General features: G+C 41.2%; 1 protein-coding gene across 4 annotated transcripts; it reads left to right on the top strand.

Moving 5' to 3' along the window:
- The first annotated feature begins 9,361 nt into the window (after positions 1–9,361).
- On the top strand, positions 9,362–54,530 carry CPSF6 (cleavage and polyadenylation specific factor 6). 4 transcript variants are annotated; one of them, XM_073620071.1, is made up of 10 exons: positions 9,362–9,539; positions 21,941–22,150; positions 26,149–26,252; positions 27,939–28,084; positions 30,976–31,149; positions 32,174–32,660; positions 32,745–32,860; positions 38,572–38,725; positions 39,157–39,350; positions 54,375–54,530. In XM_073620071.1, the coding sequence occupies exons 1-9, from the start codon at positions 9,477–9,479 to the stop codon at positions 39,344–39,346; spliced, it is 1,644 nt and encodes a 547-aa protein (XP_073476172.1). In that variant the 5' UTR covers positions 9,362–9,476; the 3' UTR covers positions 39,347–39,350; positions 54,375–54,530. The 4 variants fall into 4 exon arrangements, with proteins under 4 accessions (XP_073476172.1, XP_073476174.1, XP_073476173.1 ...); XM_073620073.1 differs by having other exon boundaries at positions 39,160–39,350; XM_073620072.1 differs by having other exon boundaries at positions 30,979–31,149.
- Positions 54,531–72,089: the final 17,559 nt, after the last annotated feature.

A 72,089-nucleotide genomic window follows, 5' to 3' on the forward strand; every position in this document is an offset into this window, starting at 1 on the left:
TTAAAGAAAGTAATTTCATGCTACTCTAAATAATCAGCAGCTAACACACCAAATTAGATAAATGGCAAAAAAAACATACAATAAAAGTGTAGCGCTATAGATAGGCGAGTTCAAAACCATCAAAAAAATCAAGTTGTTACAAACTAACACATTGAATAAATGTAAAAAATAGTGTCCATGTATAAAAGATATAAGTGGAGTGATTAAAAATATCATATGTGATATTATCTTTAATCACTCCACTTATATCTTTTATACATGGACACTATTTTTTACATTATTTCACTGTGTTAGTTTGTAACAACTTGATTTTTTTGATGGTTTTGAACTGTGTGAACAGGCACTCAGAGAAGGCAGGGGAGCATTTGTGTACAGGACTAAGTTTCTGTAGAGACTGCTAGAGGAGAGAGCCCTATGTTTGTGCACATGGACTGGAAGAGGGGACAAGAACTGGTAGAGGAGATGGGAGTACCATGTGTGTGGGTGAACTGATAGGATGAGGAAACAGGGACTATCTTAACCTATAGGAACTAAAGGGGAAGATGGGGGACTTGAATATGGACTGACAAATAATGGAGTGCGTGTATAGGGACTGACCATCCTAGGAGTTAGGGGACTGTGTTAAGGGGCTAATAAGCAAAAGAGACAGGGACTGTATGAGGACAGATAGCTGAAGAATGATGGCCAGATAAGCTGGGCACTTTATGCACCTGCAGGGACTGATAGCAGGAAATGATGGGGGGCTAGCGAGGAGAGATATGGGACTGTGTGTGTCTGTGGGGACTGATGGTCATAAGAGGTCATGGACTGTGATTGGTTGATGGTCATAAGAGGTCATGGACTGATTGGTTGATGGTTAGAAGAGGTCATGGACTGTGATTGGTTGATGGTCAGAAGAAGTCATGGACTGTGTGGGTAAAAGAACTAGAGCTTGAAATGAGGAAAACCTTTAATAGAATCTTGAAAGAAAGATACCAATGGGGGAATAGAAACAGTAAATGTCTAGCATGGATGTTAAGGAAAAAAAAAAGAAATCAATAAACTTCATTGAGAAAATACAAAATAAAAAAGGGGAGATGATATATAACACAAAGAACATTGCAAAGGTCTTCCGAGATTTTTATAAGCGGCTGTATTCGGTCAATCAAAACCAGAAAGGACAACAGGAGGCATGTAAAAAAGAAAGAATTAAAAAATACATACAAAAAGCTAATATCCCCCGGTTATCAGAGGAATCAGCATTGGCGCTTGAAAGGCCCATAACAGTAGAGCAGATAAACCAGGTATTAACCACTTGAGCCCCGGACCATTATGCTGCCTAAGGACCAGAGGTCTTTTTCCAATTTGGCACTGCGTCGCTTTAACTGCTAATTGCGCGGTCATGCAATGCTGTACCTAAACAAAATTTGCGTCCTTTTCTTCCCACAAATAGAGCTTTCTTTTGATGGTATTTGATCACCTCTGCAGTTTTTATTTTTTGCGCTATAAACGGAAAAAGACCGAAAATTTTGAAAAAAAATGATATTTTCTACTTTTTGTTATAAAAAAAATCCAATAAACTAAATTTTAGTCATACATTTAGGCCAAAATGTATTCGGCCACATGTCTTTGGTAAAAAAAATGTCAATAAGCATATATTTATTGGTTTGCGCAAAAGTTATAGCGTCTACAAACTAGGGTACATTTTCTGTAATTTACACAGCTTTTAGTTTATGACTGCCTATGTCATTTCTTGAGGTGCTAAAATGGCAGGGCAGTACAAACCCCCCCCAAATGACCCCATTTTGGAAAGTAGACACCCCAAGGAAATTGCTGAGAGGCATGTTGAACCCATTGAATATTTATTTTTTTTGTCCCAAGTGATTGAATAATGACAAAAAAAAAAAAATATTTACAAAAAGTTGTCACTAAATGATATATTGCTCACACAGGCCATGGGCCTATGTGGAATTGCACCCCAAAATACATTCAGCTGCTTCTCCTGAGTATGGGGATACCACATGTGTGGGACTTTTTGGGAGCTTAGCCGCGTACGGGGCCCCGAAAACCAAGCACCGCCTTCAGGATTTCTAAGGGTGTAAATTTTTGATTTCACTCTTCACTGCCTATCACAGTTTCAGAGGCCATGGAATGCCCAGGTGGCACAAACCCCCCCCCCCCCAAATGACCCCATTTTGGAAAGTAGACACCCCAAGCTATTTGCTGAGAGGCATATTGAGTCCATGGAATATTTTATGTTTTGACACAAGTTGCGGGAAAGTGACATTTTTTTTTTTTTGCACAAAGTTGATATATTGCTCACACAGGGCATGGGCATATGTGGAATTGCACCCCAAAATACATTTAGCTGCTTCTCCTGAGTATGGGGATACCACATGTGTGGGACTTTTTGGGAGCCTAGCCGCGTATGGGGCCCCGAAAACCAAGCACCGCCTTCAGGATTTCCAAGGGTGAAAATTTTTGATTTCACTCTTCACTGCCTATCACAGTTTCGGAGGCCATGGAATGCCCAGGTGGCACAAACCCCCCCCCCAAATGACCCCATTTTGGAAAGTAGACACCCCAAGCTATTTGCTGAGAGGCATGGTGAGTATTTTGCAGCTCTCATTTGTTTTTGAAAATGAAGAAAGACAAGAAAAAACTTTTTTTTTTTTCTTTTTTCAATTTTCAAAACTTTGTGACAAAAAGTGAGGTCTGCAAAATACTCACTATACCTCTCAGCAAATAGCTTTGGGTGTCTACTTTCCAAAATGGGGTCATTTGGGGGGGTTTTGTGCCACCTGGGCTTTCCATGGCCTCCGAAACTGTGATAGGCAGTGAAGAGTGAAATCAAAAATTCACGCCCTTAGAAAGCCTGAAGGCGGTGCTTGGTTTTCGGGGTCCCGTACGCGGCTAGGCTCCCAAAAAGTCTCACACATGTGGTATCCCCGTACTCAGGAGAAGCAGCAGAATGTATTTTGGGGTGTAATTTCACATATTCCCATGGCATGTTTGAGCAATATATCATTTAGTGACAACTTTGTGCAAAAAAAAAAAAAAAAAAAAAAAAAAAAAGTGTCTCTTTCCCGCAACTTGTGTCGCAATATAAAATATTCCATGGACTCGACATGCCTCTCAGCAAATAGCTTGGGGTGTCTACTTTCCAAAATGGGGTCATTTGGGGGGGTTTTGAACTGTCCTGGCATTTTATGCACAACATTTAGAAGCTTATGTCAGACATCACCAACTCTTCTAACCACTTGAAGACAAAGCCCTTTCTGACACTCATTGTTTACATGAAAAAGTTATTTTTTTTTGCAAAAAAATTACTTTGAACCCCCAAACATTATATATTTTTTAAAGCAAATGCCCTACAGATTAAAATGGTGGATGTTTAATTTTTTTTTTTTCACACAGTATTTGCGCAGCGATTTTTCAGACGCATTTTTTGGGGAAAAAACACACTTTTTTAAATTTTAATGCACTAAAACACACTATATTGCCCAAATGTTTGATGAAATAAAAAAGATGATCTTAGGCCGAGTACATGGATACCAAACATGACATGCTTTAAAATTGCGCACAAACGTGCAGTGGCAACAAAATAAATGCATTTTTAAAAGCCTTTAAAAGCCTTTACAGGTTACCACTTTAGATTTACAGAGGAGGTCTACTGCAAAAATTACTGCCCTCGATCTGACCTTCACGGCGATACCTCACATGCATGGTGCAATTGCTGTTTACGTTTGACGACAGACCGCCGTTTGCGTTCGCCTTAGCGCGAGAGCAGGGGGCGACAGGGGTGCTTTTTTTTTTTTTTTTTTTCTTTATTATTTTTTTGCTTTTTTATCTTATTTTTAAACTGTTCCTTTCATTTTTTTTTTTTTTTAATCATTTTTATTGTTATCTCGGGGAATGCAAATATCCCCTATGATAGCAATAGGTAGTGACAGGTACTCTTTTTTGAAAAAATTGGGGTCTATTAGACCCTAGATCTCTCCTCTGCCCTCAAAGCATCTGATGACACCAAGATCGGTGTGATAAAATGCTTCCCCAATTTCCCAATGGCGCTATTTACATCCGGCGAAATCTAAGTCATAAAATGATCGTAGCTTCCGGTTTCTTAGGCCATAGAGATGTTTGGAGCCACTCTGGTCTCTGATCAGCTCTATGGTCAGCTGGCTGAATCACCGGCTGCATTCTCAGGTTCCCTGTTGAGACAGGAGAGCCAGAGAAAAACACGGAAGACGGTGTGGGGGGGGGGCAGGGTTGCCAACCGCCAGTAAATTTACTGACAGTTTGTAAAAATCAATGATTTTTTTAAAAAGCCAGTAAATATTAGGGGCTGATAATTTCATGCTGTGTTGACTTTTTAAGTGTAAATCAAGCAAATGACTTTGTTATAGGTATTGTCAGTGTTTCCATATCATGTTTATACTGTTCAAATATTCACTGTGTTAGTTTTCAATAGGAGTTCTGTAATTTCTCAAGTTGCCAGTAAAAAATGTGCTCCGCCAGTAAATATTCCAAGTTTTGTCAGTAAAAAATGCTGCGGGAGGTTGGCAGCCCTGGGGGGGGGCATTCCCTCCCACGGCTTGTAAAAGCAGTCTAGAGGCTAATTAGCCACTAGGATTGCTTTTACATGAAAGCCGACCGCTGGCTGAAAAGAATGATACCAAGATGATACCTAAACCTGCAGGCATCATTCTGGTATAACCATTCAAAGTCGTGAATGGCGTACCTGAAGACAAAAAATGGTTAACAATGGTTAACAATAAAGCACAGTAAACAGTAAAGTATAAATAATTACATACCTGAAAAACAAACATGATAAAACATAATAACAATAACAATAAAACATTGCAGAATAGAATACAGTAAAAAAAGAGCAGAACAATAGAGAGAGAGAATAGAGAGAGAGAACAATAAAACGACAACTATTTTTTTTAATTTTATATATATATATATATTTTTTTACACTTTTTTTTGTAACTAACTTTTATAACTGTAACCGGTTCCAGGTTCGGGTCTCTCAAAATGCGATGGCATCTTGGGAGACCCTGTGAAAGTGTGCCTAGTCTGTGCAATGCTGTACCCTACGCTAATAACTAGTGCATGGTAGCGTTCAAAACATTCACCAATGCAAAGACCAGGATTGTCAGGACAGGAGGGACAATAATAGCGGGTGTCACGCCTATATCCGCGCTTGCTGCAGACACGACATCTTTTTGGGGGGGTTCGTTGGGTAGGGGTACTCGGGAGGACATAAAAATGCCTCTCATGCAGCCGACTGCATTTGGTTGGGGATGTGAATGGGGGAAGTACGGGCGCTGCAGAAGCGGTGTGTTCCCAATTAGGATTGGCGAATGCAGCAGGAAGGGCACTATGGGCATGACGGGCCTGTGTTTGTCTTTTTGGTGGCAGCGGGACACTACTTGTGCTTGCCACCTCACCAGCTTGAACTGCACTTATGGGACTCGCCACGTCACCAAGTGTTACTGCAGCGCTGGTTTGACTACGACCGGGGTGTACTAGGCCGCTGGTGCTTGCCAGTTCAATAAAAAGCTTCCAAAAAAACTGGTAGCGATCGCAGGGATCAGGCCTGACTCTGCAAACGCTGCAGTTATGCGTTTAGTGTTTTGTAAGTGACAGTGATCGATCGATACTGCACTTGGGTGGGCTGGGCTGGGCCGGGCGGAGGGGCAAAACGCAGGTGCTAGCAGATATCTGGGCTGATCCCGCTAACACTGCGTTTTTGGGAACCCTAAACTGCTGGGGACGCTAGTATAGATCTGATCGGATCAGATATTGATCCGTTCAGATACTATACCACTAAAGGAGGCGTATGCTGCGTGCGTGGGTGTTAGCGGTACTGGCGCTAACCTGACGCTGCCTGGGGCCGGTGCTTGCTAGTTCACCAAAATGCTACCAAAAAAAACTGTTAGCGATCAGGCCTGACTCTGTGAACGCTGCAGTTATGCGTTTAGTGCCTTGTAAGTGACAGTGATCGATCGATACTGCACTTGGGTGGACTGGGCTGGGCTGGGCTGGGCCGGGCGGAGGGGCACAACGCAGGTGCTAGCAGGTATCTGGGCTGATCCCGCTAACACTGCGTTTTTGGGAACCCTAAACTGCTGGGGACGCTAGTATAGATCTGATCGGACCAGATATTGATCCGTTCAGATACTATACCACTAAGGGAGGTGTATGGTACGTGCGTGGGTGTCAGTGGTACTGGCGCTAATCTGACGCAGCCTGGAGCTGGTGCTTGCCAGCTCACCAAAATGCTACCAAAAAAACTGTTAGCGATCGCAGGGATCAGGCCTGACTCTGCGAACGCTGCAGTTATGCGTTTAGTGTTTTGTAAGTGACAGTGATCGATCGATACTGCACTTGGGTGGGCCGGGCGGAGGGACAAAACGCAGGTGCTAGCAGGTATCTGGGCTGATCCCACTAACACTGCGTTTTTGGGAACCCTAAACTGCTGGGGACGCTAGTATAGATCTGATCAGATCAGATATTGATCCGTTCAGATACTATACCACTAAGGGAGGCGTATGCTGCGTGCGTGGGTGTTAGCGGTACTGGCGCTAATCTGACGCTGCCTGGGGCGACGCATATCACCGCCGGGCGACCGGGGGGCTAAACCTTTATTCGGTAATAAACGGCGGGTGCCCTGACACTATAAAAAATAAACAAACTAACCAGCGTCACCCGTAACAGTTATACGGTGATCAGTGGTGAAAGGGTTAACTAGGGGGCAATCAAGGGGTTAAAACATTTATTAGATAGTATATGGGGGTCCCTGTCGCTATAAAACGCTGACGGCGAACCTAAATATTTACCTCACTAACTAGCGTCACCAGCGACACTAATACAGCGATCAGAAAAATGATCGCTTAGTGACACTGGTGACAGGGGGTGATCAAGGGGTTAAAACTTTATTAGGGGGGGTTAGGGGGGTATCCTAGACCTAAAGGGGGGTAATACTAACTGTCCCAACACTGTAACTGTCACAAACTGACACCAATACAGTAATCAGAAAAAAAAAAAAAAAAAACTGCTGGTGTCAGTTTGTGACGGGGGGGGGGGGGGGGGGGATCGGGGGGGGGATCGGGGTGTTTTGTGTGCCTGGCATGTTCTACTGTGTGTGTGTGTGTTGTGCACTCACTCACTTGTCTTCTCTCCTCGGGCCGGAACGGAAATTACCGAGCCGAGGAGAGATGACATCATTTCCTTTGCTGCTGTTTAGCATACAGCAGCAAAGGAATGTTCTCATTGGCCGGCGGCGATCGCGAGGGGGGGGGCCACGAACGGATGGCCTCCCCCTCATCTCCGATCGCCGTGGGAGAAAAGACGACCGCCTCGGGCACCGGGGGGGGTCCGATCGGACCCCCCACCCGCGGAAGGCAAATCACGTACATGTACGTGATTTTGCCTGTCCGTGCCACCTTGCCGACGTAAATCGGCGTGAGGCGGTCGTCAAGTGGTTAAAAGAGTCAAACATATAATAAAAAAGCTGCGCTAAACGAGATGAAAGTAAGTCCAAAAGGTTATGACCATCCAATGGAAGCACTTAAATTCTTGCAAACACCATGGTGTGCATACATAAACAAGGTGAAGTGCCCAACAACCGTAGCTGTAAATTAGGCTTACCAGACAGCAAGCATTAGAGGCGGATGGCTTTCAACCCAGCCAGGGCCTTTAAATTTTGCAGATGATCACATTAGGGATGATAATTTGGATGGTTGAAATCCCTCACTTATTCCGGCTAGGTATCCATTTCCTCAGTCAATTCCTAGATGTGATGGCTGCACTGGTTTCCTTTTTTAGGCTTCCTTTCCTTTATTTTCATCTGTTGATCCAGCCAATGATGACCTACACTTACCCGGCAAATCAGCAGCACCTCCTCTTTGCTAAAATTTTTAAATTAAAAAACGCGGCGTGACGTAAAAAATTGCAACACACCATTTTATTCTCTGGGGACCCTGCTTTCAAAAATGTTTGTAACCGGTTATATTTTGTGCATTTAAAATGCATCCAGCCCTTTTTAAAAACAATTTGCTGAGCTGGCCAGAACTAGTTTCTAAGATAGTCTATTCCACAATTTTACAGCTCTTACTGTGAAGAAGCCTTTGTGTATGTGAAGGTCAAATCTCTTGTATTCTGTTATGAATACAAGACCCGGGCTTTCAACCTGGAGAGACAGGAGCGGCTCTTTACGGGCGCTGTTTTTAGCGCTGCAGCGCCTGTAAAGCTCTTCAGTGTGAAAGGGGTCTAATGGATAGAGTGAGCCCTCTGTTCACAGTGACTGCAGCTTTAAAATCGTTCAACTTCATCTGGAGTCACATGATTTCAAAGCTGCAAGTCAGTGTGACTTCCGGTACAAATTGGAAGACATCTGTGCATGAAGATGCACAGATGTCTTCCAAGTCGCACCCAAAAATCGCCAAAAGTAGTGCAGGAACTACTTTTTTGAATCGGCGCGGGCACAGCAAAGTTGGCATTGCACTGATTTGAGCAGAGTGATCGCATAACAAGTGGCTCCAATGTGAACGGGGGTTTAGGGAGGGTTAGAAAGCACCAGATTTTTTGCCACCTGCTTCCCATTGGGGGGGGGATCCCTGATAGTGACTGTGTCCCCATTGGAAGATTCCCCTTCTATTCCTGTTCCGATAATCATTAAAAATGCTCCCTTTGGGTGATAATGGTCACCGAGACTAATGAGAGGGGGTAACCCTTCATGATAAGGGATCCAATCCCTATCCACGTTACCTAACGCTAAAAAGGTTTTGCCTTCAGTTATACGTTAACATACCTCCCAACTTTTTGAGATGGGAATGAGGGACACCTATCAGCAAAAGTTTGTAGGCATAGAACACATCCCCTACCACACACCCTTAAAGGAGAATTGTACACAAAAAACAAGATTGGTTAAACCCACAAGTGCTTTTTTTTACCACTACTATTCCTTTATATTGGATTTTGGAATTTACAAATGCAGCAATTTAGAAACTGGATGAAAGGTTTACACTGGGAAACACTTTTTGATATAAAATGCACTTTTTATCTATACAACTATATAGATCAAACCAAAATGAGGGACAAATAAGGAGGAATGAGGAACACTGCTCCAAATAAGGGACAGTCGCTTGAAATCAGGGACAGTTGGGAGCTATGCGTTAATTCCTAACTTGGTCCTGAATCTATTGTTTATTTTTTATTAGGCTGTGATTATATCAGTACTAGAAAACAAGAACACAGCATATAAAAATATTGCCAAAACCTAACTGCTGCAATATTATCAGGCTAACTGTACTTCTATGAATAAAGTTTTTCCCATTCAAACAAACCGCCCTCTGTGTGGCCTCTCCTTCCCCCTCCTATTGTGCACCGGAGGGCGGAAGTGACGTAAGCCTTCCCGCTTGGCTCTGCTTCCATCTCGGTCGCGAGCTCGCGACGTTCCCGAGTCTGGCTCGCACGGATACCAGAGGCGGATGATGGCGGACGGAGTGGATCATATAGACATTTACGCGGACGTGGGTGAAGAGTTCAACCAGGTATTGGTGTGCCTCGAGCAGGGTCTGGCGCAGGTTCCCGCCTCCATGGGCATAGTGGGCAGGACAGTAGGGGGGGAAATGTGCCGGGTTAGGGGTGCTTGTTGTAGCGAGGAGCGGCGGCCTCTGTATGGGGCTCATTGCCCTCTTTATTTGGGAGCGCATTGGCGGCTTAGCGTTGTGACTGGGAGAGCGGAGTGAGCCGGAGCTCGGCGCTTCCTTTGTGTAGGCCGCGCGTGGAACAGGCCGCAATCCTCGGGCCCCGCCCCCACCGCTCTACACATAAACAATAACAGCGGCCTCTACTATACGGGGGAGCCTCCCGGAACTGCCGATCTTCAATGACCATTGGGAACCTGTATGGAGACCTCTTTACTTCCTATGTACATTTTGTTATCAGTGCCTGTTACATTCAATCATTTATAAACACATTCTAAGTAAGGGCTGCTTCACACCACATGTAGTCCAGTGCACTTTTAGGCTGGATTCACATTATGCATTTTTAGTGCTTTCTGCATTTTGCAGATTTGTTCCAAAGGAAACCATGTTAAATGGACTAGTGCAAATATGCAAAAAAACACTAAAACTGCATAGGTGTGAATCCAGCCTTAGAGCTGATTCACACCACCAAAAAAAAAACACCCCAGATCCGTTCCTGCATGCACGTTTTTAATGCCTTTTTGATGCTTTTTTCCCCCACTGTACTGGGGTCTGGTGCTTTTTGATGCGTTTCAGTGCTTTCTGGTAAGTTTTTGATGCTTGAGCCCAGGTTCACGCTTGTGCGAACACCAGGGATGAGCTCCGGCATGTTCGCATGCTGCACGTGCACGCCAAGAACTCGGCACTGCACAGCGATAATCACAAGCAGTGAGACATTTCCTGATGTGCGGCTGCAGAGATCGGGAAATGTCTCACTGCTTGTGATTAGCGCAGCGCATTGTGGATTTCCTGGCGGGCTCGCACGCCGGAGCTCATCCTTAGCAAACACTGACGTCGTATATGATTCGCACTCACACTTCGGTGCCGATCGCATGCGATGTCTGTGCAATGCGAGTTAAGCCATACAGTTGTATGGCTGCAACACACATTGGATTCGCAGGAAAATAGTGCAGGGACTTTTTTTTTTTTTCACCCCTCGCACTAGAATCGGATCGCATGAGTGTTTGAGTTCGCACTGCGATCTGTGAACCGATCTGCGGGTGTCATTAACATTGTATTGACACCCGCAGAGGGCAGCGTGAACTGCCTGCCAGAGAGATGCGATGCGGGAACCGGCGCTGGAATTGCGCTGGTTCCTGCATCACATATATGTGAACCTAGGCTTCAATATCAGTTTGCCCCACATGCAGTCCAGTGCATTTTTTTTCTGCTTAAAAAAACGCATGAAAAGTAGGTTATATGGTTTTCAATGGCATAGTTCACACCAATGCTTGCATTTCCAGTGCGTTCCAGTTCCAGAAAAAAAATAAAACATGCTGCATTTGTCCTGCACTGGACTGTACTGAAATGCAGTAAAACGCTTAAAAAAATGCACTGGAACGCACCTGAACACACTGGAACACAGACGTCCTTATTTAAAGCGGAGTTCCACACAAAAATGGAACTTCTGCTTTTCAGAACCCCCCCCCCCCTCCGGTGTCACATTTTGACACCTTTCGGGGGGAGGGGGGGTGCAGATACCTGCATAATACAAGTATTTGCACCCACTTCCAGGCATAGTCTTTTTTTTTTTTTTTTTTTATGTATCTTAAATAGAAAACTATCTTGAGATAGAGTTTTACTCCAAAATAATTTTATTAAAAGAAATTTGATAAAAATTTAAAAAAAATCTAATTTTTATTTTTTTTTAAATCATTGACTTATATCCACCCTGGAAAAAATGCACTGGACTGCATCAAAAACATACTGGAACGCACCAATACATGTAAAAAATGCAGGATGCTCTACTTTTTTTTTTCTTTCTGGAACAGACTGCACTGGTGTGAACTATGCCATTGGAAACAATATATCCTACTTTCCATGCGTTTTTGATGCAGAAAAAAAAGCACTGGACTGCATGTGGTGTGAACTGGCCCTTATTCTGCATCAAAAACGCATGGACAGTGTTCAGCCCAGGCCAATTCTGGCACTCCTCTTCTATATGTAAAAATCAACTTTTTCTTTTTGCTGGAAAATTACTCAGAACATATACGTATATAATTTAGTTAGTAGAGACCCTAGAGAATAAAATGGTGGTCGTTGCAATTTCACACAGTATCTGCGCAGCTATTTTTCAAACGCAATTTTTGGGAAAAAAATACTTTAATGAATTTTTAATGCAAAAAAAAACACAGTATATAACCTAATTTTTCAGTAAGATATAAAAGATGTTACGGTGAGTAAACAGTTGCCCAACATGTCACGCTTTCAAATTGCGCACACTTGTGGAATGGCACCAAATTTTGGTAACTAGAATCTCTGTAGGCTGCGCATTTTTACAGGTTACATGTTTAGAGTTAGGGCTTGTTCACACTTGACTAAATTTCCTATTGCTTAACAAACGCTCCTATAGCAATAGTATGGGCATTAGACTCATGTTAATGATCTTTAGTATGGGCGTTAGACTGGCATTTTACAAGCGTTAATGACGAGTTAAAAGCACTCCTTAAATGCCCTATGGGCAGTTTTGAAGCGTTTGAGTGTTAAGGCGTGGTAAAACCACTCCCCAAATGCCTATTCCATTACAGTAAATTAACTCGTTTTAACACACCACAACTGCCTGCTACAGCATTCGCAAAGCATTACCATAGACTTGAATGGGAGGCGTTGAAAGGCTTCAAACGCTTCCTGACTCGACATGAGGGTTCAATTCTGAAACAATGCGGCACTAACTCTTCATGTTTTGATAGTGTGAACAGCACTGTGTGCTGTCTGTTGTATGTTGTGCATAGGCGTTTTGAGGTGTGTTTTTAACGCCTCTCAAATGCCTGCTTTTAATGCCAGTGTGAACTTAGCATTACAGAGGAGATCTAGTGCTAGAATTATTACTCGTGCTCAAACGTTTGTGGCGATACCTTGTGTGTGGTGCGAACGCTGTTTACATATGCGATTGCAACCTACATATGCGTTCGCTTCTGCAAGCGAGCATAAGGGGACAGGGGCGTTCTAAAAATTATTTAATTTTTTTTATTTTTACACTGTCCCTTTTTTTGGATCACTTTTAGGGTCAATGCACAGTTTTTTTGGTAGGAAAAAAATGCTAATAGAAAGCGTTTTTGGACAGGCATTTAAGAGCGTTTAGCGTTTTTTTTCTGCCAGAAGGCAAAAACAGAAACCAGAAGGGTTTTTTTTTTTTCCTACCTGTAAACGCAGAGCTTAAAATATGCCTCTAAATGCCCTAATGTGCATGAACACATAGGATAACATTGAGCTGCTTCTACAGGCAAAACACTAAACTCCTCTAGAAGCAGGGTTTTTTTTTTTAAGCCAGTGTGCATGGACCCTTATTCTTATTACAAGAAATGTAAACATCCCTTGTAGTAGGAATAAGGCATGACAGGTCCTCTTAATGGAGACATCTGGGGTCAATAAGACCCCAAATATCTCCTTTGCCCTGGAAAGCATGGGATAAAAAAAAAAAACACTGCTTCCTGCTTTCCAGGGGAAAAAAAAAAACTGTCAGTGTTTACATCTGCCAGAGATGAAAGTGAAGTTGTGACGTTGCTTCCGGCCTCCTAGGGTCATAGAGATGGCTGGGGACCATCCAGTCAATGGCCAGTTCTATGGTATCCAATCTCTGGCCTCCAGACTGCACAGAAGAGCCCGCCGGGGGGGGCAGCCCTCAAAAGCCATTCAGCCGCTATATAGCCATCTGAGCTGGTGCGGGAAGACGAACTTGCCGAAATGCACCTTGAACTCAGAGATTGTGGTGTGAACCAGCCCTAAGGCTTAGTTCATATCTACACAGTTTCCCAATGGCCATGTTTGCTCGGCATAGCAGCCCATTCCATTGAATGGGCTGCTGTAGCGCCAGAAAAGGTCCCAGCACCTTTTCAGAAGAGATGGTGTGATATCCAGTGCATTGGGGTCCCTTTAGGATTAATGGTACCCCCACATATCCCCTAAGAAGCAGCGTGTTTTCCTCTGCGATTGCACATCTTCCCGTACCAGCTCAGTTGTGAACCTAGCCTGATAAAAGTGGGATCTCCTAGGAAAACACAACTAGCCCTGTATGAGGGTTGAGATGATTTGTGAGCCCTTAGGAATTATCTAAACCGATGCATAAATGGCTTCTATAACATGAACACAATTTTAAAGTATATCTAAAGCAAAAACTTTTTTCTCGAATCGTCTTCCAGGGCAGCATCTGAGAGATAGGCTCCTCCTCCCTGAAACAGGAAACACATTAGTCCACCATTATAAATTTCAGTCTTACCTGCGTGCCTCAGTTGTTTGTGTTTCCTCTGGACCCACAGGAGCTGCAAAAGAAACGTTTGTTATTTTACTTCAGTCTCTGTGCTAGTTGCAGGAGACTCCCTGCCAGCATCCCATCCAGTCCAGCGGGCCTTGAGAGGGCGAGCAGGGGCAGCATATTTGAGCAGTATTGCTCTGCCTGCAATCATCCCCCCAAGCTGCAATAATGCACTGATATTTCCCCCATGCCGCTGCTCAAGGGACCTGCTGCAGTTTTTTCACCAGGGAACTCCATGTGCAAACTCTGGCAACATACTCCCAGACATGAAGAGCATACAGTGGTGTGGGTGCATGGATGCCTTACCCCCTGATTACAGCCGCTGCCGCGCTGGACCGGTAGGTGCCTCACGGCTTATTTTTTGTTCCTCTCCTACCCCCGTGATGTCCGCACCCGCCGCCCACTTGATTGCCTGTTTTTTTGCCGCGATCGGCGTCCTCTACACACCGCAAAACAAGCCTCTCCTCATGGAGGCTTGGTGGGGTGTACCAAGATGGCGCCGGAGACACTTCCGGGTTAGCGGCCATTTTCCTGGAGCCTGCTTCTAGGGATACAGAATGGGCTACGGTTACATCACTTCCGGGGGCGGGAATTTAAAAAAAAAAAAAGAAAAAAAAAAGATTTTTAATAATAGCAAATATATCAATATACATGCATACTGCAGCAGAGTCCCCCTCCCTATTGGGCCCAGAAGGGAGGATACCAATTGCAGCGGCATGTGCAGGTATATCCACCAACCTGCACGGGGTCAGCTGGGGGCGGGGCCGGAGCTTAAGCAGGAAGCGGTTAAAAAGGCCCCTCTAAGCAGAGGATCCTGGTGGCTGACCATGTCTGACGCTTCTCCACCCTGCCCTGCAGATCCTGCAAGCCAGGACAGCTCCAAGGTAAGCCAGAATACTCAAGAGTCACCTCTGTCTTAACCTTACTGTAAAACTGCCTACTTACAGGCAGCCTTTACCCGCCTACCTCATGGGGACCTTTTTTGTGCTTGATTTCAGGCAAAGACCCCTGAGGAAAGGGAAGTGGAAAGCAACAAAACATGTGCTTCGTGCAGCCACCGGTTTTCCCCAGAAGGAAAAAAAAAACCCTATATCAAAAATGTATAGACAAAATGGTGGCCAAAGAATGGCAAGGGTATCTGAAAGATCTGCTCAGCTCTTTCAAGAAAGAAATACAGAGCACCATGGCGCCTCTACGCTCAGCTATTAAAAAGTTAGAAGCGCCATCAAGCGTCAGTCAGACCAATACCCCGTCTACAACCGGATATGCGTTCCTTCAGGAGATGCGGTTTCAGAGGGCAACTTTTATTTCTATCAGGGGATACGAATAGCCTTCTAAAAGCCATAGTGGACACGCTAGGTATTAAAGAACATAAATCCACAGAACTCACAATACATGACGAGATGTATAAAGAGCTACAACCCAGAAAGCCTAGTACATTCTCTGTACACCAAACTCATAAAGATATCTTTAAAAAAAAGAGTGGGAAGACCCAGAGAAGAAACTCTTCATGCCAGCCACAGTCAAACGCAGACGCGTTTGCAGAGACGGACACCAAAACCTGGGCTAAATGCCCCAAAGTGGATGCTCTCTGGCAAAAGTCACAAATAAATCTGACTTGGCCTTTGACGACGTGGGTACCTTAAGTGACCCCATGGAAATCCGGCAATAGCTTCCACCTGCACAGCCCGAACTTTATCAATCTGGCTAACCCAGCTTCAAGAACTTCTGGAGAGTGACACACCTAGGGAGGGCAGCACAGTGGTGTAGTGGGTAGCACTCACCTAGCAGTAAAAAGGGTCGCTGGTTCATATCCCAACCACGACACTACCTGCCTGGAGTTGGCATGTTTTCCCTGTGCTGCGTGGGTTTCCTCCAGGTACTCCGGTTTCCTCCCACACTCCAAAGACATGACATCCTTCCGCGGGAGACATTTATGGCGACAATAGACCTATAGGATGCCTACCTACATGTCCCCATAAAGGAGGGTCATCCAAAAATTCCTAAGGTTCACAGTACAAGGGCCAGAAACTACGCCGCACCCTCAATACACAGCTCTCCTTTTCGGCATCTCCTCTGCACCAAAAATCTTCTCAAAGATAATGGCAGAAGCGTTAAAAGGTCTAAGACAACTAGGTATTGGCATAATACCATATTTAGACGATTTACTGTTCTTTGCGGACTCAGCAGAGGCCCTAGAAAGCAACCTGTGCACAAGTATGTCCTATCTGCAAAACCGGGGATGGATAATAAATGCAGAAAAGTCACAGATGACCCCAAGCCAGTGAGTGGTATATTTGGGCTATATACACTGGACTCCAGACTAACGAAAACCTTCCTAATGGAAGAAAAGAACGAAAAAAATCACACAGATGGTCCTTATTAGGAAGGTTACTAACGCCATAACATTCAGACAAGGTATGACCGTACTAGGACTGATGACGTCTTCTATTCCAGCTATCACCTGGGCACAGATTCACATGAGACCTACAGAACTACATTCTGTCCCAGTGGGATGGCAGCCACTCATCCCTAGACAGGTCCTTTCCTGTTCCAACCACAGTCAAACTAACACTACAATGGTGGCTCAATCTACTTCGATACATCGAAAGATGCAAATGGGCCCAATCCAAGCCAATCGGGATCACCACCGATGCCAGTGCCCTAAGCTGGGTGGGCACACTTGGAGGGCCTCTGCTCACAGGGAAAATTGACCTCCAAATGGTCCCAAGCCTCCTCAAGCATGAGAGAGCTAAAAGCGGTGGGGGAAGCATTAAAAGTGTTCAAACCAGCAATACAGGGGAGAAACGTAATGTTACAATCGGACAACGTCACGACTGTGGTATACCTAAACAGGCAAGGTGGGACAAAGTCCCGAAGCTTGATGAAGCTTATGGAGAAAATCCTACTATGGGCAGAATCAAACAAAGTCAGTATCAGGTATCTATCTGAAAGGAACAGACAATACGCTGGCAAACTTCCTGAGCTGGAAGACCATAAAACAGACGGAGTGGTCTCTGAACCAAGCGACCTTCGCACAAGTCACTCAAAAGTGGGGAGTACCCGAGGTAGATCTATACGCCTCCAAAGCGATTGCAAAATCACCAACATTCTTCTCTCTGGACCCCATAGATGGCAACAGCGGCGTAGACGCCTTCAACCAGAGCTGGGTATGGCAACTATGCTATGCATTCCCTCCAACTGCCATAATACCAAGGGTGATTCAAAAAATAAAGGCAGAGAGAGAGCAATGGTGATACTAATAGCACCGCACTGGCCACAAAGGGCATGGTTCAGCCACTTGAAAAACCTCAGCATCCAGCCTCAGCTGACACTGACGGACCAGCCAGATCTCCTATCGCAGGGCCCAGTCAACCACCCGAACCACAGAATCCTGAAGCTTTCGGCCTGGGTACTGAAGGGGTGAGACTTCAGAACAAAGGATTGTCAGACCATGGGATCGATACCATCCTAAACAGCAGGAAGCCCGGAACTAGGGCGATCTTCGAGGAAGTGAGGGAAAAAAGTTTGTCTCCTGGAACAGAAACAAACCATATTCCAAAAGAGGAATAATCCCAACAATCCTGGATTTTCTACAAGATGGAGCAGACAAAAATATTTCCCCAAGTACGCTGAAGGTACATGTTGCAGCACTCTCTACTCGTTCATAGACACAAGACTAGCAGAGGACCCGCTGATAAAGCGATTCCTGATGTCACTCAAAGGAGCTAGACCAGCCAAAATGAATAGAACGCCAACTTGGGACATGCCCACAGTACTTAGAGGATTTCTTTCCCCTCCATTTGCACCGATGGAAGATAGCTCCGACAAAAACCTCACCTTAAAGACTGTACTTTTTGTGGCCCTAGTATCAGCCAGAAGAGTGAGCGAAATCCAAGCACTGTCTATAATGGAACCATACTGCCTAATACATTTAGACAAAATAATTCTCTCTCCAGACCCGACCTTTCTGCCCAAGGTCCCCTCAACATTCCATAGAACCCAAAATATCATCATACTTTTGCTTCCAAAAACTATGGCTAGCGAAAAGAGACACACTCACAACAAACGCGATGTAGGAAACATACTTCGAAAAGAACGAAGGATTGGCGAAGAACGACCTCCCTTTTTTGTCCTTTTATGCAGGAGTCAACAAAGGGAAACAGGCTTCCAAGAATACCATCAGCAGATGGATAAGAATGGCCATACAGACGACCTATGAGGCACAAAGCCTCACTCCGCCAAGCGGGATCAGAGCGCACACAACCAGAGCCTGGGCTACCTCGGTCGCAGAGAAAGCATGGGCAACTCCGGAGCAGATCTGCAGGGCAGCGACATGGTCGAGCCTCAGTACCTTCAAGGCACTACCGCATAGACCAGCTGTCTGAACAAGACCAGGCACTTGGTCGCAAGGTGCTCCAGTTTCTATCCCCACCCTAGTAAGTATTGCTTGATGCATCCTCTCAGATGCTGCCCTGGAAGACGATTCGAGAAAATAGTTAGGTACCTGGTAACTCTTTTTCTAAGAAGTCTTCCAGGGCAGCACTAGTTCCCACCCTTGAAAAGACAAATACCAGGTACATCGGGGGAGCTTTTAAGATTTACTGAGATTTCCTTCGGTTCTTTAATACAACTGAGGCACGCAGGTAAGACTGTGAAATTTATAATGGTGGACTAATGTGTTTCCTGTTTCAGGGAGGAGGAGCCTATCTCTCAGATGCTGCCCTGGAAGACTTCTTAGAAAAAGAGTTACCAGGTACCTAACTCTATTTTTTTTCTATGTTAGTAGTTTAGTAGGCAAAACTCTTCTTTTTTCATTTTGGATAGAATGAGGAAGGCTTGTAACTCTTGTCAATTTTTCTATTTTTTTGCCATCTGTGACCCATTGGGGAGATTTTCCTTTACTTCCTGTTCCATAGCCAAAACGGGAAGTGAGTGAATGCCTGGCTTTCACTAGAGTCGCCAGAACTGGTGAAAGAAAGTGTCCCCATTGGAAGATTTCTCCTCTGTTCCCATTTTGGTGGCAATCCAAAATGTAGAGATTTATTTTACTTTCGATGATATCAGCAAACATGACAAAGTGTGTATTTTCCTAAAGGGATAACAGATGGCAAAGAAAACCTGACGGGTGTTCTAATCCCTCTCCACTCTATTCAAAACAAAGGAAAAAAAGTTTTGCTTTTACTTATCCACTTGAGGACCAGGCATTCTTCTGACACTTTTTGTTTACAAGTAAAAATTTGTAATTTTTTTCTAGAAAATTACTTAGTACCGACAAACATATTATTTAGCAGAGGTCCTAGTGAATAAAATAGTGTGTTTTGCAATTTTTTTTTATGTTGCACGGTATTTGTGCAGTGGTTTTTCAAATGTTTTGGAAAAAATACACTTTAATGAATTTTATTGCACACAAACACAATATAATACCCAATTTTTTTGTAAAATTTAAAAGATGTTATGCCGAGTAAATAAAAGTAAAATACCCAACATGCTATGCTTAAAATTGTGCACGCTCGTGGAATGGGGGCAAACTAGGTCACCATGTGTAACGCTTGAAAAGCCTTTACAGGTTACCAGTTTAGAGTTATAGGAAAGGTCTGGTGCTAGAATTATTGCCCTCGCTCTGACGTTCGCAACAATACACCACAGTAGGTGCAATCGCTGTTTATGTATGCGTGCATTTGCCTTTGTGCATGAACACAAAGGAACGGGGGCGCTTAAATTTTTTTTTTTTTTTTCTATCATTGATTTGATTTATTTTTTTACCACTTTTATTGCTGCTACAAGGCACGAAAACATCCCTTGTAACAGCAATAGGGGGTGAAGGGGACTATTTATGGATAGATCTGGGGTCTATTAGACCCCAGACCTCTTTTTGTCCTAAAAGCATCTGATCACACCAAGATCAGTGTGTTCAGATGCTTTGCCAATTAAAAAATGGAGCTGTTTACATTTGGGAAACCGGAAGTGACGTCACTTTCTGTACCACAGAGATCATCTAGGACCTTCCTGGGAGCTCCCCGAGGGGCAGCGGCAGGAGTGGGGGAGCGACCCCCTCCCGCCGCCTCTAAAAGTCATTTAGAGGCTAATTAGCTGCTTGGATTGCCTTTACCTAAAAGCTGGCCACCGGGATGATGCCTGGAGCAGCAGGTATCAGCCTGGTCCAATATGTAAAGCCAAATCGCATACAGGTACGTGATAAGGCATTAAATGGCTTTTCTTTAATGTTTAAAACCCTTTTGCCATCCGTGTCCCATTAAAAAAAACCTCACCCACCCAATAAGAATCTTTTTATCTTTTTTCCTCACTAAAGCCTAGTACACACGAGCCGAATGTTGGGCATGCTAGAATGGCAAACCAGCACCCGATCAACGTTCTCAGCCAATAGCTGAGAGTGCTGACCGGAGTGTTCTGGGGGGGTCTCCCCGTTAGAACACAATAGAACAGCGGGGGAAGATTGCTGTATTAACATTGGGTTGTTAGTACAGCAGCTCCGACCAGAGCTGTCAGTTATTTTCGTTCAATCCGCTGTCCCCTGCTGCCTCTAAGACTCAGAACTGAGGGGTTAAAGACCATTGATTGCTCAGTTCCTGGTCTTCAGTGACTGTCAGTCACCAGCTTTTTTGCCTGCTCATCCAGGGCTCACTGGAGGGCCGGGCTGTGCAGGGGGTTAGAGTGGCTAGCTCTCTCTCACACTTAAGAGCCTGAGCCAGCTAATGGTCCAGGCGGATGGATGGAAAGTCAGAATCGATCCAGAGCCTGAACCAGCTGAGTGTCAGTCAAAAGTAGACTTTAGCCTGCTGTCGGCTGAAACCAGGTCACAGGGGTGCAAAACAAACTGAATTGTGACTCACAGGAGAAGTAAGGCCAAAAGAACTTTTGGTCCTACTTCTCCTTTAAATATTAAAATACAGAATATGACTGAAGATCTTGAAGTCTGACTCCATTCTGCAGTTACTAGAATGTTTAACCACTTCCCGCCCGGCCTATAGCAGATTGACGGCCGGGTGGTGGTTCAGTTATCCTGACTGGGCGTCCTATGACGTCCAGCAGGATAACATGCTGCCGCGCGCCCGCATCACGGCGAGCGGTGTGTCAGTCTAACACACCGCTCCACCGATCTTGGTAAAGAGCCTCCGGCGGAGGCTCTTTACCACGTGATCAGCTGTGTCCAATCACGGCTGATCACGATGTCAATAGGAAGAGCCGTTGATTGGCGCTTCCTCACTCGTGTCTGACAGACGCGAGTAGAGGAGAGCCGATCGGCGGCTCTCCTGTAGTGTGGGCCCCCCCTCGGATGCCCACACTACACCACCAGGGAGCTGGGCAACATGTGGATGGCCATCCACATGTGCCCAATCGGTGCCCTCAAATGGGCACTGACTGGCACCATTTTAAATCAGTGATGCCCAGCAATGCCACCCATCAGTGTGATCAGTGCTGCCTATGAGTGCCCATCAGTGCAGCCATATCAGTGCCCATCATTGAAGAATAAAACGTGCTTATTTACAAAAAATTTTAACAGAAACAAATAAAAACTTGTTTTTTTTCAAAATTTTTTTTTTTTTTATTTGTTGCGCAAAAAATAAAAACCGCAGAAGTGATCAAATACCACTGAAAGCAAGCTCTTTTTGTGGGAACAAAATGATAAAAAATTTGTTTGGGTACAGTGTAGCATGACCGCGCAATTGTCATTCAAATTGCGACAGCGCTGAAAGCTGAAAATTGGCTTGGGCAGGAAGGTGCCTAAGTGCCTGGTATTGAAGTGGTTAAGCTTCATTCTGGGGGTGTGTATTTTCAGAAAAAAATCCTGGGGGTACAGTGTTCCAGATTCTGTACAGGGTTTTAATGCTAGGTGACTAGAGCATTCATGGTAAAGTTGGTTCAGTGTTTGCTAGCTTTTTTGATATTTTGTAAATCTCTTAAAATCTTGTGTGGAATGCTTGTTTTACAGGAAGCAGAATATGGTGCACATGAGCAGATTGAACTTTATGAGGATGTCATTTCTCCATCTGCAAATAATGGAGATGCACCTGAAGACAGGGACTACATGGATAATCTAGCAACGTCGGTTTCAGATGATGTGGTAAAAGGATCATCTTCAAATGCAGCATTTTCTTATCCTGGAAAAAGAATAGCACTGTACATAGGAAATTTGACATGGGTATGTAGAAATGTATGAAGCTAAACTGTATACTTGAATATGTTATATGCCACTCGTTACATAAATGTGTACCCGTTTGATTTTTTTTATCTGGAAAGCATTGTCTTTCATATTGGTGTACAGATTTATTTGTATTAAAATTTAACTTCAAGGGCCAATTACATCCTGATTATGTTTTTTTCATTTAAGTTGCTTTGTTTGAATATTGCTCATGCAATCTGAAGACACAAACTATTTTCTGCCATGAATATAAGGGTTACATTGGAATAGAACTGCTTGCAGTAGGCTGGCTGCAGTGTCTATGAGCATAGAAAGAGGTGGTTCCCCCAGACTGGTATTTCATGAGTAGCTGTGATCAGCAGCAAATAAGCTACTGACCACAGCTGTTGATTAAAAATAAGGGCATATTTCCCCATCTCCCTCCGCCACCCCAGACCTGCTTCACTGTGGGAAATCTGCTATCTCTTTCCCCACCATCCAATTTTCTTTGGTACCCTCTGCTCTTCCCCGCCCAGCTTTTTCCAGTGATGAGACCAGTGTCCTGACTTAATCGCAGTCTCTTCTTTGGCTTTTCTGGCTTTTCTGTTCTATATGGCAAGTGGGGAGGAGGTCAAATCTGCTTCATGTTTACTGGTGTCCTTCAGTTTCTGAATAAACACAGAAGAGGATAGTACTGTGGTGGGGGATGGATTTAATTTGTCATCCCCTGGTGACAGTACTTTAAACAGAGTTCCACCCAAAAGTGCTTTAAGGCGGCCTCCACGTCTCCTATTTTGTGAAACAGAGCTTTTGGGGAGGAGCAGGTACCCGATTTTGACAAGTACCTGCTCCCACTTCCATCCTGGTCGCCTTAGGCGATCAGAAGGGGAAGTTCTGTTTCCCCCTCCCTTCCCTCTCGAAGTCTTCTGGGACACATGACTAGTCCTAGAACACTTCTGGACCAGTCACAGAGCACAGCGCCGCATGTGCATTGGACACCCAGCTGTGAACTCGCAAGCTGTCGCAGTCAGGTGCCCGTGAGGGAGGAGAGAGGTTGAAAACTGCTGGGGTGAATGCACAGCTGGCTCGTGGGATAGGTGAGTGTGTGTGTGTTTTTATTAAAAGGCTGAAGCTACAGTTTTTGTAGCTGCTGACTTTTAATAAACACAAAAATGACTGACTGAAACTCCACTTTAATTTAAAAAAAAATCTACCATTTGGAAAAAATGCATACATATGTGTTACCTGCTTACCAATAGTTTTTTTGAGCATGATTCTGGGTGAGTGGCATACTCTTTATATGTGTGGTCAGCTTTAACCACTTCATGCAAAATCACATACCTGTACGTCATTTTGTTGAAGTTGCTGTACCAGCATGATGCCCGCAGCCAGGGGCATCACCCTGGTACTGTTTTTTTTTTTTTAGAGCTGGCAATCGGCTTTCAAGTGATAACAACCGATGCGGCTAATGAGCAGCTCGGCTGTTATCACAAGAAGTGGGAGGGAACGTCCCTTCCCATCGCTCCACCGGGAGACTCGAACGACCAACCAGCACATCCCCCGGCTGGCTGGAGTCCCGAACAAAGCCAGAATCTGCTTTGATCGAGTCTCTGATGTAGTAACCCAGAAGCGATGTCACTTCCGGTTTACTCCGCTGCAAACGGCGCGAATTGAAAAAAAAATCCTTAGTATTCAAGAATGCAGATTTTGGCATTTTGAATACTTTGAAGTGCAGAGGAGGGGTTTGTGATAGCAATAAAAGTGTTCAGGTTTTTTTTTTTCTAAAGGAACTGTGTAAAAATAATAAAAATTTAAATAAGAAAAAACATTTTTTGAAAACGCATCCTACGTTGCGCCCGCAAATGTAAACAGTGTTCAAATCACACATGTGAGGTATCGCCACGATTGTTAAAGCGAGAGCAATAATTCTAGCAAAAGACCTCTGTAACGCTAAACTGGTAACCGGTAACAAAAAAATGTAAACGTTGCCTATGGAGATTTTTAAGTCCTGTAGTTTGGCGCCATTCCACGAGTGCGTGCAATTTTAAAGCGTAACATGTTAGGTATCTCTTTACTCAGCATAACATCTTTCACAATATGCAAAAAAAACTGGGGCTAACTTTAGTGTTTTATTTTTTTAATTAAAAAAAAAAAATTTTGAAAGACCGTTGCGCAAATACTGTGTATATTGCAACTGCCATGCTGTTCTCTAGGGTCTTTGCTAAAAAAATTATATATATATATTGTTTGGGGTCTCTAAGTAATTTTCTAGCAAAAGATACTGCTTTTAACTTGGGCTAGGTCTTAAACTGATTAAACAACTGTATATTGAGTCATAGTTAAAAAGAAGACTGTTTTTTTTAAAGGTTTGTCTCTTTTTACATTATTATACTTGTTAATTGCTAGAGGTAAGTAAGAATCATAGGTGGTAATCAGATAAAATGGTTAAACATGGGTGTATCTCTAGTTAAAGGGGATCCAGATACTAGAAAATGAGGGGTTGACCATACCCATATGCTAATGTGCAAAGTCCCAGGGGCTGGATTATGGATATAGTATACAGCTTTGTTTACAGATAATTTTTAGTGTCCAAGGACCCCGCAGTGTTGAAATATTTTTGCACTTTCCCCCAAAGGTGACATGTAGCCTGTCCCTGGCTTTTTCCATCCTATCAGAGTAGAATCGCTCACCCTCTGATGCAGAAGAGGCTATATGCTGTCCATAGTCAGTGGTCAGATTTCCAGATAAATGTAATTTACTGCATGTTACATTTACAGACTGTGCAATGGGTGTTATTTGGCATATAGGGGTTGATTTACTAAAGGCAAATCCACTGTGCACTGCAAGTGCACTTGGAAGTGTAGTCGCTGTAGACCTGAGGGGAAGCTCTGCTGATTTCTATCATCCAATCATGTGCAAGCAAAAATTCAGTTTTTTTATTTTCCTTGCATGCCCCCCCCTCAGATCTACAGCAACTGCACTTTCAGTGCACAGTGGCTTTGCCTTTTAGTAAATAACCCCCATAGTGTTTCTGAATCTCTCCTTCAGACTGGTGCCTGTAACATTTGCAACCACACACCTTTTTTTCACCGCTTTAGGCAGAGCATTTTTTCTGCTACTGACCGATTTATTCAGCAAAAATTGTCATTACCTAATTTAAAGTAATGCACGTTATTTTTTTTACTACTTCAGCCCGAGCCTCTTTCTGAGATTTGGTGTTTACAAGTTAAAAACAGTTTGAACACCGTTTTCATATGCTGGTGCTGCTCACGTATGCGTTAGCTTCTGCATGTGAGCTTGGCAGGGTGTGTTTAAAACAAAAAATATTTTTTTCTTATTTATGTTACCTTTTTATTTTTAATTTTTACGCTGTTCTTTTTTTTTTTTAAAAAAAAATTGTCAACATCCCTTGTAATAGAAAAAAGCATGACAGGACCTCTTGAATATGAGATCTGGGGTCAAAAAGACCTCAGAACTCATATTTACACTAAAATGCAATAAAAATAAAAGTCTCTTTAAGAGCTATGGGCGGAAGTGACGCTTTGACGTCGCTTCCACCATGCAATGGTATGGAGACGGGTGGGGCCCATCTTCCCCTCACTCATCTCCATACCTAACAGGAGACCGGTCCCAATGTCCTCCGCCAGCAGCTTCGGTAAGTGGCAGAGGGCACTGGAGCATGGCGGGAGGGGGGCCCCCCTCTCCTGCCGCCAATAAAAGTGATCTTGCGGCGAATCCCCCGCAGAGCCAACTTTTATCTGAAAGCCGACCACCAGCTAAAGAGGATACCGGACTCATGGTAGCTAGCTGCTGCCTTAACAACGATATTCCTCTTCAAAGTACCAATGTATAACGACCGTGGGTGGTCCATAAGTGGTTAAGCAACAAGGCTTTGTTTTCAAGGTATTGTCTTTCTTGATCTGTGTTGGCTTAAAATATGATTAATAACTTTTATTTTTTTTTGTTGTCCTGGTTAAAATGATGCTGACATTTTGTTTGTATGTTGTTTGTATGTTCAGTGGACAACAGATGAAGACTTGACTGATGCAGTTCACTCTTTGGGTGTCAATGATATTTTGGAAATTAAGTTCTATGAGAATCGTGCTAATGGCCAGTCAAAAGGGTAAGTTCAAATGCTTGTTCAAAAAAAATCAAGCCAGTTTTATAGTATGTATTTTTTAGGCATAGTATGTACTGTAAGTAGACCTAGCTAGCAGTGGACAGTTCTGGAAGCTGCACTCTTATGTTCAGATGTTCAGTAGTGTGCTAAACACAGTACTGCAGCATATTATTTCGTATGCAACAGTTGCAGTATCCCTGTTTTGGTATATAAAACAGCACTACTAAGCAACTCCCAGACCTCCAGTTCATTTTTTTTTCAAGGTTTTAAGTGGTGTGCCCAATTGTAGCAGCACAGGGCAACATGTTACCATTATTACAAGGCATTACAACTGCTGTTGGGTCAACCTTTCTGCTGGCACAACACTGACAGCCGACAACAGCACTGAATTGACGTTGCCCACCATTTTTACTGTCCTATACATTGTAGAAGGAAAATAAAGTGTGTTGGTCTGGGCTATAACAAGGCAGCTCAGCCATTAAATTTTTTTTGAATTTTTTTTTTTCTCGGACATCTAAGGATATACACATACATTGGTGCTGAATGTTTCCATCCCCCCCCCCCCCCCCCCCCCCCCCCAAATTTCATTTATTTTTTTAAACATGTCATGCTTACCTGCTCTGTGCAGTGCTTTTGCACAGAGCAGCCCTGATCCTCCTCTTCTCGGGTCCCTGCCAGCACTCCTGGCCCCTCCCACGAATGCCCCCATAGCAAGGAGCTTACTATAGGGGCACCTAAGGAGGTTCACTTCCAAACTGCTCTGTGTCCATTTACACACAGCGCAGCTCAGCCCCTCCTCCGCTCTATCCTCATTAGCTCACTGGCTGTAATTGACCGTAGCAGGAGCCAATGAGGAGGGATTGACAAAAAGAAATAAATATCTCCTTATGTGCGAAATATCATGAACATCTTGCATAATTTCTGCTAAGTGACATGAAACCCTGAACCGAGGTATTGTTTAGTATGTTTACCCTTCATGCAACTGATATAATTATTTACATTATTAAGGAAAGTTACCAGTTATTGCGGTGCACTTTAAACTTGTTGACCATGTTGATTATCCATTGACTTCTTTTAAAGGGTAACTCCCCTTTTGTGGAAAAAAATAGCAAAAAAAATATATAGCATATACATGCATGATACAATTCATATTGTAACTTTAAGGTTATTAAATATTAACTTTCCTTTTCAATCTGCAGTGCTGTAATTTTTTGTAAAATGCAATAGAGCAACCTGGCAGTATTCTGTACATGGGTGGTATACAGAATTCCCCTCAGAAATGTCATTTGCTGCTTGTGTGACTGGCTTACTGATTTTCCTAAAAGTCTGCAAGTTGCAAGTCAGATTTTTGGTGAGTTACTCTCAAAGGGGAATCGCATATAAAGGAATGCAGACCCTGCCTCTTTCCTCATTAGAGCCCTGCAAATGTAACAGCTGATTGATAATTCTGAAATCACTCCCATTTACATTAATTTTGCACATGGACACACACCAACTGCTGTTTCTTCAGAATAACAAACGGTAGCTGTTTGCAACAAAGTTTGTTAAAATCATTGCAATGTACATAGATCGCCCAGAGGGGAATGTTTTTTTTTTTTCCTCAACAAAAGTGGAGTTACTCTTTAAGGGAATTTATTTAGTCTAAATGTGCGTGAGTCTTCCTTAATTTATATGCTTTTATTTGCAAAGGTTTGCATTAATATGTGTTGGATCAGAGACTTCATCAAAGAAACTCATGGATTTGTTGCCAAAAAGAGAGCTACATGGGCAGAATCCTGCTGTAACGCCTTGCAATAAGCAGTTCCTTACTCAATTTGAGTCACAATCGAGAAAAAGTAAGTATCACATATTTATCTGTAAATTATTATTGCTGTAATCCTCGAGAAAAAGTTGGCATTAGTGGGGAGCCCTACTTGGGCTAAAGGTTGGTGCTTTTAAAAGGCGCAAGAGAAGTTGAATTGGGCTGGAAAGATTTGTAGTGGATTCTAGGGTATAAGGGCCCGATCAGCAGGAGTCTTGCTGCCGAGTTGTAACAAGCAGGAACCTTCATTATGGACAGGGCATTCCATGTTATTGCTTGGTGTCAGTCCAAAGATGTGAGGTCTGAAGACATAGGATCATTCAGCCAATCATTAAATGTGGCTAAAATGGTCAAATTCGATAAAACTCGTAAACCAGAGACCCCTCTGTGAAATCTGTTTGGAGAGCTCAGTGTGGAGGAATTTTGTAAGATTACCTCCGATTGCTCAAAAAATTCATATGTTTTGTTACAGTTGACATGTAAGAAAATGCATTAAAAAGCGCAAAAATGCACATCCCTTCACACACATTCTAGGTGTAATAGTCCTGAAACCAGAGGTTCTGCAATATCTGTTTTGACATTTTTAAGTAATGTTGACAGCTGGCCTACCCTCTCCTGCTGTCACTTACACATTCTATGAGCACTTTGACTACCAAGAAAGTGTTGATAAGGCAAAGGGTTAAAACACGTTTCTGACAGCAATATATGCCATAAGCTTGTTTTTAAGATTCAGTTGCTGACTTTACTTTTTTAGACCTAAAGTTTAGTAAAAAATATTTTTTTGAGATATAGCACCATACACATTGGTATGAATGAGCTGAAGAGACCTGTCATTCAGCTGCTCCAATGCCCATTCACAAAATGTAATGCATTGTAGGATCGTAGTAAGATTAGTTGTGTGAATGGTGGAGAGAGCAGAAGAAAGGCTTTGGTGCAACTTTTCTGTTTAGTCAAGGCTGAAGTTAACGTTTACAGGGATGAACAGATGCAGACACCTGAAGAGAAAGGTAAAGTGTATGGTGCTGTATCCCCCCAAAAAGTTAACCCTAAGTAGAAATGATCTGAGAGGCTTTGCTTTAATGTTAACCAGTCACCTCTGGTGCCCTCAACCCACTTGATATATGATGGCAAGGATAGTTCATGTCTTGTAAAAAAAAAAAAAAGGCCCACTACTATGCAGTCACACTATACCACTGCAGCACCCTATGCTGATCAGATCTTGCAACAATGCCTCTCTTCTGGTACCCATGGGCCACATTCATGATGACAGAAGCCTGCCGAAAAATTGGCACTGCTTTACATGGATCTCTCCCAACTTACAACTATGACAGAGCAGTTGTTGGGACAAACCCCCCCCCCCCCCCCCCCCAGCACAATAGGAGGGAGAACCATCCTTTTTCTTGAGGGCCTTATCTAAGCCCACATGGGATTGACCGCGTTGCGCTTTTTTTTTTTTTTTTAAGTGAACTAACCCTTAAAATTTGCAAATGCCTTTTGCGTAGCACACGTTTGGTATCCTCATGCATACCAAAGATAGAAGAAGAATTTTAGGGCCGTAATTTAGGTTCAATTCTAAATTGATAAACTAAAATAGTATTTATTATTGGCTAACATAGTTTATTAAAGAATGAATAAATGTAGATAGATTCAGGTACTTCTATTTATATGTGAAAATATCAGCTTCCCCTACACTTCTGCACAGTAGTGCCTTGAGCTTAGCTGTAAATAATTAAATCAGTTCATGCACAACCTAGAGCTGCATGATTAATTGTTAAAGAATCAAAATTGTGATTCTACTCCTCTCCCGATCTTAAAACAGCATTTCCCGATTCTATGTAACAAGTGCAGAAAGTTCTCTGCTCACTTCTGATACCTGACACAAAAAAAATCCAGGCAGCCTGCCAAATTTATCTCTACATCAGAGATGAAGAGAACAATTGTAAACATTTGGTTCTTAGATCAAAGGGATGAGGATCCGTCTGTAAATGAGAGATGTTTAACCACTTAAAGTGGAACTTCAGTCATTTTTTTTCATCTTTCCATCTATTAAATCTTCTGCCCTTGTTTTAACTTTAGATCGCAAAACATTTTATTCTGCCAGTAAATAACTTATACAGCCTACTTCCTTTTTCTTGTCTAATAAAAAGCCTAGGCTTATGACATAATGCACAGCTCTCTCTCTCACTCTTGTGAGAGTTTGCCAGGAAGGGAGGGGATAGGTCATAAGAGGGTTTATGAGAGCTGGAGGTGTGCCTCTGTGTAAATCCAGGAAGTGAATAGGCAGCAGCTTCAGCTGCCCACAGTTAAAATGGCTGCAGCCAGGCTCAGTGAAGGGAGATTTCTGCATCATATTTGGCAAGTACAGAATTGCAGAATATATATAAAATAATATGCAAAGTGGTTGGAGGGAAGCTTCAGAATGGCAAAGATGTTTTTATTATAAATTATGTGAGCAGACTGCAGTTCGTCTTTAAAGAGGCACTGCAGTAGCGGCAAGTTCTTCTTAAACAGGGAGTCATGATTGATAGGGGATTCCTCACTTTGGAGCATCTTCCCACAAATAGAGCTTTCCTTTGGTAGTATTTGATCACCACTGGGTTTATTTTTTGCTCAACAAACTAAAAAAGACTGACATTTAAAAAAAAAAAGTTTCTGTTCTAAAATTTTGTTTTCTCCTTTCACTGACTGGCACTGATAGGCGACACTGATGGGCCGCGCGTCCTCATGGGCGCGTGATCGCGGCTTATCCTGCTGGACGTCATATGACGCCCAGTCAGGATAATTGAACCACTTCCCGGCCGTCATTTTGCTTATAGGCCGGGCGGGAAGTGGTTAAATAAGGCTCATTAGTAAGAAAATGGGTAGGTTCGCCTACACTTGAAATGTTTTTAGATATAGATACTTTTTGTTTTATTTTAATTGTTGCAGCTACACAGGCTGGCCAAATGTCCGGAGAAGGAAAAGCTGGACCACCTGGTATCAATGCCCGCTTACCGTTTCCACCGGGTGGCAGAGGCAGGGGCCGGTTCCCACCCTCAGGTCCTGGTGACAGATTTCCTGGACCTACTGGACCCGGAGGACCTCCTCCACCTTTTGCAGGTAAGAATAATGTAATGCAGCATTTTACATGATGATATAAATATATATAAGACACTGCATTTTCTCTTTCCCTTTAGTTGATAATGCATCCACAATGAAGTCACTAAACATGTCCCTTATTTTTCAATTGCACAATATATATTTACAGTAAACATATATTCTAAATATATACATGCGCTAATGGTGTGCAAAATATAAATTGAATGAACTAATAACAGATTCAGCTGCTATACACAAGGTGCTAATCACTTGAACAAATGCAAATATATACAATACAGCACTAGCAAATACAATATAAGTGACAATAATAAACATAAGAGTCCATATAAAGTGACTGAAGTGCTCCAGTCCAAAAGTGCAGAAAGTGTAAAGTGCTTCAGAAATTTTCAGGTGTACCACAACACCCCCTACTGTGTCCCCACTCACCGGATCACAAAGACCCCCAGCTTTTCAGTCTAAGGGTCACTTCAGGCTTAATAGTGATGGCCAGGAATGGCGGGTTTGGCATCAGATCATTAGTTAAAACTTCCTTGTAAAGGTTCTCAGCCAGACAAACAGGTACCTAAAATGGGAAAAAAAGAATGGACTGATAGTGAAGTACTGCTAAAAGTGGATTTATTGCACATGGGAATGGATACTTACAAAAAGTAAGATAAAAACATGGTGCTGTGAATGCAAACACGCCGTTCATGGCGTGCGTTCCATGAAACCAGAAGTGATGTCAATAGGAACCGGAAATTACGTCTACGCGTTTCACCCTCCCACAGGGCATCATCAAGGTGGGAGGGTGAAACTGTCCAGCGTAAAGAAAAATATTAAGGCTAGAGTAGCCATCAAGCAATGTGATTCACCTCTGTAAGGGAAACTATTGTTTTATAAACCCAAAATTAGAAAAAGTCTTTGCCTGGATTTCTGCTTTAACTTTTGATATGCATATATTTTTTGATTTAGCTATAATACTACCGGCAATGGTTTGCTTGTATTAATACAGTAATGTGTTTTTTTTTTCGTTTTTTTTTTACAGGTATGAATCCTCCAAGACCACCTATGTGTCCACCAGGCCCACCGGGACCCCCTGGTCCTCCTCCTCCTGGACAGCCACTTCCCCCAATATTAACTGGACCACCAAATCGTGGCGAACGACCACCTCCCCCAGTTTTATTTCCTGGACAGCCATATGGCCAACCACCGCTAGTTCCTCTGCCACCTGGCCCCCCTCCACCTGTATATGGTCCTCCACCTGGGCCCCCCCCTCCTCAACAGGGACCTCCTCCACCCCCTGGTCCATTTCCTCCTCGTCTTCCAGGACCTCCTATGGCTCTTGGACCACCTCCACATTTGCCAGGTCCACCCCCTGGAGGTCCCCCACCAGCTCCGCATGTAAATCCTAACTTCTTTCCTCCACCTGGTAACGCTGGTATGCCTACTTCAGATAGCCGTGGCCCACCACCTTCAGATCCATATGGTCGTCCACCTCCATATGACCGGGGAGAATATGGACCACCAGGAAGGTAAGTCTGACCTCTTTAAAGAGAAAAAATAAAAAAAAATCATTTAAGGCCCCTCTTTAATGCCAAATATTATATGTTTTGCAGGGATATGGATGTTGTGAGAACACCTTTAAGTGAAGCAGAGTTTGAGGAAATCATGAACCGCAACAGGGCAATTTCTAGCAGTGCAATTTCCAGAGCAGTTTCTGATGCCAGTGCTGGTTGGTGTTCAATGTGATATATATAACAGTTATTTTCTCCCAGTACTAAAGTTCAGTTTTTGGTAGTTATTGCATTAAGAAATATAGTGCATTTAACTATCATTAATGGTTTCAATATGGAGAACTGCAAGCTGGATAGTCAGTGTCATTCAAAACATCATAGTTTAGCAATCTTTTGTTAAAGTGACCTCCGACTGACCTCGCAATTGCCTAAGTCGAATGATGCACATGGGATGGCGGGGCCAGACTTTTTACCATTTTTTTATTTAAAAAAAAAAAAAAGATGCTTTTGCAGGATGGGAGGAGGGGTGGAATGGAAGCAACATGAGGAAGAGGGTGAAGGTTTGTTTGAGCAAATGCAGCATGTTTTTAGCTTTATCTAGCTTTGCATTTGAGATTGAAATGCATTCCTTCACAGCAGCATCTGACTTGCTTTTGATCTTCGTTCCAAGGATTAGCCAATTATGTACCATAATGCATATTACTTCCCCCCCCCCCCCCATTCTTTACTAGTAAGGAACTGAACGCTGGCCATTGTCAGTAAAGGGTTTTTAGTTATGCTCATACTGTTACAATCATGATTCAATCATTATTTTTTGGAACTGAAAAGCTATTGTGTACACTAGGGATCGACTGATATCGTTTTTTCGGTGCCGATACGGTACTGATTTTTCGGCCACCTCTCCTGTCGATAGCCAATATTTTTGGCCGATATTTTGTACATTAAAAAAAAAAAATTTCCAGTGTTGTACATTTTTAGGTTTTGAATCACTGTTATTGCTGTCACAAGGAATGTAAACATCCCTTGTGACAGTAATAGGCAGTGACAGGTACTCTTTATGGAGAGATCAGGGGTCTATAAGACCCCAAACCCCTCCTTTGCACTTCAAAGTATTCAAAAGTCAAGATCTGCGTTTTTTAATACTTTATTTTTTAAAACTGGCACCTTTTAAGATGGCAGTAATCCAGGAAGTGATGTCATGACATCGCTTCCGGATTACTAGATCCAAGACCCGAAAGAAGCATTGGATTTGTTTGGGTCTTCGGCCAGCCGGCGGACGTGCCAGCTGGTTGCTCGGGCCTTCCGGTGGGACAGGAAGGTGGGGGGGGCGCAAACAAATGTGTTCAGTAATTAAGTTATGTGTAATAACATGGAATGACAGAGAAAAAATATTGAATACGCTAAAGGAAAATTTATTTAATGCTTCGTACAAAATCCTTTGTTGGTAATGACAGCTTCAAGACGCCTCCTGATTTTTGTCAAGAATGTCTTAGTACATTTTTTCCATTCATCATTCCTTCAATAAAATGAAGTTTGCCAGCACTGTATACTGAAAAATAGCCCCACACCTTGATGTTCCCACTTTCAAACTTCACTGTTGGTATGGAGGTGTTATTGGGGTGATGTGCAGTGCCATTTGACCTCCAAACATGGGGGGTTATTTACGAAAGGCAAATCCACTTAAAAGTACACTTGAAAGTGCAGTCACTTTAAATCTGAGGGGCAGATCTGAAATGAGGGGAAGTTCTGCTGGTTTTATCATCCAGTCATGTGCAAGCTAAAATGCTGTTTTTTATTTTCCTTGCATGTCCGCCTCGGATCTACAGCGACTGCACTTTCAGTGCACTTGTAAAGTGGTTTTGCCTTTCGTAAATAACCCCCACGGTGTGTATTATGGCATCCAAAGAGTTACATTTTGGTCTCATCTGACCAGACTATACTCTCCCATTATTTCACAGGCTTGTCTAAATTTTGTGCAGCAAACTTTAAAGAGCTTGCATGGTGATTGTGTATAGAGGCCATGGCAGTTGAGTGCATTACTTATTGTTTCCTTTGAAACAATTGTACCTGCTAATTCCAGGTCTTTCTGAAGCTGTCCACAAGTGGTTCTTGGCTCCTGGACAACTCTTCTGATTCTTTTCACTCCTCTGTCAGAAATCTTGTGAGGAGCACCTATACGTGGCCGGTTTATGGTGAAATGATGATCTTTCCACTTCCGGATTATAGCCCCAACAGTACTCACTGGAACATTCAGTTTAGAAATCCTTCTGTAACCAATGCCATCAGTATGCTTTGCAACAATAAGGTTGTGAAGTTCTTGAGAGCTCTTTGATTTTACATATCATGAGCTGTTTCTTGTGTGACACCTTTTTATAGGCCATCAGTTAAGACTGAACCAGCTGATATTAATTTGCACTGACAGGCAGGATTGCTTTCTAATTACTGATAGATTTTAGCTGGTGTCTTAGCTTGTCATGCCTTTTTGCATCTCCCTTTCTTCATGTGTTTAATACTTTTTTTTCCTGTGTCATTTCATTTTTTTACACATACTGTGCATCCGGAAAGTATTCACAGCACTTTACTTTTTCCACGTTTTTTTAGAGCCTTATTCCAAAATGGATTCAATTCATTATTTTCCTCAAAACTCTACAAGCAATACCCTATAATGACAACCTGAAAGAAATTTGTTTAAAATCTTTGCAAAAATGAAAAAATCACAGGTGCATCCTGTTTTCACTAATCGTCCTTGAGATGTTTGTACAGCTTGATTGGGGTCCACCTGTGGTAAATTCAGTTGATTGGACCTGCTTTGGAAAGGCACACACCTGTCTATATAAGGTCCCACAGTTAACAGTGCATGTCAGAGCACAAACCAGTATAAGGAATTGTCTGTAGACCTCCTGAGACAGGATTGTATTGAGGTAGAGATCTAGAGAAGGGTACAGAAAAATGTCTTCAGCATTGAAGGTCCCAATGAGCACAGTGGCCACCATCATTCATAAATAGAACAAGTTTGGAACCACCCTTCCTAGATTGGGCCTCCTGGCCAAACTGAGTGATTGGGGGAGAAGGCCCTTAGTCAGGGAGGTGACCAAAAACCAGGTGGTCGCTCTGGCAGAGCTCCAGCGGTTCTCTGCAGATAGACCCGAACCTTCCAGAAGAACCAACCATATCTGCAGCACTCCACCAGTCAGGCCTGTATGGCAGAGTGGCCAGATGGAAACCACTCCTCAGTAAAAGGCACTTGACAGCCCGTCTGGAGTTTGCCAAAAGGCACCTGAAAGACTCTGACCATGAGAATTCAAAATTCTCTGGTTTGAAAGAAAACAAAGATTGAACTCTTTGGCCTGAATGGCAAGTGTCATGTCTGGAGGAAACCAGGCACGCTTATCACCTGGCCAATTCCATCCCTAAATTGAAGCATGGTGGTGGCAGCATCATGCTCTGGGGGTGTTTTTCAGCGGCAGGAACTAGGAGACTAGTCAGGATCGAGGGAAAGATGAATGCAGCTTGCTTAAAACCTGCTCCAGAGCACTCTGACCTCAAGACTGGGGAGAAGGTTTACCTTCCAACAGGACAATGACCCTAAGCACACAGCCAAGATAACAAAGCAGTGGCTACGGACAACTCTGTGAATGTCCTTGAGTGGCTCAGCCAGAGCCCAGACTTGAACCCGATTGAACATCTCTGGAGAGATCTGAAAATGGCTGTGCACCAACGCTCCCCATCCAACCTGATGCAGCTTGAGAGGTCCTGCAAAGAAGAATGAGAGAAACTGGCCAAAAAAATGTGTGCTAAGCTTTTAGCATCATACTCAAAAAGACTTGAGGCTAAAATTGGTGCCAAAGGTGCTTCAACACAGTATTGAGCAAAGGCTGTGAATACTTATGTACATGGAATTTTTTTCGTCTTTTTGTTTTTTTTTTAATAAATTTGCAAAGATTTCAAACAAACTTCTTTCACATTGTCATTATGGAGTATTGTTTGTAGAATTTTGAGGAAAATAATGAGTTGAATCCATTATGTAATAAGGCTGTAACATAACAAAATGTGGAAAAAGCGAAGCGCTGTGAATACTTAATTTCTGAACTTATTGGTTTTGGTTTCTTTGCATTTATGGATTGCATGGGTTGTTACTGACATGTGGTGAAAATTTCATGTCAATAGCACCTTTTGAAATGTATTTACCTAGAAAAATGGTGATGTGTTAAGGGGGCACTCTGTCTGGAGGAAAAAAAATGTGATCTACAAATACGGAAAGGTTTCTTCACAGTAAGAGCTGTGAAAATGTTGAATAGACTCCCTCTAGAGCGATCTTGTTCTGGCCAGCTCAGTAGACTTGCTTTAAAAAAGGACTGGATTCTTTCCTAAATGTACATAATAATTTAGTAATAATGTAACTGGATACTAACATTTTATAGGTAACGTTGATCCAGGAAATATTCAATTTGCCTCTTGGGGGTTCAGGATAGAATTTTTTTCCCCTGCTGGAGCAAATTGAATCATGCATACTGTGCCTTAAGGTAAAAAAAAAAATACTTGAGCCTTTAGAACCACTTTAAGGACACAGTGGCTAAAAACATGAATCTTTGTTTTAAGGCTTTTTTTTCTCTAGTGGGACCTTCCATGAAGCCTATCGTTGCTTCTGTGCAGATCTGTGAGACCCTTGTAGTCTGCTCTTAACATTTCACTTTTGACCTGGGTTCTATTCTCGCAGATCCTTCTGCACTTCAGCGCTTGAAACTTCTTGCAAAGGCTTTATGGTATTGCATGGACAGACTTCGGGATTTCCTCAAGCAGATGTCCGATCTTGGCCATCTGTCTGTTCAATTGCACCAAATTCTTTGACTTTAATTATGGCTTGCTGAACCAGTTTTTGCTCCCTCCTTCCTCCCTGATTCATGCCTTCTCTGCAGAGGTTGAAGGATTTGCCGGCTGCTCTTCAGCAATGCCCGCAGAGGAGCAATTTCAGGGTTCTTACACTGACCTGTTCATCTTCTGGGCCTGAAGGTCTTCCTTCAGATCCAAAAGTTTCATATGAAGTCAGGCAGGTCAGTCATTGCACCGCTGCAACAGGGGTATCTGCTGACATTGGTTGACATCAAAGAAGCCTATTCACTCATATTTATTTTTTAAATTTTTTCTACATTAGCATATTGTTTTTTTTAGTGGGAGACTGTCCTTTTCGTTTTGTGGCACTGCCATCTAGCTTATCCATAGCTCTTCGGGTCTTTACAAAAGTCTTGCCATCTGTTCTGACTTTTTCCTTTCTCTCAGAGTGTCCACATTGTGGGCTACATGGATGAACTGAAGGATTCTTTCATCCTGGCTTTAAATTCATGCTACGGATTGTGCAGACTGTGGGCTTTTTGGCAGTTTGTTTGATGTGTTACCCTTTACTTTTTTTCTTTTAACGTCTCGGTTGACTAAGGGCACTTTCACACTGGCAGCGCCCTGGCGTCGGCTTTACCGTTGTTTTTTTTTTGGCCACTAGCGGGGCGCTTTTTACCCACCACTAACGGCCAAAAAAGGGTTAAACGTGCCTGTAAAGCACCGCTGCCCATTGTTTTTAATGGGCAGGGGCGCTTTAGGAGCGGTGTATTCGTTTTTAACGTAAATTGTATTAGCCTTTACTTTTTTAATTTTGGATAAAATACTAAAATACTAAAAAGTGCAGATCGTGTACCGTGTGATGTGCATGGGATTACAGTTAAAAAATATGGTAAGGTTTGTCTTGGGCAATAACTAATTTTAGAATGCATGCTGAGTTCCTTCAGAAAGTCAAGCTTGGAATAGTATTGTGGTAGTCAGTACCATTTTTAAGCTTTCAGTATGTTTTGATTTGGGGCCAGTTGAAATTTGCTTTGCACTGCCTGTGAATGAAAATTACCTTTTTTGTGATTTTTATATATTTTTTTTTATTTTGCAGGTGATTATGGAAGCGCTATTGAAACTTTGGTGACAGCTATTTCTTTAATTAAACAGTCCAAAGTGTCAGCTGATGATCGTTGCAAAGTACTCATTAGTTCTCTGCAGGACTGTCTTCATGGAATTGAATCAAAGTCTTATGGTTCAGGGTCTAGGTAACTTTTCTGTCCTGATAATTTCAGAATGTGTTCCACCTGTGTCTTTGTATAGAAAAACTACACATGAAGTTTACATGTTGAAAAGCACTGAATACCTTTTCATATTTCCCTCACTGGCCATTAAGAAATAATTCTCTTCTCTCCTAGTTTCTATCTGGCTATGAGAGCTTAATCATGGCGGAATGCAAAAGACTGCCAATAACTTCATCTAGTAAGACTTTTGTTTGGTTTCAGTCTTGAGGAGAGCAAATAATGACTGATACCCAACCTAAACCTGAAGACCTGTTACTATACTGACTTTTAGCAGTGTTAACTTTTAGGGAAGCCTTGCCTTATTGTTCCTAGTATGTCATATTGGAAAGCCTATTTTTTGTTAAGAAGGAATTGTTTTAGTTGTGAGGGGAAATTAACTGAATGATTTCCTTTAGAAGACGTGAGCGTTCAAGAGAAAGGGACCACAGTAGGTCACGAGAAAAAAGCAGGCGGCACAAATCTCGCAGCCGAGATCGCCATGAGGACTATTACCGGGAAAGAAGTCGTGAACGTGAGAGGCATCGTGATCGGGAACGGGATCGTGACAGGGAAAGAGACAGAGAGAGAGAGTATCGTCACCGATAAGCAGGTGGGTATATTAAGAAAAGGAGCCAAAGGTATCATGGAGCAAAAAAGTATTGTTGATTGTGAAAGATTTCATATCCGTGTGCAACACTGTGAAGGTGACCACAGAAGAGGCTTCTTGTCTGAAATCATTTGTATGCATTGGTAAGTAGCGGCTAGCAACTAAATGTCCTCTGTAAAACATGGATTCTACTTTTATACCAGACATTTATAGAAATATTTTTTAAGAGGCTCCCCAAGTTATCCTAAAGCCTCCTAATGGGTTTAAAGAAAAGTGTCTGGTGCCAGTAGCAACCATTTATGGTCAGACTGCTGTGCATTCTTTCATATCTGCGCTGTGGAATATTTTGTAATCCCCATTGCTGAATTGTTAATCGCTTGTTCAGCCACATTTATGCTGTGGGCCAGCAATCAAAATAGGACTGTTTTGGTTATAACAAGATGTTGGCTCTGTGTTAGGATTAAAGCGGAGTTCCACCCCAAAATGGAACCTCCGCTTATTTGCTTCACCCCCACCCCCCCAGTGCCACAAATTGGCACCTTTCGGGGGGGGGGGGGGGGGGGTTAGGAATGGGTACCTGTTTTTGACAGGTCCCTGTCTCCACTTCCGGGAGACGCAAGGCTTCGCTGCCGGAAAAATGCCTCCGATGTGTCTCAGTACCAAACGTCATTCCAGCTGATATGTTGATCAGCTGGCATGACATCCACACAGCATATTCACAGATAGTCTGAGGCATTATCTGACACTATGCAAACAGGAGGGAGAACGTACTCGCTGTTAGCCTCGCTGTTGCAGGGCGGGTTCTGGGTGTGTTGGAACCCGCCCTTACACGCAAAACCCGTCGTTCAACACACTAAACCCACCCTGCTGCAACACACACAAAACCCACCGTTCAGCACATGGAAAACCCAGCCTGCAACAGCGAGGCATAATCGGACAAGTACGTTCTCCCTCCGTTGTTTTCATAGCGTCGCCAGATGCCTCTGACGATCTGCGCATGCGCTGGGTTGCCGTTACGCCAGCTGATCAACATATCAGCGGGAGTGACGTTTGGTACTGCGCATGCGCAGACCCATCGCAGGCAGTATTCGACAGGACACGGAATTCCCATAGTGGAGATGGCGGCGGCAGCACCTGACAGCTGATCTGAAAATCGGCTGGGGTGCTGACATTGCAGGCTCCCTGGACAGGTAAGTGTGCATATATTAAAAGTTAGCAGTTACAGTATTTGTAGCTGCTGACTTTTCATTTTTTTCTTTCCCCTGGCTGGAACACCTCCTTTAAAGCAAAGTTCCACCAAAAAATGGAACTTCTGCTTTAAGTGAAGGTGACCCCCTGACATGCCACATGCCTCTTTTTAGGGGCACCCAGCTCCCATTTCCTCCCAGGTCTCTTCTCCCCCCTCCCTCCGTGCAATTCACCTCTCCCCCCTCCCTCCCTGCAATCTTCTGGGACACGTCACAGAAGATTGCCCAGCCAATCGCTGTTCGCGCATGCGCAGTGCTTGCCCGGCTGTCAGAATGCTTGCGGAGAGGAGCGGGGCTTCATTCGTCTGGATCGTGGGACAGGTGAGTGTCTGATTTATTAAAATTCAGCAGCTACACTTTTTGTAGCTGCTGACTTTTATATGGGTGGAACTCCACTTTAAGTGCAAAATCCACTTTTTTATTGTTCTATGCCTAATAAATCTACCTCATTGTCATGTGCGAAAAAGATAAATAAAATGGTGTTCATACACTGCATTTTTAGCCTAAAGATAGTTTAGGCACATTTTTCAAAACATGCATTGTATGGGAATGTGCATTTACATGTGTCCATACATATTGGCATGCAGTTTGGTACATTTCTGATGATTTCAATAGGATTCAGAAAATAAACAGACAAGGGAGAACGAGCCCTCCATGTAATGTTAGGAGGCCTGGGGTGGAGTTGGAGGTCTTGGCAGGCTTAAAGCCAACTCTGGGGAACCAAAAGTCCTCCATTGCAGTGCGGCTGTGCCTGCACTATGTTTTTAACTGCTGCTTTATGTCTAGGGGACAGGAAAAGCACTTTTACTTACCCAATCCTCCACTGCTCTGGCGTTGGACTGCCCCCCAACATCTTCGCATCCTGTGTGAGCCCTGTATCAGTCTTGAGGACATCGGAGGTCCTTAAACCGTTGGAGCATAGCAGAGTAGAGGCTGCAGGGACCAGTGTAGCGGTGCAGAAGATTGGGTACATAAAATTGCTTTCCCCCTAGACATAAACAAGCAGGTAACCCTTGCAGTGTGGGCGCAGCCCCACAGCAAGGGAGGAGTTTGTTCTTCCAGAGTTTAGCTTTAAACTTTATTTTTTTTCTTTATTTTATATATATATATATATATATATATATATATATATATATATATATATATATATATATATATATATATATATATTCTATCTATCTCTTTCTCTATATATCTATATCTATCTCTCTCTCTCATATATATAATATCTCTATATATATATATTCTATCTATCTCTTTCTCTATATATCTATATCTATCTCTCTCTCTCATATATATAATATCTCTATATATCAATTTTGACTTAGGAAATATTTGTTAAATAGCATTGGTTTCATGGCATACGCTATTTTTTGTCCCCTCTCCTCTCACAAATAAGGTGGATTGTTTCAGTCACTTTATTTAATTTTTTTGGAGTGTGCCTTTTTTTTATATTGAGCAGCAACTTGGAAGACATTGTTCTGCTCGTTTTGCTTTGCAGTGCAATATAATCCACCTCCCCACAGCCTAAAACCATGTTTAACAAAACTTTCTCATCAAAGTGGCAAATGTTTTATTATTTTATAGAAACAATGTGTGTGGAGCATTGTAACCACCTCCCCTTAAAGAATAGTGTGATCAGTGTGTTGGTATTACGAAACTATTTATAAAATCAAAATCTATTTTTGTGGTATGATGTTCCCACTACTATTTTGCAAAACTCGTTTCCAGGTATTTAGTAATGGTCAAAATGAGAAATCGTGAAGTATTTTGTTTATGTTTTTAAAGTCAGCATTGCTATTTTAGCAATCCCTCCCAGCAAAAAAGAAAAAAAATATGGTTCAAACTTGCCTGTCCTGCTGCCTGGGACACTGAACTTCTTTCTTGAAACTCTAAGCTTGCTAAAGAGTCTTCAGCACCCTCTGAGTGAATCAGCTACCTGTGTCCTCCTCCTGCACTTTGTGGTTTCTGCCACCGAAATTTTAAAATTTTGTAAATTTTTATTTTTAAATGTTATTATAAGCTTTGATGCAAGTACACATCACAAATTGCTTCCATTGAGCCCCTATGTCAGGGATATGCAATTATTGGACCTCCAGCTGTTGCAGAACTACAAGTCCCATGAGGCATAGCAAAACTCTGACAGCCACAAGCATGACACCCAGAGGCAGAGGCATGATGGACCTCCAGCTGTTGCAAAACTACAAGTCCCATCATGCCTCTGGGTGTCATGCTTGTGGCTGTCAGAGTTTTGCTATGCCTCATGGGACTTGTAGTTCTGCAACAGCTGGAGGTCCGCTAATTGCATATCCCTGATCTATGTGATAACAATAGAGTTGAGTGGTGGGAAAAAAGTGTAAAAAAATTAAAGTAGCATATGCCTTTCTAATTGTGTATTTTTGTACTCTAAATCAAAATAAGAATTTATTAAATATTATGTGGTTCAAAAACAAACAATTAAATTTCCCTCCCCTCAACAACACCATTCCCTGCCACTGAAATGTTTTTGTTTTTTTTTCTCTAAGAAACCTGCCCCATTGACACGCTAACTTAGACGCATGCCTCAGGTGCCCAAGTATGAAAACATTGATTGTGCTACAAAGATTCAATATCGTTGTGCATGCCAATGTGAGAGCAATAATTCTCTCGAACCATGATTTCAGGTTCACTCTAAACTGATGATCTGTAAGGGTTTTAAATTGTTGCCTATAAAACATTGTACCAAAGTTAGGAACTGTTTTCTGGGGCGCACACAATTTTAAGGCTTGATGTGTTTGGTATCTATGTACTCAGCACAACCTAACTTTTTATATCTTAACAAAATTTGGCTACTGTATTGCATTTATGTGCACAAAAATTAAGTAATGTAGTTTTACTTAAAATATGCTCTTGATAAACCATTGCATTTAATATTGTTTGACATAAAGAATTGGAAATACTACAATTTTATTTTACAGGATCGCTTTAAAAAAATTGTTAGGGGTTTTAATTCAGGCCTAAACTGCAAAAAAGAAAATGCAAAAACAACTGTTGCAGCAAAAGGGTTTAAACCACAGCACAGCTGGGGGCCAGGCATTTGATACTCGCAGAAATGGCTACAAATTTGATTTAAAGGCAGGTAATGGTAAAATGAATGGATAGATGGCAATTGTGGGGGAGGATACACTACTTCAGGAACATAAGCATCGTATTTCCTGTATTGAAATAATGGAGCCATAAGATAAAAAGGTGTGAACAGGCAGGTTTTTTATTTTGGAAGAGACATACTATGTACTGTTTCTTCTGTAGTAAAGGGTGTTGGTTCTTGCCTGCCTTTTCACAATGGACTTTACAGTGTACACTGAGCTGCGCAATTTCAGCATTTGCCTTGATAAATGATCTCCTGTATATGCACGGGAGTCCTATCATTTCGGTATGGCCAAAGATTCCAAACCTAGAAGAAAACCAGTCAAAGGGATTGGTGGCTGAAACAAAGCTTGCTGACGTTGCATTGCTGGAGGGGAGGTGGGTATAGTTCTGCTGTAAGTTACCTTTTTTTAACTTGTTTATTAATAGGGCTGTATACACTGGGACATTCAATTATATTAGGCCTTTTCTCTTTATTTTTAAGCTCTTGCTGCTAGTCGTATGCATATACGCAGCCGCTTGGGAGGTGGGCCTTACTGCTGAGTGGTCACATATATGCGACCCCGTTAAAACAACCCACCGTGCTGAGAGCATGCTCCCTGCACACTCCCAGCATTGTAGCCTTGGGGATCAGTAAGCTCCTGATGCATACTTGCTTGTCGGGAGCTTTCCAATAATGTGACCCCTGTGACAGCCAGTCACATCGGTCAAATGCTCGCATCTGCCTCCTGGCTTTTAGAACTCTTAAAGGGCCCAGGAGGTGGTTGGTGCAGAGGGGTTAATCATTTTGCCAGTAACACACTTCTGTCCTGGGTAAAGTGGTCTTGTTGTTTTTTTTGCCTATTGAGAGCCAGGATACAAATTTTCACTACATATAAAGAAACATGGGTACAAGTGCTGAGATATGTAGCCTCTCAGCCTTTATAAAACAGTGACAGTGTGGGACTATATAATCTACATTGCAGAGATGTCTGGTGTGTAATTGTGTGTTTGTTTTTTTTTGTTTTTGCTTTTTTTTTTTACACTGCAAAAGCTATGCTAATGGCTTGTTTTCTCAAACATGTTTTGCTTACAGTACACTATAAAGAATAAAATCAGACTATGGGTAGTGGAATAGCATTTTATGATTTAGCAAGTGTCTCATGGCTTTGGCACAAGTGTTAACCACTGAACTTGGGTTCTTTGGAAGAAAGAATCGATTAGGTTATAAACCTTGTCCAGCTACTACTGAGCCTCCAGGTATAAAATGGTGCTACTGGTTTAATCTACCAGCCGCCTTCTCCACAGGCATGAGCATTAATAATGTTTTACTCATGTAGGTCTTTAAGATAGAACAGAGTAGCATTTTGTTAGGGTAGGTGCTGCCAGTACCTGTGAACGAACTGGATGGCTTTTTCCTAACTAGCATTGCTTGCAGTGGACCTGCACTCCCTGGTGTGCCCCAAGTTCTGCAGGCAGTGTTCTCTGGAACACGAAACGCATGCCTTCTTGAGGTAGTTCTGTCACTTTGCCCATTCATGATTAAACCGGGGCTTTTCCACTGTACTTAGAACCTAATGTTGGCTTTGTTTTGGTTTTCTAATTCACACATTCACATAGAACAACACGGTGTGCTGATGACTAGGGCATCGGTCTTCTGTTCAGGTGAATTGCAGTCTGATCACTGTTTTTCATGTTTGTTCTTCAAATCCATTATATTGGCATCACCCTTTGAGAAGTTTTTTGCCCAGTTAAGTGAGAGTCCGGTTATTGGCTCAATTTGAGTCAAGGGCTTGGTGCTGCTCAATAAACAGGCCTGTACCCATCAACACTAATGAACAGCTTTCATTTTTCTTGTCCCCATGCCACTTGACTGCCCCTGCCCCCACATTCACCCTGGAGCCCTCATGTCACTTCACAGCTGCTGGCCAGTAGAGGAGAGAACGATTCTGCCAGCCCTGGCATTTCTGCGCCCAACTAACCTATTTGCTAGTAAGTTTTTTAAAACCGCTATGGCAACCTGATGACTGGGAAATGTTCAGCTCTTTATGTGTGTGTGTGTGTGTATGTGTATGTGTATAACATAAAAATATATAATGTATATTTGTGTGTAAACACTTTAGGCGTGCCTATGATTTTTTTTTTATCTTTTGCAAATTTGCACAGCCATGTTGGCTTATGTATTGTCTATCCTTAGCAAGTTGTTGTAAAGGCAGAAGGTTTTTTTTTACCTTGCCTGTATAACCTGCATGCAGCTCTGCCCTTGGCACCCCCCACCTCCCCTTAAATACCTTCCTCAGCCTGATTTTGATCTAGCAATGTGCACAAGAGCCAAGACTCTCTCTGCTATCTCTCCTCATGGCTCAGATACAACGGGAGCCATTGGCCCACTCTGCTGTCAATCACAGCAGTCGCACCGTGGGGCTCTGGAGCCAGGAGCATTGGTAAGGCATCTAAAAAAGAGGATCGGGGCTGCTCTGTACAAAACTATTACATGGAGCAGGTAAGTATAACACATTTCTTCTTCTTTTTTTTTTTTTTTTTTTTAAATAAATCACTTTAAAGCACTATTAAACCCAAAATAAAAAAATTGTTTATATCGCAGCTTACCAGTCCTCCAATGCGGTGGCTGCATTTGTTTTTGTTTTTTTTTTTTCTTTTCACCTGGTGATCTGGTCAATAATGCACTTACTGTCTCATTGTGTCTCCACTCTGCATAGAGGCACAACAGAGCCACCTTTGGACAGTAGCATTGTCAGTCTGGAGTGAAGGTAGTGTTAGATACATGAGCAAATAGATTATGCTAACATATTAAAATCAAACTGATGCTAACACTTTTAAAACGGATATAGCAACAGTTTTATTTCTTTTTTGAGGGGGGCCGTGATAGGGAATAGACTAGTCAAGTTTAGTTTTACAGCATGTTCAAATGCACATGCAGGTTAATCGTAATTAAAAAAAAAAAAACTTATGGAGAAGTAAAAGTACTGCAAGTAAGGTAAAATAGTTGCTATTTATGTGCTTATACCTACACTTTAAATTGGTGCCAGGGTCCCTTTTAAGGCAGCTAATTTGAATGGACTACCAATACGCTAAAAATGGGAAGAAAATCATTTTTTTGTAATGCAGTGCAGCACAGTACATGGCAGGTTGTTACCATGCGCTGAAATGGCTTTAGTTGCTTTAGAGCAACAGGGTTCCATTGAAAATGAATGACACTGCAGTGCACAGTTGTGAATGGGACCTTGAACGCCATGAATCATTTGGCTTTAATAACTTACTGTGGGCTAGCTTGGATGAAGACTTCTCCATTTGCCATTACTGTGTGGAAGCTAGGGATTCCATATTCCTCTGTAGAACCTTTGTAGAATACAGTAAGCAGTGTCCAGTTTCAGAGGGCTATGAGCAGCCTCCTTCTACTAGAAAGAAGTTTGGAACTGCCCTCTATTTTTGTCAGTGAATAGTAGGCGTCGTCTGATTAGCCGATATGGAGATTGTGACATCCTCTGCTCCACCTCGGCCAATCAGAACCCACCTATAGTTATGGCATATGTAGAAATCGCTCTATCAAAACTCGTCAACAATTAGTTTTTAAAAATTAAATGATTCCTGGAGTAGTTCTTTAGTGAAACCTGTGACCACTGCTTGGTCGCATCATTAGATGCAAAGTAAAATCTTGTAAGAACTGTGGAATTTTGCCCTGCTGATGACAAAAACAGCACCAGTTCTTGTATTTTTTTTTTTTTTTTTTTTTAAGTGCATGTGAATCCTCCTCTCGTGCCTTGCTTGCTTCAGTAAGCTGGGTGCATGTAGTTACATGAGGGATTCAATAAAGTAAAACTTTGGATTGCGAGCATAATTCGTTCCGGAAGCATGCTTGTAATCCAAAGCACTCGTATATAAAAGCAAATTTTCCCATAAGAAATAATGGAAACTCAAATGATTCTTTCCACAACCATTTATTCACAAGTCCTTCAGTTTATAGCCCATATAAAAAGATTATAGCAATGTGATAGGTTGTGTAACCACAAAATGTATATCCACAAATGGCAGCTTCCACAAGGGGATTGGAAGCAAAATCCAGCAGGAGCTAGAGAGTATAAGAAAGAGAGGCACCTCTAAGTGTAGCAATATGGTTACATTTAATTAAGGTACAAGATTTAGCAACTCACATGGTTGATGATTAAAACAGGCACATCTAGGTATGCAGGCATCTACGGTAAAGCTGTTTACATATACCATCCCTTGCACCACCGGCTTTCACCGATGTCAGTCTGCAGTTGTGACAGGGAAGACTACCCTGCAGTAGAGCAATCTGAAAGCGAGGCTTGAACCGCTCGTGGAGTGCAGCGTGGAAAGGACGACGTCAATGGCAGTGCGGAGGATGGTCTAGGTGGACAGCTTTATTCCGGATGCCTGCATACTTAGATGTGCCTGTTTTAATCATCAACCATGTGAGTTTCTAAATGTTGTACCTTCATTAATGTAACTGTATTGCTACACTTGGAGGCACCTCTCTTCTCTTTTATACTCCGTTGTGACAAGACGCTACTTGTATATCAAGACATCGCTTGTATATCAAGTCAAAATGTATTAAGTGTTGCTTGTCTTGCAAAACACTCTCAAACCAAGGTTTTACTGTAGTTTTTTAAATGATCAACCCCTTAAGTATTTTTTTTTTCCGTCAGACTTACACATGGACATTTAGACTCCTGTACAGCTAGTAGATCGGTGCAATGGCCTATTGTTCCATTTGTGGAAAACAATAAACTATTGTTGTACATTAGGTAACCTTTTTAATTGCAAAGAGACAATTGTATTAAAACTGCAATACAGACATTTTCTCGTAGGCAGTTGGGATCACACCAGAGTTCCAATTTTAAATTTACTCAGGCGGACATATTTCCAGCTAAAATAATATGCATCTTAAAACAAGTAGTTTACATTTAACTACAGATAACAAAAAAAAAACGAAAGTACTTTCCTTCAGTTGCATATTCAATTTCAGTAGATTTAACTTCAGTATTGAATGGTATTACTTTTTGTTCAATGCACTTTAAAATAATATTTAGTCCAATTTCATTTTTTAATAAGAAAAAAACAAAAGTGTTGGAAAAATTTGTTTTTGTAAGACATGCTTTCTTTTCTGTTTACCGGTCACAGTTGCTAAGAATGAACGATTAGAATTCCAAAACTTTGTGACTCGTTTACCTATTGTGATTTTGGACTATAATTTATGCCTGGTTTATCATGTTGTGTTTCACTTTTTCATCATTAAAAAAAATCTTTTTACATTGTTTGTGTTTATACAATTTCTTGTATAGTGTATCTACAAGTGCAAATGCATAATTGGCTCTAATGTTGCAACAAAAAGCATGACTTTTAAATGAGATTCAGTGCTACTGTGTAACATTGAGGTTGATTTACTAAAATTGGAGAGTCGCACAATCTGGTGCAGGTCTGCAGAGAACCAATCAGTTTAGGCTTTGTCGAGGCTTAATTGAACAAGCTGAAGTTAGAAGCTGATTGGTTACCATGCCCAGCTGCACCAGATTTTGCACTTTTAGTTTTAGTAAATCAACTCAACTGACTTACATGATACTTTTAAGTGTCCTTATACCCTACAGCTCTTTTGCCTGACTTTTGGAAACTTTTGGAAAGAAGTACACGTTTCAGAACCATAAAGGTACAAAAGTTCAGGACTGCAGTGCATGCATGGAGTGGTGCCTGCACACTCTTTTCTTTAGACATTTTCCCCTGGTAGTTCAGGAGCCCTAAATCCCAAGCCCCTGTAATCTGTAGATTTCAATGCTTGCAGTGTTCATCACTGACCCTGCCCCTTACAAATACATACATATTCTTATTGATCCATCACTGTGATGACCAGTCTTTTTGGCACAGTTGAAATGTATTAGAAGGGATGGGCCATCTTTCAATGTGAATCAAAAATTGAACAATCTTTCAGTTCACTGCAGCCTGTGATTTTGTGGGCTCCTGGGCTGCAGAGAAGAAAACTAACCAAGGGTATGTGCAGGCACTGCTTGGTATGTGGATTACACTGCTGTTACCTGTTTGCTATCCTAATGCCGCGTACACACCAGCGGACTTTACAGCAGACTTTGCCCGGCGGACGGGATTTCGTCAGACAATTCGATCGTGTGTGGGCTCCAGCGGACTTTGTTTTCTCAAAAGTTGGACGGACTTAGATTTGAAACATGTTTTAAATCTATCCGTCGAACTCAAGTCCGGTCAAAGTCCGCTCGTCTGTATGCTAGTTTGACGGACAAAAAGCCACGCTAGGGCAGCTATTGGCTACTGGCTATGAACTTCCTTGTTTTAGTCCGGTCGTACTTCATCACGTACGAATTCGATGGACTTTGTTGGATTGTGTGTAGGCAAGTCCGTTCGTTCGTAAAGTCCGCCGGGCAAAGTCTGCCGTAAAGTCCGCTCGTGTGTACGCGGTATTAGGTGTATATTTAAGCAGGTAGCTAGCAAGACAGACTTCACCTAACTTGAACATTCAAATACATGGATGATTGACATGTCTTTTATATATGGAACTGTCATATACACAAGGCACGTGTAAAGTCTTGGCGTTTTGCATACACCAGTGTTTAAGGTCAAATTTTAAATTTTATGCTGTGATTTTTGTAAATTGGTGAAATTGATTTACATCATTTTATATGTAAACCTTTGTAATACATGTCCTAGTTTGGAAGAGTTCATTAAATAGGACTTGCCATAGTCAAACGGTGACTATCTCACCCACCCATCCTTTTTGTTTTAGCAATTTTTCTAGATAAATTCATTACAATATGGCTTTTTTTTTTTTTTTTTGCTTAAAACTGACTTAAACTTCTACAGAATCTCTTTATTAAAATTACTGAAGCAGTAAAAGGTGTAGGTTTGTTTTTTGCTCTGCCATCCCACTGGGATTTTGGGTCTAGTACCCATTCCATGTTGGATTACAAGCAGTGCTTGGTGTTGCAGTGTATGTATCATCAGTGGACTGGCATCTTGAAATAGTAAGGTGTCATAAATTATTATTACACCTACTAATTTCTCTTTTTTTTTTTTTTTTTTTAAACACTTTAATGTGTAGTTTGGTCCGCTTTAAGTCAGTTTTTTGCTTGTATGTAATGATCTATATATCGGTGTGAGCAATCCACTTTTGTGGCCCTGTGTCAGAAGAATACTGCACTTGGGGTTTTAAAAAATAAGTTGGGAAATGATAAAAACTGAATTGATAAATAGTGTGCATGACAGCTTAGGGTTTTTTTTTTTTTTTTTTTTATAACGCACTGAACGTGTATTCACTAAATATTTCCTGCAGGTGAACCACTGTAATTTAAAACACATGTACAAGGAAGATAACACCTGAAGTGAATGTTTGCTGAATGTCACGTTCACTGCTTTATAAATATACCCCTTCCTGTTTAAAAACGCTCTTACAAATAAAACTAATGAAAATTAGTTTTTTGTTTTTTTTTTTTTCATTTACTTTATTCCCCCTTTATCTGTTTATAAATATAAGCCTATCCCTAGTTTTGCAGACATGATAATACTTGGTGAAATATTTTGCTGATTTACAAGAAGGAAGAAAAATTTGCTTTCTGACACATATTGGCACTGACACACTAGGCATTCACAGTTTGTTGTTTTTTGTAAAAAAAAAAAAAAAAAAAAAAATCCCCCTTTTTTAAAAATAATTATGGCCAAAAGGAGTTAAACTTTTTTAAATGTTAAATATATTTATACTGATGTTACAATTCCTTTAGTGCTGACATTTTTTTGGTGTCCATGCTTTGTATATTTAATCTAACAAAAAACAGCATTTAGTACACTGTAAGTAATAAACATGCTTGTAATAAACTGTCCCATGGACCAATACTGTAAACGATGACATTTTGTAAACCTTGTAATTTTCTGTAACATTCACAACTATTTGCTGTAAAATATTCCTTTTGTAAAGAACTGCATTGATATAGCCTAACTATATTGATTGGTAGGCTTTTAGTATGCTGTATTTAACGCTGGCCAGACTTGGTTACAAAGATTAATAGTGCTTACTTATATTTAACAAAACAAACTTATAGGAAAACCTTATTTTTCGTTGGGAACAGATTTGTGGTCTTGTTACATAGACCAAACGTTCTGTTCAGTTCCTGCTGATCGTGATCTCTTGGTGTTTCTATATGGTCATAAGGCATTTTTTTTTCTTTTTTTGTATTTAAAATGTATACTAGCAAGTAATACATTTTTTTTATGACTTATTTTGATTACATATATTCAGAGAGATGAAGCCCAAATTTTATACAGCATGACAGGTATATTCTTAGTGTCATGCCTATCCACACTGCTTCATGGGTTGAAGTAAATCTACTTTGTTTTTTTTGGTATATTTTATTGGCTCATTCTACATACTTTCTTAACGTTTTCTTACTACACCAATACCTGTAAAAAAAAACAAAAAAACAGTCCTCTTTAACGTGTCCTAATCAGGAGCGTTTAGCATACTTTGCTGTCTTCATATTATCGTACGTCTGCATTTTTATTTATTTTTTAACTTGTTGGGTTGGTAATTTTGATTTCCAAGTAACTTTTATTAGGAGCACATAGTGTTGAAATATTTACTAAAGCAGTACAATATATTATTGTCTTATGTCATCAAGAACTTTGACTAGAAATATAAATGTTTTACTTAATAACGCACACAAATACTTTTAATTTGACTAATGCTAAAAGAAATATAAGTATACTATTTTGCCAGGCATTTTTCTCATACCTGTGAGTGTAGAATCAGGACAGTTATCTTCCACTGTTTTCATTGAGAGAATGCAGACTTAAGCCGGCCATGGAAGATTTGAATCTTGGTTGGTTCAGCAGGGACTGGCTGAGATTCAAACCATCTATGGGCAGGCTGATTGTATACAAGTCAATCCATCGATCGACTTGGGTACAACCAGCATACTGGATTTTTACATGCGATTATTGCCAGTGGCTATAGCAGCTAGCAATAATGACTGTGTTCTCCAGGCAGGGACTGTGGCCACACATCCCCACCGGGAGAACACTATGGCTCCATCGGAGGGATTCCCCTATCAACACTGTGTTGATGGGGGAATCAATTGCTTTTTTTTTCTTGCAGGAAAGAAAATCATATCCTCTATGGTCTGCTTTTAGTAATGCTTCTGATGGCAACTTTTCTCTGTAAATAAATTGACAATTGCATATTGTATGCTTTAGCAAATGTTGCTTTTGTCCCATTTTTTTGTATATACTGCTTTAGCTTTGTAACGTGTATACTTGGTATGTATGTAATATATTTTTTTAAATGTAATAATATATCAGGATTTTTAAGAAAGTTGCATCTTAACTTCATGTTGAGCTCATGCTTGCCCTGGGTGATGTTCTAGTTACAAGATAGTAAAATTTAAATTTTTCAAAACTGATAAATCTTATTTCATGGATGTCATTTAGGCTTAGTTTTAGTCTGAAATAATAATTTTATACCAGTAACCTTCACTATTTAATTTTTTTATTGTGTAATATTTTATATGTTAAGCATTTCTTGATACTTTTTTCATATTTATTTCGTAGCTAACAAAATGTTTATCAAAACAGTAGGAATTTGGTGTTCATTTTCAAATTGTCATAAAATAAATCACTAGGATTTACTATGAATTTTTACAATTACAGAATTTATTTGTACTGGCTGTTTAGTGGAAGAGGACTGTGATTTAAAAAACACTTTTTATATTTTTTTTTTATATAATTTATTGCAAGCTAAACAGTTGGGCTAAATTTATTAAAGGAGTTTGAGGCTGTTCACTAAGCAAAGTAAGTCTCCCCTTAGGTTAGTAAACAAGGTGAAGTTGTGTATGCTTTGAATACCAAATCGCTCAAGGAAAATGGGGGGGGCAGGGGAAGGATTATTTTCACATTCGATAGTTGGATGATTGAAGTACCAGAGCTTTACCTTATTTGCTAAATGCACAACAGTCACTTTGCTTAGTGAACAGTCTTCATTCCTTCAGTAAATCAACCTAAGTGTATTTAAAAAAAAAAAAAAAGCTCCAATAAAAATTTTGAAAAAAAATTGACCTTACTACATATGTAATTGTGTTAATGTATTTAAAATGTCTTCTAAGTGCAGTTAGCATGTTTCTGTTGGTTAGAATATGTAATGCATCTTGCAGACTTTTAAATGTAACCTTTACCAAACCTTTTTAGATTTCAACCTTTTAAAAAGCAATTTTTTAAATTCTTAGTATACATATATGTATGTATATTGTGTGTTTGTTTTTTTTTTTTTTTTGTTTTGTTTTTTTTTTTGTTTTTTTTTCTTTTATGATGAATAGACTATTATTATTATTGCACAGGTTTGCGTGTTAGGTGTTGTCTTAAAGCTAAGAATTTTGCTTGGATATGAGACCCCACCTAATACTCAGTTATGATTTTCTGTAAAACACGTTTTTACAATTAAATTCTTATATGCATGTATATAAAATACATTGGCTATTTTTGCTGCATGTGATGCCTTGGTTATTTATCAAAATATGGCATCAATTTTAGTATGTTGTAATTGCTTACAAAATGTTTGTACAATTATCAGAGATTTTGTATGTTATGTACTGTAGCAAAAATCTACATCACAAATCTTAAAACGTTACAGCTGAAAGAAGAGGAACATCTTTAAAGATCACATGTTCATCTAATGGAAAAGAAGATACTTGGCCATCAGTTTGCTACATATGATTCAACAGCTCAAAGTTACGGATAAAAATGAGCAGATCTAGATGTGAATAAAGCAATTCTGCAAACATGGTAACCAGTAGATCTACTTTTATTTTTTATGTTGCATAAATGTTTTATTTGAAGGAAACCTGTGTGACTTAAACCTTTATTAACTCTTGCAATTTGGGTTTATACATTATATTTACAATTTATAATGTACAAGCAGTTGGGAAAAAAAACGCTCTTTCTTGTTTTTATAGTTGTTTATTCCTGTTAAAATGTTCGTGTCCTGATAATGTCTGTAAATACCACCTCAATTACAGTAGATATAGTGTTGTAATAAACTGTTTAATGGGGCTGATGTGTAAAGCTTTTCAAGTTATTTTGCTGTTTACACCTCAGGGAAAGGTTTGATTTTGGCAGTATGTTCTTCCTTTTTTACAAAACAGATTTTATTTCACATACACTGAAGTTTTTAGAGATGCATTAGCATAGTTTCCTGTCTCATTTATTTATTTACTAGATAAACACATTTTTATACATTGTATTTCTCGACCAATAGCTTGGTTATTGGTGGTTATTTGGCTGTGGTCTGTGTCAAATACAAACTCAATACATTCATTTGAGACCAGCCGTGATTGTGTCCTTAAATGGTTAACCATTCCATTTGTTTTTGATTGTATATTGAAAAATAAAATGTTAGAATATTGCAAGAAAATGGAATGTCACTATTGGTGTTGCAAATTTGATTTTGGGAATAAAAAAAAAAATCCAGATTGGCTACCGCTTAACTGGCAGCTTGCCATCTCATTAATTATGAAATTACCACTTCTCCCACTGTATATAATGGGTGTTGGCGTTAACTTTCCTTTCTACCCAAAATTATTTTTCTTTCTGTGAAAGATTTATAGTAAATTACCACCACATTTTCGTGAGGCCATGTATGTTTACAAGTTTCCAAGACCTTTGGTGGCATGATCAATTTTCAAACTGCTTCGTTGCTGTTACTGTTCTGTTAAACAGGTTCTTCCATTTAGTGGAGAAAGTATTCTCTGCAGAATATATTGTGAGTAAAAAAAAAAAAAATTCTAATTGGGAATGTTTTTCACACTGTGTAGCAAGCCAAGGAATGTCCATTGCTTGTATTTGTCTAGGAACCATACCATCAGTGTTTTGTTGTAGTCAACTAACAAATTTTATTTTCATAAGGGATTTTTGGACTGTAAAAGACCCAACATACCCCCCACCCCAGAAAAACATGTTTTTTCTAGTTTTTCTGACGTGTTTAAGACTTTTTTGCCTAAAATAACATGTACACAGGTAAGTATTTCATCACAGTGTATTTTCTCAATATTAGAAGATGTATTCTAATTCATTTTTTTAAGATAAACCGGTTTTGTATCCTATAAGCTGTAAAAATAGGCTTTATAAAACATTGTCCTCAAATTATTTTCCACTTTTATGAAACTGTTATTACATGCATGGCTCTTCAAATCAAAACTGGCTGGAGCATTGCTCTGTAAATATTCTTTTACTGCTGATTTTAAAAAATAGCCTGTGATGTTGTGTGTACATACAGATGTCTAGAGTTAGGAAATTTTGTTTATGGACAAAATGTTTTTTTGTTTTGTCCCCCCCCATCTGGCCATCCTGTATTTTTTGTAGTTTACATCTTATTGATGTAAATAACACCTATGTGTTATCAAGTTAAACTTTATTTTCATACATAGAGATTTTAATGTGGTACAATTATTTAGCTATTGCCAAAATATTGTAAACTGTGAAGTGCGTGAATTGAAATTTGCTCATTATTGTGAAGTGTTTTGTTTTTGTTTACCAGTCCAACTATTTTATAGACGCATGTTTGGGTGTTCAGATTTTTTTTTTTTTTTTTTTTTAATGCTTTTTAATTATTCAAAGATTAAGCTGTGAAATATTGCTATAAATAAACTTGTTTTCATCATATGTTACTGTTACTGTTTGGTTTTGCAAGCCAAGACTGCTGCACTATAAGTAAACTGCAAATGTATTCCTTGCGCGAACTGTGTATATAAACACTAGACTTTTTTTTTCTATTTATTCACACAGAATCGTGTATCTTGGGGAACCTGGAAACATTTTCTGTATATTTACTAAATAGGGCTTGTGTCAAAATAGGGATTACACTGGCAAACAAATGTAGTCCAGCCCAGGATAATTTGCCATCATGCTAGTGTCCTAGGAGGATGTGTTCTTCCACTCTGTTGGAAATAGTCTAATCAAATTTTTGCTAGCATCGATAGTTCTTCACGAAGGTGCTCCCCCGCTTTCCAAAGAGTAAAGAGCATCTATTAGTGTATTGCAGACACTTGGCTTGCATCTCAAATGTATGGGTGCAGGAGGAAAGGTCCAGGTGCCACAGTTTAGCTCCCAGTCCCCTCCTTGTTTTCTAATCTCTAACCTTCCTGTCTCATTGCACAGATTAGCAGATCTCTAGCTTGCTTTCTAGGAGCTTTTGAAGCAAGGAGTCATTGCCCCAGTTTCTGTGGCTGATTGGTTGCAGGAATTTTTCACCAATCTGTTCAGTTCCCAAACTCAAAAAGGGCATCCTCCCCATCCTTGATTTCAAAGCACTGTATAGGTTCATTTGCATTCAGCGATTCTGAATGGAATCCACCAGGTCTGTCATCCCCTCTCTTCACCAGGGAGACAACTGTGGACATAAAGTATACATACCTGCATGTCCCCATATAGCTCACCATTCAACTCTCATCTGCACCCCAGGCATTCACCAATGTGTTAACCCCACGATTAGCTCTGTTTCACTGATGAGATACTTAGATGACTACCTTCTGAGGCTAACAGTTGTTACAGGCTGTGTCTGACAATGCAGCCTTGACTGCTCACATGTTCCATTGGTTCAGATAGATTCTGAACTCTTAGAAATCAGTGCTGGGTTTAGTCCTAGACACTGCTCAGGCCAGAGTATTTCTCCCTCAGCAGAAGTTCCAAACTTCTATCCCAGACTTTAGTCCAGGAGTCGTCTGACTCTCTGCTCCAGACGATTACAACACATTATTCTTTTATTGTGTGACAAATCAGTCCTGTCCATACAGATTGTTTTTGGCATAGGTTGTCCCTGGCCTGTTGGTTTAGAAATCCAGCCCTGAAATTGGGAAAGTCCGTTCATCCTGCCTTTTGAAAGATTATCGCAATGGATGCTAGTCTGTTGGACTAGGAAGGAATCTCATCCTCCAAACTATGTCCTGGAGTTTTGAGCAATCTGGCTATCTGTTGCATTGGGCCATTGTGCTGTAGGGTCACTGTAACCAGGTTCAGTCAGACAACACCATGCCTGGTGTACAAAAAAAAATAGAAAATGTTAAAAAGGGCAGAAACATGGTTCAAAAACTGAAACGGTTTTATCTTCTGTTGTAGGCATCCTCTAGTGGAAGCGCTGGTGCTCTTGTGAGTCTTTTGTTGGTATATTATGCAGGATCGAGATGGGAGGGCATGCTTCCGATCTTCATTTTTCTGGTTTGGCCTAGGTACATGAGGTTCTGGTTACAGGTCTTAGATAAGCTGCTTGTGTCGGGCAACACAGTTGCCTTGTGGAGGTGGTGGGGCACTGGCGAGATTAGAATGGGTCACATCTCCTGGGGTTACCAGTGCAGTGGTGGTTAGTGACACTCAGCTGATTTGGACCCCTGTTTTCCAGCAAGGGTCCCTATATACGGGTCAGTAGGCTTTGGGGTCAATCCAGTAAAGTTTACCGCATGCGATAAGTCACGTGACTCATTTGCATAAATGATTGCATGCGGTAATGTCCAATTCACAAAAAATTTAACGATTATGCGCTATTTACTGCAAAATGAAAAATGGCTGGGGGCCACATCCTAAACAGGTGAATCATCAGCTGTCAGCGGCTTCCCACTGACAGCTGAATGTAAAAAAAACATGCCGGCAATTAAAAATTATGGGGGGGGGAAAAAACAGTGTGGGGTCCTCCCCAATGCCTACCATGCCCTTCGGGTCTGGTATGGATTTTAAGGGACACCCCACACCAAAATTAAAGAAGAAGAAAAATTGGCGTAGGGCCAGACCAAACCCCCCCCCCCCCCCCGAAAATCCATAAGAGACCCTTATCCAAGCATGCAGCCTGGCAGGGAGGAATGAGCAAGCTCCCCCCCCGCCACATACCCTCAACTTGGAGGAGTGGGTGCTTTGGGGTGGGGGCTCTGCTAGATTTCGATAAGCCCCCTGCCTGCAGACACCCACAAGCACCAGCCAGGGTTATGAGTATAAGGCTCTTGTCCCCATCAACATGGGGACAAGGTGCTTGGGGGGGGGGGGGCAGAAATGTTTCCTTTTAGAAATTTCTATGCATGCTTCTGTGGTGTATTTTTTTTTCCCCCTTGTAGGCTGACAGCTGATGAGTCATCCTTTGTTAAGGACTTGGCGGCCAGCTTCCCGGCCTGCTCCTTAGCAACTAGCTCAATGCAGTAAAGTAACGCATGAAAAAAAATGTGGTAATTACTGCTCAATCAAGCAAATACCGCATTTGTTTAATGCAAAATTCTTACTGAATTGCACTTTCAAAACCGATTTACTGCAACAGCTATTTTATTGGCCATTATTTAACTCTTGGTGAATTTGACCCCTTTGTGTCAGATGTCAAAGAGGAGGGGAATGTTGGGGATTAGGGGTCCCAAATACTTATGGGTTGGGAGCAACCTGGGTGCAGCCCCTGTGCAATGTATCCCCTGGGACTCTGGGTGTTCTGTGGGGATCTGACTCGCTTTACCTATCTGGTAACCCTACTTCTGGGGCACCTTCCTCCTGTTCCTTGTGATAAGGGAGGAAATCCTATTTGTTATCGTTGGGTAGGGCAGCAGCCTTCTGGGATAATTGCCAGCTCTGACCACCTTGGCCACAAGCCTAAGCTTTTCCCCTCTCCCTGGTAACGGAGGATGAACCAGGAAGATGAGGTATAGAAAGAAGAGACTTTTCCAGTAGAAAGGCACATAAAAAAATCCTCCTCCAAGGAATCTACTCTTGAAAGAACCCCAGAGTCAGTTTATCTAAAAAAATAAAAAAAAGCCCAAAAAAGGACCTTTGGGTATTCTTGCGAAAATAGTCGGGACCAGTTTAAAGTTATCCCAATTCTTCTGCTCTAAGGTTACAGGATTTGGATCTTGGCAGTCGTCATTGTCAATTCTTTTACGTACTTCCCCATTTTAAGGGTGTTTTTAGAAGTGGAATGGGCTCACCCTGACAAGATGTGCCAAAAAAAGGTTTGGTCAGCAATACCCCTCAAGAGAGTAAGTTCACGAAGAAATGGAGTTTGCCTTTAGTGTATCTGGCAGTTTCTGGTGTGGGCCAAAGCCTTAAGGTTTGGGCTTGTTGCATTACGAGGTAGAGGAATCCCACTAGTGGTGGTATCAAAATAAGTAGAAACTTGGGGGATTTGCCATGTGCTCCTAACTTCTCTGTGGGTGCCTTGAAGGATTCCATACAGCTACTTTCTCGGCTTTGGGTCTTGTCCATACACATGCGCAGCATCTTATGACCGAAGTGTTGGTCAGCAGAATTACCCTGCAAAGAAGCATGTTGAATGTTTATATGGATGGGCGTGCTTCCATGATCTAAAAAAAAGGACACAACCTGCTTTAAAGTGCTAGTGCACAAATCCCAAAGTACTCACATAAAAATTACAAATAACTGATATTCTTGCTATCAGCCATATATGAATGATCATTCAAAGATAGTATACATTTAAATTCATAGTGATCAGCAAAAAGTGTGAGTCTACATGGAAATCTTCCAAAAAGTGCAAAGGACAAGGACAACAGGTAAGTGCTCCTCTACATGCTTCCTCTTTCACACTTTTTGCCGATCACTATGAAGATAAATGTATACTATCTTTGAACGATTATTAATATATGGTTGATAGCAAGAATATCACTTATTTATTTGTGGTTCTTTTTAGATTTATGCACTAGCACTTTAACCGGTTCCCGACCAGCTCGCGTACATTTACTGAGGCACAATGGCACTGCTGCGGGAAACTCCATATGTATACAGGGTTTCCTTTTAAGAGCCACCAGAGGGCGTTCCCGCTGCATGGCCGGGGGCACCTCATGCGCATGGCTGGCGGGCGTGATGGCCACGTGCACGAGCGTCAGGACCAGGATTCGTGTGTGTGTAAACACACAAATCCCTCTGCTGTCAGGAGTGGAGACATGTCGTTTGTTCCTAGTAAGCAGGAACAGCGAAATGTCTCTCCTCCTACTCGGTCCTATCCCCATACAGTTAGAACACAGTGAGGGAACACACATTTAATCCCTTGATCGCCCCCTAGTGTTAACCCCTTCCCTACCAGTGTCATTTACACAGTAATATGTGCATTTTTATAGCACTGATCGCTGTATAAATGTCAATGGTCCCAAAAATGATTCAAAGGTGCCGCAATACCGCTAAAAATCGCAGCTCACCACCATTATTAATAAAAATGCCATAAATCTTTCCCATAGTTTGTAGACGCTATAACTTTTACACAAACCAATCAATATAAGCTTATTGCGTTGTGTTTTTTTTGTTTGTTTTTTTACCAAAAATAATTTTTCTTCCAGAAGTTTTCAAGTAACTCTACCAATGATGGGGTACCCTGGGTGTGGCTCTTTTGTTGTCCATTCATGGTGTATGCTCTGACACAGTGGGACCTGTTCTTCCTTATCTTTCCCTTACCTCCATTCTACTTCACCTGCTTTAGAGTTCAAGTGGAAGTTATTCCCGTGATTCTGATTGCCTTGCCTTTTCCTGGAGAGCTTGGTACTGCAACATTGTGAAGATATCACTTCTTGACCTGTCACAAGGTCTGCTTTTTCCACCCTCCTTTACAGTCACTGGCTGTAGTATCTTTTGAGCCTAGGGAGTTCCTGATTCAGTCATTCTTACTCTACTTAAAGCGGAGTTCCACCCAAATTTTGAACAATATCTGTATGTATTCTCTTCCTTGCCTAGATGCTGACATGCCGTTTAAAAAAATTTAAATCGCCGTAATTACCTTTCATTTTTCTATTCTTCTTTGCACTTCCTGGTTCTCCTCCCATGGGAGTAGGCGTGTTTCTAGCCTCTCCCAGACTCCTGGGAGCTAGTCTCAGGCTTCCCAGGATGCCACTGAGCATGTGCGGGAACAAGCGGTGAATGCTGGGAGCACAGCATTCACCACATCCAGGAAATAAATGCTTGTGGGCTTCAAATGCCCACAATGAAGATGGAAACCGCCTGCAGTGAATAATATAAGTTATTCTTTCCGACGAAATCTGACACAGGCGGACATATTACACACAATATGTGAGTATGTAATGCTGAGAAGAAAAGTTTGTGAATGAACTCAAAAAAAAAAAAAAAATGATAGGTGGACCCCCGCTTTAAGGCTCGGAAGGCAATTTCAAGGAAGTTGTACCACAGAACTTGGACATCTTTATTTTGCTTGGTGTGAGACTAGGGGATTTCATCCTCAAGTTTGTTGAGTCCCATCCTGACTTTTCTCCAGATTGGAGTTAATCATGGACTGGTCTTGAGTACAAGACCTTGACAGTCCTCTTTCAGAAACCTATTGCTTCACATTACTTGGTGTGTGTGTCTTTTGTGTAAGGTGTCACTCATATTGTTCCAACTGTTAAGACCCTGTAGGACATCAATTTGGTACTTTCTGTATTGCAGAAACCAGTTTGCTCCCATCTGGGATATTCTTTAGTCCTTTTGCATCAGAAAGTTCTTTTTCCTGGTTGCTATTACTTTGGCTTTTAGAGTTTAGGAATTGGCAGAATTTTCCTGTAATGAGGAGTTGGTGTTTCACTATAACAAGGTGATTCTATGGCCTCTGTCATGCTTTTTACCTTTCCATCTCAACCAGAAAATCTAGTGTTTCCTTTCTTTGTTCCATTCCTCAGACACGGGGGGGGAATTCATCAGTCTGTTTCCATCTTTATGCTTCCTGAAGGCCTAAGGAAGGATTACGCAGATTCCATATCTACCATTTCTAAATGTATTTGTAAGCTAATTAATACACTGCTACCTTGTTTTTGGTGCATACTTTTACAAAGTTTTACCATGTGCATGTTTGAGCCACTGAGGACACCACCTTTTGCTTGGTGAGTTTTGCAGGATGCTGCGTGAGGTTTCTAACCTGTTCTGGTTTATTTGTTTGCTTGTTGACGTGTTACCCTCAACTCCATTTTCAATGCTTTGGGACATCCCTATACCTAAACTAAATTATGCCACTTTTGTACTTGCTGTAAAATCCTTTTCTTGAAGTCCATTGTGAGATACAGGTCCTCACTACTTTTTATTATGTTCTTGGTATTGCTTTGCCACAAAAAGGCATGCTGGTAATAGGAGAGGTTATCCAAGGGTTGGCCTATAATTTTTTATTTTTTTTATTTGCCAATGACAATCTTATAGGCAACAGTATAACCTGAACGTGAATGACTGGCATTTTTTACAGGGAGTAGAAAAAAAAAATTTTTTCTGCCTTTCCATATGTATAGTACAGATATGACATTTTGCAATTCAACGAAAAATTTGGGAAAATAAAGGAAACCGTTGTTAACCCTATTATTAGAGGTTATATGCAGGGCAGTATGCCTGACTCATTTGTAAGTGTTTTTTTTTTTTTTGTGTGTACAAATTGCAATGTATAGCGGATCAGCTTTCTGACAGTAAAGAATGTCTGAAGTTTATTTCATGGTAATTGCTGCAGAAAATTATAATATTGGTTACATAAGTAGCAATTTGACATCAATCTCCTCCAGGCCCAGTAACGGAAAACATGTGACCCCTGGGTCAATGGATGGCATATTTCACAAATCAAGTTTTTATATCTTTTATAAAATGTGTATAAAATAAATATACACACAATTTATGATACACAGTGGTCATGTTTTACAGCTTTTTTACAATATAAATCTGTATTGTAATAACCACTCCTTATGTGGTTCATAGCTCAGCAGTCTATTAAAGTATAAAGGCAAATGGTTATTTTTTTGAGGACAGAGTGGAAAGGTATCTGCCCCCATTAAGGAGAATTGCCCTCTGTATGTTTACCATTATTACTGAGTAAGTAAAAAAATCCCACATTTTTGGGTTCTCCCTAGAAAAGTAATAGAGGAGAAATCTTCCAATGGGGACACTAGTTCTGGTGACCTGGGGGCCCCTCCAAGGGATTTCTTCTCCCTTCCTGTTTTGGCTGTGGGACAGGAAGTGAGAGAAAATCTCCCCAATGGGACACAGATGGCAAAAAATGACAGGGGTTATAACCCTCCCTTACTCTATCCAAAATGGGGGGAAAAAGTTTTGCATATAGTTCTACTTTAAGGTTCAGGTCTTTATAAAAAATGCTTATTTACCCTAATAATAAAAGTTCAAATTTACACACAGATGAGTGATTCAGTTATGGCTCATTGACCTATCTGTCCTCTCTGCCCGCTCTTTGCAGAGGGCCTAAGTACAGAGGTTTCAGAGAAATTTATCTCATTTTATACAGCATCGGACAACTTTAACAATATGTATCTGTACATCTAACTTGCATAGTTGGTGAGGGTGAAAAAAAATACACAAGTCCAAACTGTGTGTGTGCTTTGTTTATATTACATTGTATATCGCTGTATGTTGTGATCGTTAAGGTGCCTATCTAATAGTTTTTTGAAATGATAGATGCTCCTGCTATAACCACTGCTTGTGGAAGAGAATTCCACATCCTTACTGCTCTAACAGTAAAGAACCCTCTACTCGGTTTAAGCTTAAACCGCTTTTCTTCTAATTTTAGTGAATGGCCGCGTGTCTTTTTAAATTCCCTTGCGCGGAAGAGTTTTATCCCTGTCGTGGGGTCACCAGTACGGCGTTTGTACACTGAAATCCTATCCCCTCTCAAGCGTCTCTTCTCCAGGGAGAATAAGTTCAGAGCTTGCAGTCTTTCCCCGTAGCTGAGATTCTCCAGTCCCTTTTATTAGCTTTGTTGCCCTTCTTTGGACCCGCTCCAGCACATCCCTCCTGAGGACTGGTGCCCAGAACTGTACGGCATACTCCAGGTGCGCCCGGACCAGAGCCTTGTAAAGTGGGAGAATTCTCTTTTTATCTCTGGAGTGAATCCCCTTTTTAATGCATGTCAATATTCTGTTGGCTTTGCTTGCAGCAGCCTGTCATCTATTGCCATTGCTTAGCCTGTCATCTACTAGGACCCCCAGGTCCCTTTCCATCCTGGATTCCCTCCTGTGGTTCTCTCCCTAATGAGTAAATTGCATTCATATTTTTGGCACCTGAATGCATTATTTTACATTTTTCAACATTAAACCTCATTTGCCATGTAGTTGCCCACCCCATTAATTTGTTCAGATCTTGCAAGGTTTCCACATCCTGCGTAGAAGTTATTGACCTGCTTAGCTTGGTATCGTTCGCAAATACTGAGATTGAGCTGTTTATCCCATCCTCCAGATCGTTTATGAATAAATGAATTAGGCTTGGTGCCAGGACAGAACCCTCGGGGACACCGGACCATTTTGAGTACTCTCCATTTATCACCTCCCTCTGGATTCTCCCGTTTCAATCCATGTACTTGCCCTTTGGTCCTCCGGGTACTCCGGTTTCCTCCCACACTCCAAAGACATGCTGGTAGGTTAATTGGCTTCTGTCCAAAATTGGCCCTAGTATATGAATGGGGACCTTGGATTGAGGGTAGGGACTGATGTGAGTGTGCGATGTACAGGGTTAGGGACAAGGGTCAGGGTTGTAGACACACACTCACTCAGGTTGAACTGGATGGACTGGTGTCTTTATTCAACCTTACTAACTATGTAACTATGTAACTATGTAGTTTGTACAGTAAACGTTTATGGGGAACTGTATCGAATACTTTTGCAAAATCCAGATACACCACATCTACGGGACTTCCTTTATCTAGATGGCAGCTCGCCTCCTCATAGAAAGTTAGATGGGTTTGGCAAGAACGATTCATCATGAATCCTTGCTGATTCTTGCTAATAATAGTTTTTATTACTAAAATCTTGTATATAGTCCCTTATCCTCTCCTAGAGCTTGCAAACTATTGATGTTAGGTTAACTGGTCTGTAGTTCCCAGGGATATATCTTGGCCCTTTTTTAAATATTGGTGCTACATTGGCTTTTCTCCAATCAGCTGGTACCATTCCAGGCAATAGACTGCCAGATCATTGTTCCTACTTTTATCGAACAATCACTTGACTGAGTTCCTTAAGGACCCTCTGGTGTAAGCTATCTGGTCCCGAGGATTTCTTTAATGTTAAGTTTCTCAAGTCCTATTTATTTCTAAATCTATCCTCTGTTAACCATGAGGGTGCTTCCTGTGTCGTCTCATGAGGATAAACATTGCAGTCTTGGTTACTGAATCCCCCCATTTCCATCGTGAAGACGGAGGAGAAGAATACATTCAAAATGTATGACATGACAGAAGGGGCGGGGGTCACTCGGTTACGTCACCAGGTGGCCCCGCCCTTGCCTCTATAACAGCTGTCACAGCCAAGAGACAGCAGTCGGCGAGAGGAGGAGCTTTTTTTTTTTTTTCGAGTCCGGGCGGCGTAATTGACAATGGATGTACATCGTGGGACACTTAATTTTTTTTAATGAAGAAATTGTCAAACTGTCTACTGTGGTTTTAACTTTGACACTTTTTGGTGATTGGGTAGGGGTACAATGTACCCCATACCTATTCACATGGGGGGCCAGGATCTGGGGGCCCCCTTGTTAAAGGGGGCTTCCAGATTCCCATAATCCCCTCCACCAGCAGACAACCACCGGGCAAGGGTTGTGGGGACAAGGCCCTTTTCTCCATCAACATGGGGGACCCTAAAGCACCCTCCCCATGTTGAGGGAAAGCGGCCTGGTATGGTTCAGGAGGGAGGGCTGCTCGCTCACCCCCCCCCCCCTTCCTGCCCTGCCAGGCTGCTTGCTCGGATAAGGGTCTGGCATGGATTTTGGGGTAGGCCCAACGTAAATTTTTTATTTTGTCATGGGGTTCCCCTCAAAATCTATGCCAGACCCAAATGGCCTGGTATGGATTTTGGGGGGGACCCTTTGCTGTGTTGTGTTTTTTTTTTTTTTTCCGCATGGAGCCAATTTTTTTAATTGAATTTTCATCTATATTGCCGGGAGTCGGCAATACATTACAGCCGTGAGCACGTTTTAAATTACATTATTTTCCTTTTAGAAATGTCATTTTGCTGCGGCATTGCTCAGCACCTCACACAGATGCACAATTTTACAGGCAGACTAAGGGGACCCCCCCCCCCCAGGCATAATATTTAAAGGAATATTAAATGTTTTATTGTTTCACTTTAAGCATTATTAAAATCACTCCTCCTGAAAATACGGTTGTTTTTAAAAACTTTTTTTGCATTGATATCCCCTAGGGCAGTACCCGGGTCCCCATACACTTTTTATAGCAATAGCTAGCACATAAACCTTTAAAATTAGCACTTTTGATTTTCGTGTTCGTGTCCCATAGACTTTAATAGGGTTTGCTTGTTCGCTCAAGTTTTTTGCCTGTTCGCATGTTCTGTTGCAAACCGAAGCGGGGGGTGTTCGGCTCATCCCTATTCATTTGTCCAATTACGTTTGAGCCCCTGAAAATGGGGGGGACTGTATAAAAATTGTTGCAGTTCCTAAAATTTGTACTTGATTGTTCAACCCATTGAATTAAAGCTGAAAGTCTGCACTTCAAATTCATTTGAATTGTTTCGTTTTAATCTTATTCCGTTGGCATACAGAGCCAAAAGTATGAAAATTGTCCCTGTGCCCAATTATATATGGACCTAACTGTATGCATTCAACGTTTTCTACATTGACATCCACTGCATGTAAAGCAGTGTTTGTAGTTATTTAGTATTGTTAATTCCAAAGGTACTAAATAAAGATCAAACCATTTTTCTGTTGAAGGAATTATATTCCTGTACGTTGCAGGTTTCTGATTTCATTTGTTCTATCCAATATTTTCACCTAATTGTGTGCATTTTTCTGTGAAATTGCATTCAAGTCTCCAACATTGAATGTAAAATCTACCTTTACTATTAAGCCTAGAAAATACAAATAAAGGAAGGTAGGTAAAATATATGTTCAGAAAGTCTTATGCAAACTATTCAAGATGATCTCATTCTGGGATTCTTAAGGACATTTTATAGGAATAAAACAAAAAACATAACATTTACTGTTACAATTTACTTTACATTACCCAAAAGAAATGCATATAGTAAATTTAGACATTGATACAGTTCTCCATAGGAATAGATACACAATGATAATATTAAAGGTGCATATTTGGGCCAGTTGCTGTAACTGAGATGTGGATATCTCAATTTAGATTGAGATTAGTAGATGTGTGATTAATGAAATCCATATGGGGATCCTCTGAAAATTATTGGTGAACCAGTCATTAATTCTTTCAAATTCCCCAAAGAATGCGTTAAAGGAATTCCTAAAGCTGTAATAAACCTAAAAGTAAACATTATTTTGCAGCTTACTAAATCTTAGATGTGGTGGCTGCATTAGATTCCTTTTTTTTTTTAGGCTTTCTTTTATTTTTGATCTAACTAGTAAAGTCTATTTTTCAACAGAACAAGCTGTCTGGCAGATGTAGCTCGTTAGATGGTTTAGGCCAGTAGTTCTCAACCTCAGTCCTCAAGTATCCCCAATGGGCTATGTTTTTGGAACTTCCCTTAGATAAAATGTCTCTTATCAATACCATATTATTGATATTGATTTAAAGCAGCTGTGCAAAGTAAAGGAAGACCTGAAAACATGGCCCGTTGGGGGTACTTGAGAACTGAGGTTGAGAATCACTGGTTTCGACAAACCATTTAACACTAACGGGTGCTTGGAATGATCAGCTTTTATTTAACCATGTTAAAATTTTATTCCAAAAGGAACAAAACTTAGCTGTAACTGCTTAAAAAATGTTAGCTGGAGTTTGACTTCAGCGTGTTGATGTATTTAAATCTGCTAGTACATCTAACACTACCTTCCCTCCAAACTGACAATACCGCAGTCCAAAGGTGTGTTTGTCGTTCCTCCATCCAGGGTGTAAGCACCCTAATACAGGAGATGTTTTATGGCTAGATCATCAAGATAAAAAGGGGAAAAAGTAAAACAAAAGCTAATGCTGCCACCACATCTAATAATTGGTAAGCTGCACTATATTACTTTTTTTGAATTTGGGTTTAATACCACTTTAATATTTGGTTACTTTTTGGTCTGTTAAATATACAATTTAACAGCATTTGGTTATCTATTTTTGTATGTACGAAGAATACCTGTTGATTTCCCCCAAATTCTTGTGAGCTGAGAACTTCCTGTACTCTCTGCTGACATTTATTAATTATATTGTTCTCTGCAGTCTCTGATGATGACCAAACTATGCCCCTCTGTGTTATGGAGTATAGGGGAGGGGCAGGGCCCCCTAGTCATATCCTGTTTCTGTTGTCCTTGAACAGTAGGTTCGTGATGCTATCACCCCAGGATAGGGAATGAGTGGTAAAATCACTAAATTAATAAAAGCCTGAAAAAATGTAACCCCTTCTTCTGACTGTTCAGGTACAATATACTTTGTTTTTGGGTCTAGATACGTTTTAACATATAATCCTGCAAATGCTAGCATTAATAGAAAACTTGTCTCACAATGAACTGTTGAAGTCAGCATTGGTCTGTGAGTTGTCAAGTTGATATGCATGCTGGATTTGTATAGATTTTTCGAGCATCCTACTGTCAAGATTTTCCCACCAGAATTCCCAGTGCATCCCAACTACCCGTCATCCAAAATGATTGTGTGTGGTACACTATATAGATTCCATATAGAGTGTATACTTGGATTCAGCTGACCCTTTTTTGTTGTCTTCTGTAAGAGGGGGAAGATCATACTATTAGTGTGAGAAAAATGTAGATCTGTTTTTGGTGTAGTTGGTCTTAAACACAATCGCGGTCAGATAAGTGTATACACATTATTCTGTATATATTAGAAAAGAAAATATCCTGTACATATCGAAGTGATGCTAGTGTATCCTAAATTTTACATTTTTATTTTGTTTTTATAAAATAAAAATGCTTTAACAAATCACATGGACTGTTTAATTTTGACAACTATTTACTTTGTGGTGTTTTATTTTACTGCTTCATTAAAGTAGTTTTAAACTGTTTTTTAGCTTAACACATTGACCCCAATAAAATAAACATTCCCCTGTTAACTATTTGTTAAAACTCTTACCCCAGCACTTGTAGTTTACAAATGTCATTGTCCCTGAACTTCCAGTATTCAGTCTTGAGTAGGTCTGTTGAGCATGGAGGCTACGGGTCTTTGTTTCTGTTGATACACATAGTATAGGGAGACACAGCTCTAGTCCCTGCATGCAAGGGTAGCCCTATAGGATGATGTAAGAGAAAGGAGCCACCCTGAGGCAGAGATCATGACACTAGGTTAAACAAACAGCGAAAGAGATTAGCCACTTGCTTGTATGTACAGTGGGTATAGAAAATAATTGAGCCCCCTTTTAAAATCCATATTTTGTTACTTTGCAGCCTGAAATGATGACGTAAAGTTTTTATTTTATCCAGCTGTATTTACTCAGTGCAACTTATAACATCCAAGTGAAAGATAACATCAACATGTCAGAAAACATTTTTTAAAAAATTCAAAACCAGAATCACTGAGTTGGAAAAAGGATCATCCCCTTGTGTCAGTAATTGTTTAAGCCACCTTTTAATTACAGCCTTTAGTCTGTTGGGATATGTCTCTACTAACTTTGCACATCTAGACTTTGCAATATTTGCCCACTGTTCTTTGCAGAACTGCTCAGGTTCAGTTAAATTTGATGGTGACCATTTGTGGACGGTAGTCTTCAAGTCAGTCCACAGATTTTCAATGGGGTTTAAGTCTAGGCTCTGACTAGACCATGCAAGGACATTCACCTTTTTCTCCTTCAACCACTGTGTGGTAGTTTTTGCTGTGTGCTTTGTCATGTTGGAAGGGGAACCTTCTTCCCATTGATAATTTTCTGGCAGAGGGCAGCAGATTTTTCTCAAGAAAGTGACGATATGAGATAAGTGCTCCAGTACCTGCTGCAGAGAAACATCCCCATAACAGGATATTACCACCTCCATGCTTTACTGTAGGAATGGGGTTATCTGGATGGTGTGCTGTATTGCATTTCCGCCAGACATTGTTTTCATGTTGAGACCAAATAATTAAATTTTAGTCTTATCTGACCATAACGCGTTTTTCCATGTGACCTCAGAATCTTCAATGTGCGTTTTGGCAAAGCTTGGTTGTGACTTTGAGTGGCTTTTCTTTTGCAACCCTCCCATACAAGCCACATTTGTGGAGAATTTGTGATATTGTTGTCACATGCACACAATGACCACTCTGTTATAAATTCCTGTAACTGCTTCAGAGTTCCTGTAGGCCTCTTGGTAGCCTCTAGATCTGGCTCTTTCATCCAGTTTGGAGCAACGTCCCGATCCAGGGAGGGTCTGTATTTTACCAAATACCTTCTACTTCTTCACTGTGCTTCTAGGTCAGTGATGGTGAACCTTGGCACCCCAGATGTTTTGGAACTACATTTCCTATGATGCTCATGCACTCTACAGTGTAGTGAAGCATCATGGGAAGTGCAGTTCCAAAACATCTGGGGTGCCAAGGTTTGCCATCACTGTTCTAGGTATTGATAAAGCCTTTGGTTTTGTTTTTTTTGTATCCATCTCCTTTGACAGTGACTTGCCACTCATAGTTGATTTTTTGCTTCAGTTGCACTACCAGCGACTGAATTGCATCAGGAAAGCTCTGTTCATGCTGAGCTAATCACAATGACCACAGTTGAAAGTCAGATGGCTTTGTGTGCCATTGAGAAGGTGATTAGTTACACCTGAATGAGTTTACAAGTAATTTTTAGGGGGGAATGATCCTTTTTTTTCCAGTTCAGTGATTCTGCTTTTGAATATTTTTTTTTTTTTCTGACATGGTGTTATATTTTTCACTTGGTCGTTATGAGGTGCACTGAGTAAATACAGCTATATAAAACAAAAACGGTCTTCATTTAAAGGTTGCGAAGCAACAAAATGTGTTCATTTGTGTACATTCTGTCAGCAAGTGGTTACACCAAGTTCCATGCTGCAACCATGATCTTGGGATTGTGATTTTTTTGTTTGTTTTTTTTTTTTAACAGCTGGTGATGGTATTGAAAACAACTAAGAAGGGCCATGCCCAAGCCCCCAAGGGGGCTTATTGGCTCCCTTGTGATAGTAATAAAGTGAAATTAAAACACTTTTTTTTTTTTTTAATAAAGTAAATGAAAATATTTTACAGACAATTGTAAAACCACCCCCACACATACATGGAAATGCAAACGCACCATTCATTTGATGTATTGCTGTAAATGGAGTGAGAGCAACAATTCTAGGGCCATCATTCATGATTTACAATGATAACCTGCAAAGTCTTTTAACCGCTTCCCGATCACCTCATGCAGATATACTGCAGCAGAAGGGCACGTACAGGCAGATTAATGTACCTGTACGTGGCCCTTTAAGAGGCGGCTTGCGGGCGCCGGGAGCTCCATGATCGCGGGTCCTGCGGACTCTGTCTGTGGGGATACCC

Source organism: Aquarana catesbeiana, linkage group LG03 (genome assembly GCF_042186555.1).
Source record: "Aquarana catesbeiana isolate 2022-GZ linkage group LG03, ASM4218655v1, whole genome shotgun sequence".
NCBI lineage: Eukaryota > Metazoa > Chordata > Amphibia > Anura > Ranidae > Aquarana > Aquarana catesbeiana.

Bases quoted from the DNA above. Each gene is read 5' to 3' on its own strand.
- CPSF6 (XM_073620071.1), top strand. From the start codon at position 9,477: ATGATGGCGGACGGAGTGGATCATATAGACATTTACGCGGACGTGGGT. The intron at 26,253-27,938 runs GTAAGTTCAAAT...TTATTTGCAAAG, and splicing joins GCTAATGGCCAGTCAAAAGG to GTTTGCATTAATATGTGTTG. The intron at 32,861-38,571 runs GTTGGTGTTCAA...TTTATTTTGCAG, and splicing joins AGTTTCTGATGCCAGTGCTG to GTGATTATGGAAGCGCTATT.